The sequence below is a fragment of the Schistocerca gregaria genome, chromosome 1 (assembly GCF_023897955.1).
Source record: "Schistocerca gregaria isolate iqSchGreg1 chromosome 1, iqSchGreg1.2, whole genome shotgun sequence".
Lineage (NCBI taxonomy): Eukaryota > Metazoa > Arthropoda > Insecta > Orthoptera > Acrididae > Schistocerca > Schistocerca gregaria.
The window spans coordinates 565,022,281-565,094,369 of record NC_064920.1 but is presented as its reverse complement, the minus strand read 5'-3'; positions in this window follow the sequence as shown (position 1 = coordinate 565,094,369).

The following is a 72,089-nucleotide window of genomic DNA, read 5'->3' as shown; positions in this document are numbered from 1 at the left end:
AGTCTACAAATACTAGAAACGTAGGTTTGCCTTTTCTTAATCTAGCTTCTAAGATAAATCGTACGGTCAGTATTGCCTCACGTGTTCCCATATTTCTACGGAATCCAAACTGATCTTCCCCGATGTTGGCTTCTACCAGTTTTATTATTATAACAGTGGTTATACGCTTCCGCATAAGCACTGGGTCAGAACCCATACATACATGACATCAAATATACACGGTTGCTTACTGTACAACATAGCACCCAGCATTTGTCGTGGGAAGTTAGAAGTACATCGTTCTTGATTTACGTAAATATTACATAAGAATTGAGAAGTCAAATATATACAAATAGTAATAGTGCGAAAATGCCAGTAAGTAACAATTCAAATGTCATAAAACAATATTCATTACAACAACAAAAAACCGTTTGAGGGTGTAGACTAACAGCTTTTTTATATTTAACGACGTGATAATGTACATATCATTCGTCCCATTTGGACAGGCTATATATATATATATAAAACACTGGTTGTACGCTTCCACACAAGCAGAGGGTCAGAACCCATACATGCATTCACAGGTTGATAAAACAGTAATAAAATTGCCAAGCAAACGGTTTTTAATACAAATAAAAATAATTTGATTTTACATAACTCATAGTAGCAGAGGGACCCATATGAAATACAAACAGACTTAAGAAGTGCCTGTACATCTAATGATGTTATTGAAATAAATGTAAAATACAAGGTGTGAACAAGTAGTATACATCATACATCGAGAAATCATTATTAGTGCCAATTATACCAGAAGTATACATCGTACTGTAGAGAATTTAAAAATAGGCTATGCACGATAACCAGCTCTTATTCAAACAGAAAAAGAATTGTTAACATCCATTAAAAATAATTACGAAAAAGTGAAAACAGGTTCATGTCACTTTGTGTCAACGCCTAATAGATGTCGACTGTGGTAAATTTATGTTCAATAGGGGTCTATAAGTTCTGAATATTAAGGAACAAAAGGGAGCATACTTTTTAATAACCGAAATTAGTTATGTTATTAGAACAAACCGAAACATGTGTGTCCATGTGTTGAGATAGTTGGAATAGCGGCCATTATAAGTGTTCTCGTAGCGACTATGACTGAGGCGTTGTATATAAGGGATAACAAGCAACTGAAGACGAATTGCTAATTGTGATAATTGGCAACAAGTTATTGACTTTTTTCATAGGAAACCTGAGAAGCATTCCCAAAAACATGTGCTTCTCGATATCTGGAGATTTCTGATGGTAAAAGATTTCCATCCCTTCCATAAGGTCGAGAAAGCGTCCTTTTTTACTCTTGTGTAACAAATTCAATTGAGATGTCAAGTCTGGAGTTGTATGACCGGTAGCTACCAGATGGGCTGCGAAATTCGATTTTTCTCCAATATCTTTCCCCTCAAGTGTAACGTGCTCACGGAAACTGGTTTCTAATTTTCTTCCGGTTTGCCCTACGTAACGTGCATTACACGTGGCAATCATAAGTTTGTAAACACCTGATTCATGCAATAACATTGCGTTCATAAATGTTATTCATTAAAAGCACGCCTAGTCTGTTCGTCGTTGAGAAACCTGCATTAATATTCCTCTTCTTGAATACTCTGGCAATATTATTGCTAATGGCACCATAGAAAGGCAAAGTGATAAATATTTGATTTATAGTTTCGCTTGTCTCATTCTGACTTAAATTATCGTTACCATATTTTTAGGATATTGTTAGTCCACATCCCAAACCTTTTTGGTTGTTGGAATGAATATTGTTTTACGGCATTTCAATTGTTACTTAGTGGCATTTTCGCACTATTACTATTTGTATATATTTGACTTCTCAGTTTAAAAGTAATATTTACGTAAATCAAGAACGATATACTTCTAACTTCCCACGACAAATGGTGGGTGCTACGTTGTACAGTAAGCAACCGTGTATATTTGATGTCATGTATGTACGGGTTCTGACCCAGTGCCTATGCGGAAGCGTATAACCACTGTTATAATAATGCTAGTTTGTCCAAAGGGACAAACGAGATGTACATCATCATGACGGCTAAATATGACAACAAAATTGTTTATCTACACCTACAAACATTTTTGTAATGAACACTGTGTTTCACGGCATTTTATTTTTTACGTAATGGCAGTTTCGTACTATTACTTTTTTTATATATTTGACTCCTTATTCTTAACGTAATATTTTACATAAATCACGTTGTACTTCTAACTTCTCACACCAGATGGTGGGTATTATGTTTTTTTAAAACCTGTGTTATACCTCACTTCGTGTTATTCATATATTATTCTTTTTCATTGTCTTTTTCTATTTTTCCGGTCTTGCACTCTGACAACTTACTATCGATCTGTTTTATGTTTTGTAAGTTTAGTTTTTTTGAACCAATACGCCAATGTATTTTAGATGTTTCCTTCCCCCTTCGTCTGCTATGTGTTTTACGTACATTTTAAATTTGACTTACTTCATGATTCACAAATGCAGAAGAGTTATTTTGTGTTAATATCTCGCAAAACCAGTAATATTTAGTCTTCACGTGACACATGTAACATAGAGGGCGTTCCAAGCCCTGTCACACCGAGGTCTGCTGAACAGGTGCATGTAAACAGCGGCCTCAGTTTATGTGATCGCTCTAAGCTTGTTGATACCAGTGCCTACCAATCTTAATTGTATATTACAGGTACGTTCCTACCGACTGTTATGTTAATACGCAGGTGTAGTTGCGATTTTCTGTTTTATACTCTCTGATCGTTATGTGAAATTTTTAACTTCTAGCACTGAGGATGGTCACTAAGTGACCGAGAATCGATTTTGCGGATAATAAAACAAAAAAATACCATCAATGCTGTTTCTCCTTCTAATTATATCCATTATCTGGTCGTGGTGCACAGAACACTCCATGGAGCCGCCAATCAACAAACATGTTTCTATCGGCACATAAATCACACAGATTTCCAACTGTTGATGCAACAAAGATGAAACATGAACTGTATCATCCCAACAGTAGACTGTCGCATTTTGTCACCTCCGAAACTGGTATAAAGGATTTTGCAGACGCTGTCACAGTTAGGTAGATTATTGTGGCACATCAGCAACAAATATTTGTTTAATCCTTCCTTACCACAAAATACTGGGATATCTAGGATAATGGAAAAGATACCCTTGCCACAGTAACATTTTCTTAACGAAAATCTCACTCACACAATCCTAGAGCCATCAACACTCATTCATATTTAATCCTGATGTGTATATTGAACGGCTTCATTCCTGTTTATGACAAAGTAACCAGCTTGCATATCTCATTCACTCTTTTGAAGGAACTTAACAGAATTCGTTATTTAAATTCACAACCAATCTTCAATACATTACAATCCCAAATATTTGTATTCCTCTACCATGCCAGTGGGCATTCTAGCGAGATCATCTCCAGGGAATGCAGAACCTGTAGATGAAATAAGTTGATAGAGCATCAGGTGCGTAACATCTGTGCAGTTCAACGCACAAAAGGGGAACTAGATAGGTTGAGGAGGGTGAAGGGTGGCGAGGAATGGGAACTGGCAGCTGGCAAGAAGGCAGCTAGGAGGAGGAGGTACTCAGACAGTTATACTTCGCGTATATGAAATAGATTTGACCAATTGTTAGAGTTGAGTCGAGAGGATCATCTTGTAGCTGCAGATGCAGGAAACATGCAGCAGTTCTTAGCAGTTAGGAGGCCTAGGTTAGTTGCAAAGTCTAACAGAAAGAAGAAGGTTCTGCTACTAGGTAGTTCGCACGGTAGGGGTGTGGGCCAGCACTTGCAGGAAAGTTTAGGGAGTGAGTACCAAGTCACCAGCACTGTGAAGCCTTGTGCAGGGTTGGCTAACGTGAATGACAGCATAGGGGAGTTCAATAATTTTACGAAGGAGGATAAGGTATTGATAGTGGGTGGAGCAGGGAAAAATATTGATAGGGACGGGGAATGTGATGTAAGTGGTGACCTGGTAAAGACAGCTAATCAAACTGGTTTCACTAGTGAGCATTTCGTGCAACTGTTTCAGGGTCATGATCGGCCTTATCTTAATGCGGCTAATAGACGCGTTAGCATGGGGCTGGGGAGGGCGTTGATGGCAGAGGGCATGGGACACCTCTCAGTGGTGTCAGTTGGGTCTATAAGTAGATCAGGCTTCCAAAGGCATGGCCAGCACCGCCATAGGTATGGGAAGGGGGCTGACAAAGCCTATAGGTGACAGTGTAGTGGGTGGTGCTGGTATCAGTCATGGAAAAATTCCTGTATTAGTTAGTGTTAGAGCTACACCGTTTTTAGATCGAAGTCTGCTGTAAGGTATACCTGCTTAAAGGAAATCCCTCTAACTAAGGGCTCACCTTCGGAAGACGTTATGTTTCCATGTAGAGAAGGAGTTAGCATATTTCATCCGAATATAAGAGCTATTAGAGACAAAGTTAGTGAACTGCTTATAGACGTTGACTCTGAAATTATTGGTATGTCGGAGCACCACTTAAATAATTTGACAATTCAGAGGCTTCCTCTACCAGGATACTGAACTGCTGGCTCTTTTTTAACGCGTTCCTTGCAGGGTGGAGGAGTGTCTATGTACGTAAAAAACAGTATTCCATTTGAGTCCACAGAAGTAACTCAGCAGTGCACGGAACAGATATTTGAATGTTGTGAAGGGGCAGTTGAATTTAGTGAACTAAACTTCTAAATGTTGTTGTTTATAGGTCTCCTAACTGTTACTTTAGAGCATTTCTGCTCATGCTAGAGAGGGGCCTTGATTCACTTCGTACTAAGTACCAGAAATAAGTTATACGTGGAGATTTCAATATAAATTTTCTATATGATGGTGCGAGAATTAAAACCATATGGTCAGTTGTGAAGAAAGTGTCCGGTCAGCACCACAAGGTCGACGATACAAAGTCAGTTCGTAGTAAAAATATTTCTGTTTCCGATAAATCATGTACATGTACAGTATTTAACAATCATTTTCTGATACAAGTGGTGAATTAAATAAAAATTTATTTTCTGCAGGGAATCATATAATTTTCTTGGCAAATGCTATACCGAGAGTGACGTCTGAAATTCTCCTCAGTGATACAGACAGGGGGGAGATTGAGTTAATAATTAAATCACTGATGACTAAGGGCTCTCATGATTATGATGGAGTGCCTAGTAGAATGTTAAAGTACTGTGCTCCACTTGTTAGCTCTGTATTTAGCCACATTTGCAACTTTAGGGATGGTCAGGTTCCTGAACGATTAAAGTAAAGCCCATTCATAAAACGGGAGAAAGAGGTAATGTAGATAACTTTAGACCTATTACTATGCCATCATTGTTTGCTTAAGTTATTGAAAAGGCTTTTCATGTAAGGATAATTAATCATTTTACATCACACGATTTGCTATCAAATGTACAGTTCGGATTAGGAAGTCGTTTAAAAACTTAAAACACTATATTCCCTTTTCTATGTGAGGTGCTGTATGGGTTACACAAAAGGTTTCGAACGTTAGGCAAATTCTTTTATTTACCTTAGCTGCTTGATTGTGTTGCTCATAAACTATTGCACCAGAAGTTGGACCATTGCACAATACGAGGAGTAGCTCACAATTGGTTCACCAATTACTTCAGTAACGGACACAATAAGGTGATTATTCACGATGTTGAGAATGGCTGTGATGTGGAGGGAGTCTGAGTGGGATACGGTCAAGTGGTGGGAGTCGGGGTGGGGGGTGCCAAAGGGATCAGTTTTGGGGCCACTCCTTTTCCTTAGTTATATAAATGATATGCCCTCTAGTATTACGAGTAACTCTAAAATATTTCTGTCGCTGATGACACTAGATTGGTAGTAAAGAATGTTGTATACAACATTGGTTCTTCAAGTAGTGCAGTTCATGACCTAAGTTCATGGCTTGTAGAAAATAAAGTATTGCTAAATAATGGTAATACTCAGTTGTTACAGTTTCTAACACACAATTCATCAAAATCTGACATTTTAATTTCACAGAATTGGCATATGATTAGTGAAACCGAACAGTTAAAATTTCTAGGTTTTCAAATATGTAGTAAATTTTCGTGGAAATCTTGTTCAAAGACATAATGCTGCCATTTTTACTAGTCGTATGGTATCTGAACTGAGTGATAGTTCGACACAAAAATTAGTCTACTTCGTTTATTTCAATTAGGTTATGTCGTATGATATTTTATTGTATGGCCACTCTTCCCATTCTGAAAGTATATTTTTTGTTTCTCGGCAACGGGCAGTTTGGGGAAGAAGTAGTGTAAGTTCACGAAACTCTTGTCGACCCCTGTCCACGAAGCTGGGTATTTTGACATTAGCGTCTCAAAATATATATTCCTTATTGTCATATCCTGTTAAAACTAGTAGGTCATTTCCTAGAATAAGTAGCTCTCACACATTTAATAATCGGCAGATATCAAACCTGCATTTGGATCGGATTTCCTTAACACTTGTGCAGAAATGTCTTCATTATCCTGATGCATCAGTTTTCAATAAGATACCAATGGGGTTCAACAATCTTAGCAGTAATCCACGAGCGTTCAAATCGAAACAGAAGAGTTGCCTCATGGGTCACTCCTTCTACTATATCGGGGGTTTACTTGAAAAATTAAGCTGATTCTTGTCGTACTGTTGATTGCGGTTATTTAAATTGGTGTATTGACCTTTTCGGCTTCATAAATACTTTATTTTTATCTGTGATTACTTTTGGGTTGTAATTTCACGTACTGGCACGTTCCATGACTTTGGAGATTTGCTCCTCAATTTGATCCTACAGAACATGGCGTATACATAAAAATAAAATAAAATCACTCTCGTATACCTTCATGTTGGCTCCACTGTCCTCAGATTCATAGTCTGATGTGGTTGTTACAGGTAAGATAAGAGTACCATTCATTCTCTAATTGTAAGATTCGATTTCTTTCTGAAGAAATGAGATCGAAAATCACACTTTAGGAACCCAATTGGCTCCCTACTCTTCACAAAACGTACTATTACCAACTTGTCATGCTAACATTTAATTTCAAAAATGGAATAAGATTATGCACTAAAGGGCCAAAGAAACTGTTACAGGCATGCTTATTCAAATACGGTGATATGTAAACAGTCAGAATACCGCCTTATGGTCGACAACGCCAATATAAGACAAAAAGTGTCTGCCGTAGTTATTACATCGGTTACTGCTACTACCATGGCAGGTTATCAACATTTCAGTGAGTCTGAACGTGGTGTTACAGTGGGCGCTCGAGCGATTGGACAAAGTATCTCCCAGGTAGCGATGATGTGGAAGTTTCCCCGTACGACCATGTAGCGAGTGTACTGTGAAATCAGTAATAAGGTTAAATATCACATGGTTCAAATGGCTCTGAGCCTATGGGACTTAACATTTGAGGTCATCACTCCCCTTGAACTTAGAACTACTTAAAACTAACAAACCTAAGGACGTCACACACATCCATGCCCCAGGCAGGATTCGATCCTGCGACCGTAACGGGCACGTGGTTCCAGGCTGAAGCGCCTAGAACCGCACGGCCACACCGGCCGGCGGTTAAATATCAAATCACAGACATCGCTGGGACTGGAAGAAGATCCTGCAAGATAGGGACCAACGACGACTGTAGAGAATCGTTCAGCGTGAGAGTAGTGCAAATCTTCCGCAAATTGCTGCAGATTCCCGTGCTGAGCCGTTAACAAGTGTCAGTGTGCGAACCATTCACCGAACCATCATCGATATTAACGTCCGGAGCCGAAGACTCACTCGTGTATCCTTGATGACTGCACGACACAAAGCTTTACTGTTGATGACATGAAACATGTTGCCTGGTCGGACGAGTCTCATTTCAAATTGTATCGAATGGATTGACACGTACAGGCATCGACAGAAACTCATGATTCCATGGAACCTGCATCTCAGCAGGGGACTGTTCAAGCTGGTGGAAACTCTGTAATGTGGGGCATGTCCATTCGGAGTGATACGACTCTGACAGGTGACACAAAAGTAAGCATCATGTCTGATCACCTTCATCCGTTAATGACCATTGTTCATTCCGACTGATTTGGGCATTTCCAATTGAACAATGCCCACACGTCCAGGATTGCTACAGAGTGGCTCCAGGAAAACCCTTCTGAGTCTAAACACTTCCGATGGCCATCAGACGTCCCATACACGAACATTATTGAGTATATCTGTGACGCCTTGCAATATACTGTTCAGAAGAGATCTCCCTCCCCCCCCCCCCCTTCCACCCATCTTATTCTTACGGATTTATGGACAGCCCTGATCAATTTCCTCACATATTAGACTGCTCTTCCCTCCCTATTACCTTGCCACTATTTTTCTCGGAATTGCGAATACCCTGCACAACTTTACATAGTCGAAGGCTTTCTCCAGGTGGACAATTCCTGTCAACGTGTCTTGATTTTGCTTTAGGCTTGCTTCCGTTACAAACCGCAACATCAGAATTGTCTGTCTGGTGGCTTTAGCTTTTCTAAAGACAAACTGTTCGTCATGTAGCACATCCTCAGTTTTCTTTTCCATTCTTCTGTGTATTAATCTTGTAAGCAAATTGCTTGCTCTTAACACTTCCAGTCCCCGGAATTATGTGGGCAATAATTTTACCTCAAGTCAGATATGATGTCACCAGACTCATAATTTCTGCACACAAACATGAATAGCCGTTTTGTTGCCAGTTCCGCCAATGGCTTTACAAATTCTGATCTTAAGTCCTCCAAAGCTCGCTTAAATTCTGATTCTTCTAAATCAACTTCTGTTCCTTCTTCTACACATCAGACCTATCTTTCCAACCACAGACGTTTTCATCTATTCTTCCTATCTATCTGCTCTCTCCTCTGCGTTTAACAGTGGAATTCCATTTGTCCTATTAACGTTACTATCCTTGTCTTTAATGTCGTCTGTCTATATGCTGTTTCTGTTCTTCCGACAGTCTTCTTTCTTTCGATATCTTCATATTTTTCTTGCAGCCGTTTCGTCTTAACTTCCCTGCACTTCCTATATATTTCTTGCTCAGCGAATCTTATCTCCATATTCTTGAGTTTCCTGGAACACTTTTGTACTTTCTCTTTTCATCGATCAACTGAAGTATTTTTTCTTCTTACATACATTCTTTGTACCCAACTTTTTTCTCCAAGTTCTGTGAGTGTCCCTTTTAGAGTTGCCTGTTCTTCTTCGATTGTACTGCCTACGACGCTATTCCTTATTGCTGTATCTCCAGCCTTAGAGAACTTCAAGTATATCCCTATTCTTATGATTCCGCACCCCACGTCTCTGGAAAATGACACTTCCTGACCAATATCTCAAACTTCAGCCTACTCTTCATCAGCACTACATTGTAGTGTGAGTGTATATCTGCCCCAGAGTAAGTTTACAACCCAGTATCTGATTTCGGAATCTCTGTCTGACCATGATGTAACCTAACTGAAATCTTCCTTTTCACCTGGCATTTTCCTAGATAACACCTCCTCCTCTTTTGATTTTTGAAATGAAATTCATTATAAAACTCAATTAATCTTTCTCCTCTCTCATTCCAAGTTCCAAACCTATATTCTCCTGTAAACTTTGCTTCTACTACTTTCCCTCCAACTGCATTCCAGTCACCCATTAAATAAGATTATCTTCTCCCTTAATGTACTGTAGTACCCTTTCAGTATCTTCACATACTTCCTCTATCTCTTCATCTTGAACTTGCCTTACCGGCATGTATACCTCAAATATCGTTGTTGCTGTCACTTTGCTGTCGATTCTAATAAGAACAGCTCTATCACTGAACCGTTCACAGTAACAGACTCTCTGCGCAACCTTCCTATTCATAACAGATCCTACTACAGGTACACCACTTTCTGCTGCTGTTGATATAGCCCTATCCTAATCTGCCCGGAAATCTTTGTCTTCTTTCCATTTGGCTTCACTGACCCCTACCATATCTAGATTGCGACTCTTCGTTTCTCTTTCCAGATTTTTAGCTTCCGTATGACACTGAAGCTTCTGACATTCCACTCCCCCACTTTCGTTTATTATTCAGTCCTTTTTATCATGGTCACCTCCCACTTAAGAGTCTCCTACCGGTGATGTAAATGGGGGACTATTCCGGAATCTTTTAGAAATGGAGAAGTCATCATGACACTTTTTCGATTACAGGCCAACTGTCCTGACGATGCACATTGTGTGTCTTTAATGCAGTTGTTTCCACTGCCTTCTGCATCCTCATGCCGTTGAGCATTGTTCATTCTTCCAGCTTTAGTGGCAGTTTCCCACCCCTAGAGTAAGAGAGTACCCTGAAGCTCTGTCTGCTCCTTTGCCCTCTTTGACAAGCCGTTGGCAGAATGAGAGTGACTTCTTATGCCAGAAGTCTTCGGTCGCCAATGCTGATTATTAATCAAAATTTATGCAGTGACGTGATTCGTACCCGGGACCAGGGACATTTTGATAACTAATCAAATACATTATCCGTAGACAACATTTAATCTCATTTATTCAACAAACGTTCATTGTAACACTTCGTTAGTACTTACATGGGTTATCCTACAATAGTGATCGACTTAGAGCATTAAACAACGCAGTTCCGTCAGATCCCAGCCAATGTTCATTTGATTTCTAAGTATATCATAGACAAATGTCTCATTGTGGGATTGTGTGGTTAGCTCAGAATTCTGGTGAATTCTTTTGCACAGAGTGTAACTTATTATCATATTCTCACTGGGACATAAGACAACACAAATTATCACTGTTTTAGCAAAGAAAACGATGAAGCCATAGTCATGGGCTCACATATAAGAAACAGTAGAACATTACAAGATAACCTTATTTGTAGTAACAGCACTTTATACACTGACCCGCCAGCTCGTGGGTTAATGACCGTTATGTAAACCAACTGTTCACTTGGGCGCAAATTTTGTTTGTAATTAATGGGCAATAACTGTCATGGCACTTATCACAAATTACGGGTGAGAGGGTGGCATGGTTACCAGGTGTTCAACGCTTTTAGCTTAAACTGATAACTGTAGAGAGAGGACTAGTTACACTCTCACATATTTTTCGCCTACAGATAATTATTAAATACTTTATTAGGACCTGATGCACTCTGAGCGAGACTCGAGAAAGTTAACGAGATCGGCAGGATTTGAAGGAGTCTGGTAGGGCGCTAAAAGAATGGGGTATTTTTATGATTCTTAGCTCATAGAAACGGCATGTTGGGAGTTGAGAGCAATTCACAGCGAGCCCATCCCTTAGAAAATCTTGCTGGACAGGTCCACAGCCCTATAGGGCAGATAGGGCAGCCCCTCATCAGGACAGGGCTCCAGCAGAACAATGTCGTGATACCTGCGGTTCCACTAGCAGAAGCAAGGACAGGGGCGATGGTCTAAAGGAACACATCTACACAGTGGAATCGTAAACCGGGTATTGTGTGCAAAGCCATGTGTAATAGAAATGTTTTTGCGTTCACCGATATGGCAAGAAGGCCAGTGAGCCACTTCCCTCGACCGTCCTTGTGGTATAAGAAAACCCTGGCATCTGAGAAACTTTTAGAGATGGAGCCTTTATTACACCTAATAGCTAGGACTAACAAGCTCCAAGGCCCAGGCGATTTAGATTGTATCTGTTCCCTTGTTGCTGTGGGAAGAGATACGACTTCGGAGAAAATCACCTTTCCCCACTGTGAAAACTTAATAAATGCTAGTAATTGGTGGTTTCCTTTTTTGCAGAGACAGGTTTCCTGACTCTTTGACATGAGTTTGTGCTGTCGTGTCAGAGGGGAGATTTAGCGCCTCTAGAGCCCTGTGACTGACTCAAGACGTTGTGAAAGCGATGTCGTTCGTGCACTTTGCGGGGAAAACGGCATTTTAGCGGGATAGGTGAGGAACTCTCGGGTGCGGGACTTTGGTCAGGTAAGCACTTCTAGTCGAAGCTCTGGTATGTGTGGTTGGTACTTGGGACTTATCCTGAGACTGACTTCATTTGCGAGTAGTTTACACTGGGGAGCTTGCGGTGAAGTTAATACTGTACCGACAGTGTGACTTTAAACGTTTCGGACTACTCGTTTGCCGAGGGCACACTTACTCAATTTTGGCTTACCAGTCTTGATGTTGGGCACCCTTGTGCGCTCTGAAGTGTAAGTGAACCAAATTGGTCCTTGGCAGGACCAGCGAACGGCTGTGTCACACACTGAAGTCTAGATCTGAGACCTCTGGTAGACAGTTTATTGCGATCTGTCTGCCTGATCGCTAGACCGTGAGGTTTTTACGTGGTAATTTTTGATTCAAGGTGCCACCTACACGTTTCACCTCCTCCGCCGCACACATCTGCATCTACATCTACATAAATACTTCGCAATCCACAATACTGTGCGTGGCGGCGGGTACCTCGTACCACAACTAGCATCTTTCCTACCTGTTCCATTCCCAAAGAGAACGAGGGAAAATTGACTGCCCATATGCCTCTGTACGAGCCCTAATCTCTCTCACCTTATCCCCGTGGTCCTTCCGCGAAATATAAGTTGGCGGCAGTAAAATGGTACTGCAGTCAGCCTCAAATGCTGGTTCTCTAAATTTTCTCAGTAGCGATTCACGAAAAGAACGCCTCCTTTCCTCGAGAGACTCCCACCCGACTTCCTGAAACATTTCCGTTACACTCGCGTGATGATCAAACCTACCAGTAACAAATCTAGCAGCCCGCCACTGAATTGATTCTATGTCTTCCCTCAATCCGACCTGATAGGGATCCCAAACGCTCGATCAGTGCTCAAGTACAGGTCGTGTTAATGTTTTAAAAGCGATCTCCTTTACAGATGAACCACATCTTCCCAAAATTCTACCAATGAATCGAAGACGTCTATCCGCCTTCCCCAAAACTGCCATTACATGCTTGTCCCACTACATATCGCTCTGCAATGTTACGCCCAAACATGTAATCGATGTGACTGTGTCAAGCGCTACACTACAAATGGAGTATTCAAACATTACGGGATTCTTTTTCCTATTCATCTGCATTAATTTACATTTATCTATATTTACAGTTAGCTGCCATTCTTTACACCAGTCACAAATCCTGTCCAAGTCATCTTGTATCCTCCTACAGTCACTCAACGTTGACACCTTACTGCACACCACAACATCATCAGCAAACAGCGGCACATTGCTATCGACCCTATCCATAAGATCATTTATGTAGATAGAAAACAACAGCAGATCTACCACACTTCCCTGGGGTACTCCAGATGATACCCTCACATCCGATGAACACTCACCATCGAGGACAATGTACTGGGTTCTATTACTTAAGAAGTCTTCGAGCCACTCACATATTTGGGAAACAATCCCATATGCTCGTACCTTAGGAGTCTGCAGTGGGGCACCGAGTCAAATGCTTTCCGGAAGTCAAGGAATATGGCATCCGTCTGATACCCTTCATCCACGGATCGAAAGATATCATGTAAAAAAAGGGCGAGCTGCGTTTCGCAGGAGCGATGCTTTCTAAAGCCGTGTTGATGCATGGACAGCAACTTCTCTGTCTCAAGGAAATTCATTATATTCGAACTGAGAATATGTTCGAGAATCCTGCAACAAACCGATGTTAAGGATATTGGTCTGTAATTTTGAGAATCTGTCCTTTTGCCCTTCTTATATACAGGCGTCACCTGCGCTTTTTTCCGATCGTTCGGGACTTTACGTTGGGCAAGAGATTCGCGATAAATGCAAGCTAAGTAAGGAGCCAATGCAGTAGAGTACTCTCTGTAAAATCGAATAGGAATCCCATCAGGACTCGGTGATCTATTTATTTTCAACCCATTCAGCTGCTTCACAATCCCAGGGATGTCCTCCATACGGGAATCTGTACGAGACTCAAACGGCGGTATGTTTGTACGTTTCTCCTGCGTGAAAGATTTCTCAAATGCTAAATTTAAAATTTCAGCTTTCGTTTTGCTGTCTTCCCGTTGCCAGGCCAGACTGATCAGTAAATGACTGGATGGAAGCCTTCGACCCGCTTACCGATTTTACGTAAGACCAGACTTTCCTTGGGTTTTCAGCAGGATGACGGTGGTAGTCGTTGTATGCTTCGCACATCGCTCTTTTTACAGCAGCATTTCTCCAGATGTTTCTAGTATCGCGAGTGCAGCTGTCTTTGCTTCCTGAGCATTCTCAGAATTGCGCTGTTAAACCACGGTGGGTCTTTTCCGTCCGTAACCCACTTTTTCGGTACATACTTCTCCAATGCGTGATTTACAATGTGTTTAAAATTTGTCCATAATTCTTCTACGTACATCGTACCGGAAGTAAATGAAATCGATTCATTTACTAAGTGGGACGCTAACAGCTTCTTATCTGCTCTTTCTAGTAAGAATACTCTCCCAGCCTTCTTGACCGACTTTTTAACTTTCGTAACCATAGTCGTAATGACAACATCATGATCACTAATCCTTGTATCAACAAAGACACCGTCGATGAGGTCTGGTCTGTTCGTGGCTACCAGATACAGAATATTTTCATTGCGCGTTGTCTATTGAATTAGCTGCTCAAGACAGTTTTCGGATAATGTGTTTGAAAGTAATTCACACGAAGGCTAGTCTGTACCACCTGTAATGAATCCATAGACATCCCAGTCTATAGTAGGTAGGTTGAAGTCGCCTCCGACTAATATAGCATGATCCGGGTACTCCTGAGATACAGAGTGTAGACTCCCTTTGAATGATTCTAGAACTGTCACTGTGGAACCTGGTGGCCGGTAATAACATCCAACAATTAACATTATTTCTCCTAGCCCTCGCCATCTGCAAGTCACGCCAGTGCACGTAGTAAACAGGGTAACGTACTGCCGCTCTGGGGCGTACAGATCTGAATCTCCACTTTCTCTCAGTTGGACGTATGTAGAGAATCTTCAGTAGATTTGATCAGTCAATGTCTGCTCAGCGTCAGATCAATTCAGCTTGCGTTATCCACATTTTTAGGGCTAGAGTACTTGACTCACTGATCACCTAGTTAAACTGTCCTTGTCAATCAGGCGCGACCCATTGAAGTGTTTAATCATATGATAATTGTTTATTGAATTCAATCGATAAATTGTTTAATATATGTTATGACTTGTTTGGTAAAATAAATGTTGTTACTACACTAAATCTTGCCAACATTCCCAATCAATTAAATAGTCCAAACAAGTTACCTTCAATTGTGGAGTCCCATGCCACGATTTCTGGTTGATGGCAGCTTCTGTGATCGTCAGATTTCTATGTCTAGATTATTTATTCACTTTAACGTCCCTTGCGCAGAATTTTGAATTCATGACACCTTCTGTCATCGTAAGATAGTAAATAGTGTTGCCTAGTGAAGTTTCTGTTTATCATGGTTAATGTGGTGCACTGGGAAGAGTAGATTCACGTTCCTGGCGCCTAGATATAGTACTAATATTTGATTTTTGTATGTGTGTACTTTCGTGTCGTGGTTGTGAATTTTGTGTCACTTGATTGTTTGTTTCTGACGGTGAACGGCGTTGTGCTGATTTGTTAGGAGGGATTGAAACTTTCGTTTGTTAGCGTAAACAAGCGCGCTGTTATTTTAATTCGTTGTCAGAAACTGGGATTCAGTAGCTCACGGGAGAATAATTTTGAGTAGAATATGTGTGGAATAGTGATGTGCAGTGTTTAAATTCGTTTTGGTCAGAATTAGAGTGCATGCTTACAAGAAACAAGGCACGTTTGCTACAGAGTAGCGTCAGAAATTAGCGGTGACTAGGCAGATGTTACACAGGATTCTCAGGTAAATACAGTTGCAGACCGGGCAGGAAAATCGAACCTAGAACTCGCAGAGTATGACGACATGTCTCAGTCAGGTGACCAAAGTGAACGAGAGACCACAGAAGAACGAAATGTAGGCGTTGCTGATACGAGACGCACCATCATTGAGATTGGCAGTCCAGAATCACGAACGAAACGTCACAGAATGATGCAAAATCGTTCATCTGGTCCTGGAGGTGTTAGCGGTGGTTATCAGTTTGAGGCTCTCATGCAATTCGTGTAAGATGCAGAAAGGAAGAGACAAGAGGCAGAGAAAAAAAAAAAGATGGCAGGAAGAGGAGGAAAGACACAAATTAATCGTAAGAACGGTCACAGACGGTCAGATGGAATCAAGAAGTAGATCGTAGAAATTCAAGAAGAGCTAGAGAATGTGATGACAACGACAGCAGAAACGCGTTAGGTAGCGGACCAGGCGAAAAGCGATGACGAAACAGCGCGATAGGTTGTGCAAGCAACACGAAAGGTCGCATCAGTGAACAGAGAAAAAGGTAAACTGGCAAAAACTGAAATGTGTAAGATGAAAGAGGCACTTTCAGCTCTGAAAAAGCAAGGCTAAAAAATGGTTCAAGAGACACAGGAGAAAATGAGTGAGGTTGCGAAGCGAAACGAACAGGTAGAAATCAAACAGGCCGAAATCTCTGAAGTTAAAGATCAGCAGACCCGAGTCGCCGCACAGCAAACTGAGTTGGCTAAGGACGTTCGGCAGGCACATAAGCGGGTCGCGCAATTATAAACACAATCTCGTCCCGTAGAGCGCCATCGAGAGCATCAGAGAAGTGAAGGAAATATTTTGCTACTCTCCGATCCGCTATATGAGGACAAACCCCCTGGACATTGGTGAATGCAGCAAGAATTTGCTCCTGCCGATGCCAAACACGTAAGAGAACACGCTCCGTCGGTAACCCGCAGCATGCCAGAGACCGACCCGGAAAACAATTGTGCACGTCTCAGGAGGTCAGATACGTTACTACTTGAATTTGATAACACGAGTGGATACCATAACAGTGCACGAGGTTCGTTTGGGTACGGATAAATCTAATCACGTGCTGCAGACGAGAGGAAAAATTCGTAGGGCCAATACGTCGAACCTGTCAACCACAAACTTTTCTTTACCATCCAGAATTTCCCAGTCTACACGGAGGCAAACAACGCACTACATCCAAAGACCTGGATGGCCCAGTACGATCACTTGCTACCAGAATCTTAGCCACTGAAGTAGAAGCTCAAATTTGTATGTGGTTTCTTAGAAGGGTGGACTGCAGAACATATGTGTGGAGTTGCGGAGAATTTTCGCTCCTGCCAAGAATTTAAGGACGCATTCCTTAGCATTTGCCGGCCGAAGTGGCCGTGCGGTTCTAGGTACTACAGTCTGGAACCGCGTGACCGCTACGGCCGCTGCTTCGAATCCTGCCTCTGGCATGGATGTGTGTGATGTCCTCAGATTAGTTAGGTTTAAGTAGTTCTAAGTTCTATAGGACTGAAGACCACAGCAGTCAAGTTCCACAGTGCTCAGAACCATTTGAACCTTAGCATATACCGGTAGCAAGAAAGGAGGATAAAACAGGATATTATCTTAAGAAAAGAGTTAGAAGCAGCCCTGTCAAATTTTTCGAATCCCTGGTCAAAATAGACTGATACTTGGATCAACCGTACAGTCCCAAGGAAATTCTATGGCACTCCAACATTAAATTACCTTCACGTTACCAGCAACTGCTCATTCTTCAGCGATTCAATCGAAGCTTTCAAGAGTGCGCTGTGCGAACTCGATTACTGAATGAAATTCACATCTCGCGGGAAAGAAGTAGAAATAATCGTCGTAACCTGCCAGATCTGCCAGAGAGGGATGAGAAAGAAATGACGATGGGCGAAATGGAGGGAAAACATCAATTGAACTGGAACCAAAGCTCAAATTTAAATGAGAATAACCAGCCATTATGGGAAAATAGAAGACGAAATTATAATAATAATAACAACAACAACAACAAGAACCGACCAAATAGAAACTGTATAGAGCAACAGAACTCGAATTAGGGCCAACAGGATTCTAGGAAGCAAGAGCAAGGCAATAGCACGACATCATGACACAACCGGATTTGCACCCCATCATTCACATCACAGTGGCCAAGGTCAATCTAACAAGGATTGTGGACAGTGGCTGCCAAGTGACGGGTATATCGGATTCAGCATACAGAAATGCACTGCGAATCATTCTTGGCCGGCACTCACACTGAAGTAAATCAGCATCACGGGCTCTCTGAGAGGGACGCATATAGAAGTGCAGTTACAAACAAGGTTGACATTCAGCTGCGAAGGGCACCTTAGAAGCGATCTTTCTCGTCGCCCCTTTTTTGGCAACTGAGATAATATTTGGCATGAATTTCCTAAATCAACAACAGGTCGTGTTAGACGTAGAGCGAGGAGAACTGACTTTACATGAAGACGGCACCATGAAGATTTCCTTTGCCGACGACGCAATTCGTGCACAAATCACTGTAAAATGCCTGAATCTAAACTACGCTTAAAAATAGGTTAAGAAAAATATTAATCGTGGTACCATGAGTGTAGTCGCAAAACTCCAGAAGTTGAGCAAATTCGACTAGAGGTGCGCTGTGCTGTTGACTACATGCTAGGAAATTTAGTAAACAACCCGACACACCAGGAAACAGAAGTGCTAGAAGGAATATTAAAGAAAAACGCGGATGTCTTTCTATCGAAAACCGGAGAAATCCGAAATTTTATGTATGTGTTTCGGGGGCGGAAACAAACTAAACTGTTCGTCCCTTCCTACCAAATACGACATGCGTAAAGACAGAAGATATTTCTTGAAATCAAGAGGATTCTTGACGAAGACATCATTGAACCAACAAGCTCCTGTTACAGCAACCCACTTACAGTGGTAGAGAAGGCTCACGGCTCGATCTGTTTGGTGCTGTGCCAAATCAATACAATCATTAAACCAGAGACAGATCGTCTGGAAAAGCTGGAGGAACTCCTGCCAAATTTCCATTGTGTTACGGTTGTTTTATCTACTGACTAGCGGTACGGTTTCTGGCAAGTTATGCTCCACCCAGATTGCAAGAAATACATGGCATTCCTTGGATTCGAGAAACGCTGTCGATTTAAACGTGTATAATTCGGTACAAACATATCTTCACCTGCCTTCATCAAAGCACTCCATAGCATCTTAAAGGATTCTGTTAAGCAAAGGATCACCACCTACATGGGCGACCTGTTGATAGTGGAACCGACGTGAATAGGAGACAATGCAATCCTCAGAGAAATCCTGTAGCCTTCAAAGAATGCGGCTTAACCGCCAACATCACGAAGTCATGCACAGGAATCTCTCTAGTAATATTCCGCGGACGTATCATTACCGCGGAAAGAATCACACCAGACCCGGACATAACAGGGGCAGTTACGAAATTTTCCACGCTAACAACCAAGAAACGACTACGTGGCTTCCTTGGGATCGCAAATTTCTATAAACGATTCGTCCGTGTGAACAAATTAGGGACACCGCGGCTATGCAAGCTCACAGGAAAAAAACGCCGTGGGGATGGGACTACCTGGCGAATGATGAATTCCAAGGCCTCAAACCGCGTTGACTAATGCTCTACTTACTCTGGGATTGCTGTCCTCATTTTCCAATTATATCACCAAGGGAGAAACAAGATGCACAAAACCAATGCTTTTGGAAGCCGAGTACTCAGCAGGTGTGAAAGAAACTATTTTGTGATTGGGTTAGAAGCTTTGGCGGTTGTTTTCAGCTTCAACAATTTTCGTTTTTTCTTGTATGGAAGAAAAACAAGAGCATAAACCGTCCCCCACGGTTTGTACGCAGCAGTTGTGAAGACAGAGGCGCTTTTTATTTCCTGTTGAGGTATATCGCGTGCCAATGCCACCTCCAATCCACCTTGTGGACGCACTTCTGTCCAAGTCTATGAAAGCCTCCTCCACCTACGACGATTAATTTATTTCCTTTCACCCTACGAATTCGAACACATCGTACGTGCTAATTAGTGATATTCAGTCTGTATTCGACAGACTACCTGATCAAATGTACGCGGAATCTTAGTAGTGGACATCAATACAAGATTCTTTGTACTGGTAAAATAGCCCGACATATTCAAAAAGGGCGAAAAAAAATTATGACAGTCAAATCTTAGACATATTCGCGGAATTTGCGAGGTGCTGCAAGTGCTTTGTTTTGTTCAATGTATTGTAGCGTAGTACAAATTTAACATTTCGACACACTTTAACGTCTTTCGTTTCCTGAGTACACAGAAGCGGAGATAAAATAGCGTATTTACAACACATGGAAGGACAGGACGAGACTGTTTTATTCCCACAACACTTGGAACAAACAGGAAAACACCATGATAAATCACCCCTTCTCTCAACTCCTCCTACAGAATCATTACCAAATACGGTTGACGGGTGATTTCTATTAAAATGTTTCATGGAAGGGTGAGTCATTTACCTACTTTTGTAAAATGGATGAGAGAGTCCCAGGCATGGTGCTCTTTCCCGACGGAGTCCTCCACACCATGCAGCAAACGAATTGCTTCACGTCACTGATTTGTTTCTGTGAAAAAAGGATGTGATCCTAGTTGTGATTGAGTTTGCACCCGTGGTCTAGTGGCAGTTCCGCGTCAAGCGCAGAGTGGGAAGGTTGTTGTTTATTTCAATTACCGCAGAGTCGCTTGTGTGAAGTTTTACTCGTTAGTGTTGTTCTGTCTGCCGAGTGAGTCCGCCTTTACTGTCTGTGTTTGTCTACTTGCAGCGGCGTCTGTCGCACAGCTGTGGCCACCATAGTTTCCACGTGTATTCCACGAAAAGGTACTGTGAGCTTTACTTTCGATAAAACAACGCGACACGTGCAGCCCGGGTCTCTAGATATCCAGGATTGGCTTGTCGATACAGTTCATGTGAACTCTGATCAGGTCCACACCGCCTATTTTGATGAAGACGGGTAGGTGTTTTAAGTGAAATTTAAGAATCCCCTTCACGTTGAAGGATTACTGTCGCAGCACGTTTCTCAAGTCCTGTTCGAGCATCACGATAAATCCGTCAGTGTAGTGTCACTGGCAGATGCTGAAATGGAATATAGCAATGTTCGAATATTCAGCCTATCGCCATAAGTTGATGCAAACTTCCTAAAGGACATTTTGACTCCTTAAGCTAACGTGAGAAACGTCCTTCGCAAATCCTGGTCTACTCGACATAGATTACAGTGTTGCAGCGGAATTCGTTCCGTGGAAATGCAGACACAATATTTCATTACAATGAAATGAATACCCCTAGCTGCTAACAGACGTTGATGTAAGTCAACGGGGACAGTTGAAAATGTGTGCCCCGACAGAGACTCGAACCCGAAATCCCCTGTTTACATGGCAGGCGCTCTCTCCGTCTTCTTCTATTTTATGTTTTTAAAGATGTAATGATCTTCATTGTTTATTGAACAAACGAACACTATATATGGTGGTCCATTGGTAGTGACCGGGCCAAATATCTCACAAAATAAGCATCAAACTACAAAGAACGATACTCGTTAAGCTTGAAGGGGAAAAGCAAATGGTGCTATGGTTGGCCCGCTAGATGGCGCTGCCATAGATCAAACGGATATCACAGTGGTTTTTTTTTTTTAAAAAAATAGCACGTAACATTCCGCCAGTGCGGACGGTATTTGCTTCGTGATACATCACCCGTGTTAAAATGGTCCGTATACCGATTGCGGAAAAGGTCGATATCGTGTTGGTGTATAACTATGGTGATCAAAATGCCCAACAGGCCTGTGCTATGTATGCTGCACTGTATGCTAAACGACATCATCCAAGTGTCCGGACCGTTCGCCTGACAGTTACATTATTTAAGGAAACAGGAAGTGTTCAGCCGCATGTGAAACGTCAGCCACTACCTGCTACAAATGATGATATCCAAGTAGGTGTTTTAGGTGCTGCCTCGGCTAATACACATATCAGTAGCAGACAAATTGCGCGAGAATCGGGAATCTCAGAAACGTCGGTGTTGAGAATGCTACATCAACATCGATTGCACCCGTGCCATATTTCTATGCACCATGAATCTCTTGGCGACGACTTTGAACGTCGTGTACAGTTCTGCCGCAGGGCACAAAAGAAATTATGGGACGATGACAGATTTCTTGCACGCATTCTGTTTAACGACGAAGCGTCATTCACCAACAACGGTAACGTAAATCGGCATAATATGCACAATTGGGCAACGTAAAATCCACGATGGATGCGACAAGTTGAACATGAGCGACCTTAGCAGCATTATGGGAGGAAGTATAATTGGCCCAAATGTTGTCGATGGCAATCTAAATGGTGCAATGTATGCATATTTCCCGTAATGTTCTACCGATGTTACTACAAGGTGTTCCACTGCATGACAGAATGGCGATGTCGTTCCAACATGATGAATGTCCAGCACACAGCTCGGGTGCGGTTGAAGCGGTATTGAACAGCATATTTTCTGACAGGTAGCTTGGTCGTCGAAGCATGGCCCTCATGTTCACCGGATCTGACGTCCCCGGATTTCTTTCTGTGGGGAAATTTGAAGGATATTCGCTATCGTGATCCACCGACAACGCCTGACAATATACGTCAGCGCATTGTCTATGCATGTGCGAACATTACGGAAGTCGAACTACTCGCTGGCGAGAGGAATGTCGTTACACGTATTGCCAAATGCATTGAGGTTCATCGAAATAATTTTGATCATTCATTGCGTTAATGAGGTATTTACAGGTAATCACGCTGTAACAGCATGCGTTTTCAGAAATGATAAGCTCACAAAGGTACATGTATCACATTGAAACAACCGAAATAAAATGTTCAAAAGTACCTACGTTCTGCATTTTAATTTAAAAAAACCTATCTGTTACCATGCGTTCGTCTAAAATTGTAAGCCCTATGTTTGTGACTATTACAGCGCCCTCTATCACAAAGCGAAAAAAGTGGTTCAGATAAAATATTCATATTTCTTTACGTACTACACGAATACGTTATAAAAATGAGAGCTCGTATTTAAAAATAAACAGTGTTGATATCCGTTTGACCTATTGCAGCGCCATCTAGAGGGCCAACGATAGCGCCATCTGGTTTTCCCCTTCCAGCTAGACAAGTTTCGTTCTTTGTAGTTTTATTGTTTGACTCTTAATTCGTGAGATATTTGGCCCAGTTACGATCAATGGACCACAATGCAACAATTCTTCAAGGTATAATTGAGACATATACAAGTGAATGTTAGTTTACCGAAAATATTAGAAAAACATTAAGTACCACAAAATATAACACATCCTGTATTCTTGCATGAGAACGTGGATAAGGTTGTTGTATCATATGACGGGCTTGGCACACCCTAGCTTTGAGGGGGCCAAGGAAGACGCAGCGGAGATAACCGGCAAAAGTTTGTGGGTAAGATGTTTTTCGCGTGTGGGTGCTATGCGTGGTCACAACTTTGTACCAGAAGTCGAGGACTGTATGCGGAGTACTCTGAGAGAGGTATTCTAAAGCATGTCCTCGATACCATATGAGTGTATGGTGTTTCGCAACAGGGTAGTGAAATGTCTGGGTCAATAACAAGATATCTGAGGTTACCGTCGTAGGCGGGGCACGGAGATAAATGCCGACGATTCGCTGGATGAGGAGCCAAACGTTTCGTGTTGTGGGGCACGTAAGACGGTTCTCGTCGGTGACTCTGAGCTGACAGTCAGGGCAGAGTGGGGAGGTGGCCAGTCTTACGCGATAAAGTCGACTATTAGTCGGGAGTGTACCATAGACTAAAACATATCAGAATGCACAGACAGACTACGGTAAAAAGTGTGCATGCACACACTGCCAAACCATTCGCCAGTTAATGTCAGAGTGCTGTGGAACCATAGGGTCGCAAGGGTTGGACGGGGAAGGCGGGTGACTGGAAGGTTGGCCCGAGCGTAGCTGTGTTCTATGAAACAATTGGCGATATGGTGCAATAATGGAGAAATAGGTGCCACATGGATCGGTGGAACGAGAGAAGCTGGTCGGTGGATATCTAAGAGACTGCGTGTTAAGTACGGGACCGGTCCGCGCCTGTGTATTAACATAATATGGACAAAGAGAGCAGAAGATTGTGCCCGCACATTGGCTAGTCCGAGGCCACCTTTTGCAGGAGGCAGTGTTAGAGTGCTATAGGTGACTTTGAAAAGTGCCCTGCTGACACGATATATCCTAAGGCGGCGGTCAAGGAGTAACGGCATATGGCGGATTTCAGCGACGTGTACCAGTTTAGGGGCGACACACAAGTTGATATAGAATACACATTGGAATTGCTTTAAGTTACGCTGCACTTGATCGCGGATATGGTGCCGAATCGACTGATAAAGCCTCCGATAAGCGAAGCCATTGTGCGGTGTGTAACGAGAGGTGGTACAGACTGGGAGCGGGGCCAGCACCATGTAGGCCGCGCCCAGTGTGCATCTTAGTCGATTTGCGAAGAATGCTACCTAAAAGACGTCCATACTGGTGGATCTATAGGATGGCGTCACTGATTTCTGAGGAGGAGCAGGTGAGAATCAGGAGGTCGTCCGCATAAGCCCTGCAGTGAAATGTGTAAAGTGAGACCCTGCAGTCTAGAGGTAAGATGGGTGATAAGGGGCTGAAGGACAATGGAATATAGTAAAGTAAACATAGGGTATCCTTGACGCACAGAGCGGCGTATAGGAATCGGTCCTAGAAGCCTGCCATTGACTTTTATCGTCGAGACCGCGGGAAGTAGTAACTGGCGAATGGCATGGACAAAGATTAATGGGAACTCCATACGCGTCGCCACCATGAGGAGGAATGGTTGTCAAACGCGATCAATGGCACCAGTGCCGCACGAAGGCAACAAACTGCCGCAAGGGCGATGAGGTCACGGTATTCTCCTAGGGCTGTTTGTAAGGTGGCCCCACTACCACGTGTAGTCTGCTCCGGTGAAAGATAAGACGATGCGTATGCGCGCTGCTAAGAGGCGTGCATATATTTTATAATCTTCATTCATCAGTGTATGGTGGCGATATGCGATCTAGGCACAGGTAGAGGAATGCGTGGGACGAATTCAGGTGGAATTGGGAAGGACGGAGTAAAGATGGGTCAAATGGCTCTGAGCACTATGGGACTCAACTGCTGTGGTAATTAGTCCCCTAGAACTTAGAACTACTTAAACCTAACTAACCTAAGGACATCACACACATCCATGCCCGAGGCAGGATTCGAACCTGCGACCGTAGCAGTCGCACGGTTCCGGACTGCGCGCCTAGAACCGCGAGATCACCGCAGCCGGCAAGGAGTAAAGAGTTCGTGTATTATTTCTGTCCAGCGAGCAAGCATTAACGTGGTGAACGCCCGGTAAAACTCTACAGGGAGACCATTGGGTCCCGGTGATTTGTTCTTGGCCCCCTTGTTGATCGCATCTACCACCTCTTCTGCGGTGATTGCAGACATCATGGACGTTGACTCCGCTACGGTGAGGGTCCGATGAGGGGGAGGATAGAGATCGTTGGGAATTGGCGTTGCCATCGGTTCGTCGTCATAAAATTAGCAATAATTTTCAGCAAAAGGAAGTCACCACTGCCGCCTGTGCTGTGTGGTGAACACCATCGGAGGTCGTGACGTTGGGGAAGTAAAGTCGACGTCGACGACGTTGGTCGGATGCGGTATGGATTGTGGATGGTGTTTCGTTGTGGAGGAAGTGCTGTCGTCCGGAACGCACCGTGACACCAAACATTAGTGCACGCTGGAGAGAGAGGAGAAGAGCTTTAATACGCTGTCGTTTCCTATGGCTTTCAGGTGATGGAGGGAGCGCATCGAACTCACGGAGGAAGACGTAGTGAAAATATGTGGTGTCTCGATGCCATGCTGCTGCTTCCTTGACACATTGCATGAAGACTTTTCTGATCGCAGGTTTGGCACAAGTGAACCACCAGTGGAATGGATGTGTACTAGGCGAGGCGTCTTGCGCAAGTCGCCCATGTAGTGGCAATACATTGTCGACAGTGTGGATCATTAAGGAGGTAGGCATTAAGCTTCCAGGAACCTCTGCTGCGCCATACTGACTAGGGTGGCAAAGCCACGGAGCAAATGACAGCGCAGCGGTCCGAAAATGCAAGAGACCATCGTTCTGCTTGGGAGACTTCGTTGCCAACGTGGTCAGAGACATAAAACCGGTCCAGTCTGCTCGCAGAATGTACTGTATAATTGGTAAGACCGGGGGTATTTCCATGAATTTTCTCCCAAACGTTCACTAGATGAAAATCTTCGATGAAGGTGACCAGCACCGGGCATGGCGAATAACGAAGCATTTGGTCCTGAGGATGGAGGACGCAGTTGAAATCGCCCCCATGGTAAGACGATCATAGCGCCCAGAAACCGAAGGCGCTACATCATGTCCGAAGAAAGTGGACCGCTGCCGATGGTTCGTGGAGCCAGACAGAGCATAGATATAGATGATTGATTGTAGTACAACCTTTTGGATGAATGTGCGTAACCAGGTGCCTTATTGCTATGCTCAACACATGCACATCCTCTAATTTGGCTAGTCTTTGCGTTTTCACACATTTCATAAACAGGTCGCGGATCCAGCCAAAAACTTCTTCCATTTCGTATGCCATGCTCATCTCTGATTGTATTCTTTTCGTAATTCCGGTTGCCACCTTTAGGTTATCTTATGATCGGTGTATTTTCATAATCTTCCTCTATTAGTTGTTGCGTACTGTAACAGTCCGCTAAGAAAACGCGGTGCTTGCTGTCGCTACACATTCAACATTTTCTGTGTCAGAGAGTACGTTCTTCTTTAAGACTTCCTTGTCCAGATTTAGGTAAGGTTTGCGTTCGTTGTTCTTTCTTCTTCTTAGCCACTTCCAGGAACTTCATTCCTTCCCTCTCTCGTTCTTATTGTTGACCGTACGATATAATGAACTACTAAACGAAACAAGAGCAAAAAAAATGATAGGCGAACGTTAAGAACCAAATGGTAACATATCTTTGGGTTTTTGTGTACAAAATTGCAGCAAACAAGGTGCGACCACCCACTATATTGTGAACGATGAGACGATCGGATGACATGATGAAGACAAACTGGGAGACATCAGAGTAGTACCTACTAAGAACATTTTTGTCGGACGATACGATGATGGAAGACACCGAGCATCGTCAGCATCTTCATTGAAAATTATTAAAGCAGCATGCGAATATCTGTGTTTGATTCCATTTGCCCAGGAGGCAGTAAGGCTGCCAACAATAAAATTAAAGAAGAAGAAAGCACCAGAATTATAGCACCAATGTTACGTCGGTTTGTGGCCCAAAATGTACCATATGTAACAGAATTATTAAACGAATGTCTTATCCAAGGACGGGTGACCAGAATAGGAAATGTATCGAATATATTATACTAAAGAAAGGGAACGACAGAGACACAACGGAATCGGGATCTTATAGGCCGATTTGTTCCTTAAATTTTTTTAGCCAAAGTACAGAAAAACTCCTATGCCGCCACCCGAGGGATGGCAGAAAGAAATTGTGCATGAGCTCCCTGCAGTACAGTTTCAGGAAAGGGAAATCACCCTAGGATGACGTAAATCACTCAATCATTATTGCAAACACCTCATACGACAAGTATGTTACAGGAATGATGATTGATATAGCTAGGGCGTTTGATAATTTACATTGATCTGCCATGTTCGAGGGACTGAAACAGAAATAATGTCTCAGGTCTCGATAACAACCTAGGAGATTATTGCGCAAACTGGCAGCTGCAATTGGAATATTCTGGAAAGAAAATTGTGACAGATATGACCTTCCGTGTTGTTTGTGGGCATAGAGACAAAACTGCATCAGCTTCAGAGTGTATAAAACGCTAGGGCTCGCACTGCCTACGCAGATTATCTGCTAATAATAAAGTCTAGCAACACACAGGCTAAGTTACGGAAAATAGTAGAAGAGTAAGAAACTGGAGTGCATAAAACGAACTATCGATAGCGGCACACACAACAATTTTATTTTAGACAACATAATCAAGATCGACAACTCACAAAATTTGCGTAAGTGACCAACCTGTGGAAACATCAAGGAAAAGCAGCATTCTGGTGCACATATAGAAATCGTGTGCAGGCATTAAAGTCCTTAACCAAGCAAAAGGAAATCACTTTCGATTATTATTATCATGTTCTGCCAAGCACCGATAGAAAATTCAGTTAATGTCATAAACTAGCAACAAGTTACCAAAGTAGTTTACAGTTGTCACTATGTATTACAAGAAAGTACCATAATTCAAGATAATCGCTATTGTGGGCTACAGGGCGGTCTTATGGATCCATAGAGCCAGAAAGATATCGACAGCGCAGGTTCCTGCGCCTGACGGGTGAGGAGCAACACGGACTGAGGCGCTGCTGCTTATGGTAGATCGGTTGGTTGATTTGGGGGAGGGGCCAAACTGCTAATGTGATGAAATACTGACACAAAAAACCACATCGACTAAGGAAATAAAACATGCATTGATAGAGAAAGGTAAGAAATTTGTGACTGGAAAGAGGAACCACTGCCCTCCAAATATAAAAGAAAGAACCAGTATATATATAGCTATACACTACGTGTCAGGACATGGACCGAAATTCAGCTACCTAATGACAATACGACGACGCACCACACGCACTTCTCAATGTAGAGCACACGGCAAACGGACCACATCAGCTGGAGTTGTGTCATTAGACAAGGTGTTACAGACCGAAACAGTCTATAACGTAATAAGCATTGCGATTCTTTCACATTATTTGAGGTTACAGACACCTACAGTATCAGCTTGTGAACTGTAAGCCTACATCGTTGAGAGGCACCCAAGAAGAGGCGATGCAACGAGATGCACTACGGCTGAAGATACAACTTCAACCCGGAAGCGGTGGGAAGATGACCGCTGGAGAATCCCACAAACGATTTTAAAAGACTCTGACAGCCGTCTCCCAATCTCTAGGCCTTGGATGATGCAGCAGCACAGCTCATGTGAATCCTGATTTACCTCAGCATGCCGCGGCTGACTCTCCAGACAAGTGACAAGTTGGTTTGCGTGCTGCACTGTTGTGATGTGAATTGTAGTGTTGTGTATTATAGTTGACCATATTTATAATTACAAAATTTGTGTTCCAGCAATACAGCATAGTGTAATGGATTAAACAGCACGTGCCCCCTTGATTTCGGGTGAACGTTAACTGAAGTGACAAAAATCACCGGAAAGCTGCGTGCACATATACTGTTGACTGTAGTATCGTATAAGCAAGGTATACGAGGGCATTAACTGGCTGAGCTGCCATTTTTACTCAGGTAATTTATGTGGCAGCACGACTGGAAATATTATCGCGGAATGGGAAATGAAGCTAGACGCATCAGAGATTCCATTTCGGATATCGTTAGGGAGTTCAATGCTTCCAAATCCATAGTGTCATGACTGTAGCAAGAACAACAAATTTCAGGCATTACCTCTCACCACGAGCAACGCGGTGGCCGAAGGCTTTCACTCGACGATCAGGAGCTGCGACGATTGCGTAGAGTTGAAAGTGCTGATAGACAAGCAACATTATTTGAAATAACCTTAGAAATTAATGTGTGACGTTCGATGAAAGTGCTCGTTAGGAGAGTACTGTGAAATTTGAAGTTAATGGTCTGTGGCAGTAGACCACCACCGAGAGAGCGTTTGTCAATGGTACAGCATCGCCTACACCCGCCTGTTGTGGGGTCGTGATCACTTCGGACGGACCCTACAAGTCTATAAAACCATGGCCTCATCAGATGAATCCTGATTCCAGCTCGTAAGAGCTGATGGTTTTGTTCGAGTGTGGCGCAGACCACACGAGGCCAGGATCTAAGTAGTGAATAACGCACTGTACACGCTTATGGTGGCTCCAAAATGATGTGAGCTGTGTTTAATTGCAATGGACTGGGTCCACTAGTCCAAATAAACCGATCGTTGCCCAAGCCCTCTGCAGCCATTGATAGATTTCACGTTCCTGAACAAGGTTAGAATTATTATGGATTAAAAATGCGTCATGTCACCGGGCCACAGTTGTTCGCGATTGATTTAAATAACATTCTGGACAATTCGAACGAAAGATTTATCCACCGAAATCGCCTGATAAGAATGCTATCCGACGTTTTTGGGATATAACCGACAGGACAATTCGTACACAAAATCCTGCACTGGGAACACTTTCGCAATTATGCACGGCTGTAGTGGCAGCATAGTTCAATATTTCTGCAGAAGACTTTCAACGGCTAGTTGAGTCCATATCACGTGGAGTTGCTGCCCTACACCGGGGAAAAAGAAATCCCACACGATATTGGATGGTATCCCATGACTTTTATCACTTCAATGTACATCTGTGTGCTAGATGACCAAATGCAGTTTTCGTAACCTCCTGACAGGCTGAAACTGTGTGCTTTACCAACAATTTCAACTCTAATGTGCCAGGGAGTTTCATATTAGCCTACACCCCGCTGCAGAGTGAAAAATTAGTTTGGGATTCTCTTTTCTCTTTTTTTCAATTTTTTGATAAATATTTTATGTAGATTTGTATCCCTTGAACATCACGACTATTTTAAGTGCTATATTGATGCCAATTCATGTGCCACATTTAGTCTCTTCTTGTATTTAGATAACAAAGTAAAAGAAATAACAAATAAATGAGCAAACTCAGTTCATTACGCCCTTGCAGTCTACCCAAAGCCAGTAAACAATGCAGAATTTCACGGAATAACGCAACTATCTGCTGTGTGTAAAAATAGTTCATTACATAATTTAGTAAGTTGGCAGTTTGTTCAGTCCGTTGACCAGTTACAAAATATGATACATATCATCTGAACTGAAAGTGGAACCAATGTAAAAAATGTGGTAGATAGTAATCGTTTATTATTAAATATTCTTAATTTCTTGAATTCTGTACTCTTTGTTGTACAGATAATCCCTGACTTGCCCATGTAAATTATTAGTTTGATATCCTCTGACGGACAGCAAAAATTATTTACAATTATGGTGCCTCTTTAATTTCGTTGGATAAATTATTTTGCAATTTTAGTCCCTTATATAGAAGATAAAACTGTTTAATATTCATTGTTTGTTTACATTTGGTGACGCAAGTTTTATCTGGCTCTTTTTCCATAATCATGAATGCAGATTTTCTTCTTGAAGTACATAAAAGTTTCGCAGATTTACTCACATGGCCCAAATAGAATCCTTAGCTATTTAAAAGAAATCTAAGGTGAACGATGTTACTATTGTTACTTTTATTATAATGTATCTTTTTTAGAGATTGAAGACTGTGTCTAAGATTGTGTACAGGGACCCCACAAAAAAAGTTATTCCATAGGTAGAGGTGGAGTGCATTTAGGAGTAGTACATAACTTTATGCTATAGCTTGTTACATTTCTTTAACAATGCATGCTGATAGCGCTTCATTTGCTAGTGTATTTGCGTCTTTATGCCCATTCTACTCTTGACAATACTGGATGCATTCACTATTACTCAGTTGTCTCATGGTTTCGTTTCCTTTGAGTGTTGTTACATTATAATTACCTAGTGTTGTGCGTCTTGATGGTTTCATATTACACTACTGTGGAGGTATTTTCTTAGAAACAAAGGTAACTGAGATAACAAACTGATAATACAGAGTATGTTGTAGTCTGGAAGCAAAAGTCAAGGATCCGTTATATCACTCCAGTCAGGAAGTATTTATGAACAACCTCAGAAACATTAAGAGTGGGCTGCGTCACTTAGTTTTGCAGCGGCATGTAATGATAACGTGCAGCGGAGATTTCTTCTCCTTCTTTACTATTGTGCCACCTATTCCTCTTGCGTGACAAACTCAATAGCTTAGAGTAGTCCTTGTAAGAGGCTGGGAGGTACAGGAACATTTCAGTTAGATTAAATTATGGCCAGGCAGAGATTCCGAAAGCGAATACTGGATTGTAAGGAGCAGCCAGGAGCAGATATTCACTCAGACCGCAGTTTAGTGGTGGTGAAGAGCAGGCTAAAATTTAAGAGAACAGGCAGGAAGAATCGGGTAGGAAAACATTAAGGAATAAAGAGATAAGCTTCAATTTCTCTAAGGTTATATATAATGCGATAAGGCATAGCTAAGTATGCAGTTCAGATGAAGAGGAAGGGAGATGTCTGAATAAAAGCAGTCACAGAAGTTTGAAAGAACACCGCAGGTACAAAGAAGGTAACGGTAAAGGAATCATGGCTAACATAAGAAATACGACAGCTGATCGCTGAAGGAACAAACTACCAAAATGGTCCGGGAAATTCAAGAAGGCGGAAATTATGGTCACTGAGGAATGAAATAAACAGGAAGTGCAGAGAAGCGAAGATGGAATGGCTGTATGAAAAATGTGAAGAAATCGAATAAGAAAAATGTGAAGAAATCGAATAAGAAAAATGTGAAGAAATCGATTAAGAAATTATTATCGGAAAGACGGACGAAGCATATGGGAAAGTTAAAACAGTTTCGGTAAAATTAAGAGCAAGGGTCGTACCAGTAAGAATGCAATGGGATTTTCACTAATAATTGCAGAGGAGAGAGCAGGTAGCTGCAGAAGGAAAGAAATTAAGATATTCTGCTACCTAGGCTGCAAAATAATCCATGACGGACGGGGCAAGGATGGCACAACAAGCACTATCACTGGTAAGAAGGGCATTCCTGGTCAAGGGAAGTCAACTAGTATGAAATATAGGTCCTAGTGCGAGGAAGAAAATTCTGAACATGTTCGATTGGTGCACAGCATTGAGTGGTAATGGCACATTGACTGTGGGAAAACAAGTGAATCGAAGCATTGAAGAAGTGGTGCTACAGAAGAATATTGAAAATTAGGTAGTCTGTAAGGAAAGGGACGAGGACATTCTGTGCAGAATAGGCCTGGAAAGGAATATATGGAAAACACTGACATGAAGAAGGGACAAGAGGACAGGACAGGTGTTAAGACATCAGGGAATAACTTCCAGGGCACTACAGAGCTGTGGACAGTATAAAATGTAGAGGAACATAGACATTGAAATACACACAGCAAATAATTGAGGAAGTAGCTGGCATGCGCAACTTAGTTCGTTGCTCCGAAAGTCCTATATTATTTAGTGGGTATATTCATGTCTCTGCCTTCCACTAAGGTTTTTAACATTTACAGCTCCCTCAGGTACTTTGGACGTCAGTCATTGGTGTCTAAATGCATGTACCGTCAACCTGCCCCTTCATATCCATGTATTCGAATCGTTCATCACCGATTCTGCACAATACCTCCTCATTTTTATCGGTCCATCTTATTATTAAAATCCAACCTTTGCGCCACAACTCAGGTTTTCGAGTATTCATGTTTCGGATTTTCGCACCATGACACTTCCATACAGTGCCGTACTCCATACGTACATTATTATAAATTTCTTCTTCACATTAAGTCCGAAATCTTGCAGTAGTAGGTTTCCTTTGTCCAGGAAAGTCCTCTTTGTATGTAACCTTACACTTTTTTTATCGTCCTTATTTCGTCCGTTATGTGTCAATTTTGTTTCAAAAGTAGCAGAGTTCCTCCACTTTGTCTTCATAGTCGCGCTCTATTTTGATATTATGTTTATTGTTAAACTTGTTTCTGCTAGTCAACATAACTTTCGCCATTTTAGTACTCCTTACTTCAAACGGTAAAAGCGATACTTTTATAGAATCACGTTGTCCTCTGTCTGGCTTCTGTAAGACTGCTAAGATCCCTTTTTTTCGGAAACGGGTAGAGGTATCAAGGTGAAATATATGTCACATGTTGAAGTCTACGCTCGTTTATGTGTGTAAAAATGTTAAGCTTCTAAGTCAATGCAATCAAACGATGCGGCCATTTATGTTACACATTTTGATACTCACAGCCTTACTCATTAAAACCTATATTATGCATCCCGTTGGTGTAGAATCATGAGAAATTTGGCAAGAAGAAATATTTAACACTACAACTAATGGGAAAGGAGCTGAAAATTATTAATTTGTAATCATGTTAGGCGAAGAGAAGTACTGTTTCAGTCATATGTTATTCGACTTTAAATAAAGATTAAATAATTGTCAACAGTTTTGGAATGCCACTGAGCGAAATCTTGCCAGTATAAATATCGACAACAGACACAAATCGTGGAAATGGATTAGCTGCTACTTACATATTTAATTTTGTACGGAACCACCCAGTGCAAGAGCTCTACTCGGACCTGGGCCATTTGAGTGCTCTACTGTTTCAGCACGTTCAGCAGATATTCCACATTTTCACTGAGGATAATAATGTGTTTCCTGAATTTTATCATTGGTATGCTTTCACACTGAATTTTAATACCAGTCTAAAATATTTCTTTTGTGTTTTCTCTTTGCCTGTTCAGAATGTACCACGAACATAGACAAGTAACCGCAATCAAATAAAAAATGAATTACGAATGTTCAGCATTTAAGCTTTGTGCTACTGTTTGCAATTTGTGTTCGATGACGCTTCCGCTAGTGCGTGCACAGTGCCCCACTTGCACCCGACTGTCGGCCCTTGGTGCACACGGCTGGGGGCGGGAGGAGTGCGAGACGAATCGCATCAGCCCCCCGCCGACGGCAGCCTGCAGGCAGCCGGCCGCCCTTTTAATCCCTGTCTGTCTGGCCCCAGTCGTCGGCCGACCGCCGCGCCGCACCCACGCGTCCACCGCGCCTGGCTCCTTTGTTCTGCTTCCTGATGCGCACCGACGGCACAAAAGCTGCCGTCTCGCCGCAGGAGCCATTATTTCGCCGCAGTCGACCTGACGCTGTCGCCGTCGCACGTTCCTTTCGTAACCCTTTGTTACTTTGCCTCTGCTCCGGCCGAACCGCATTTAGCTCAGCAAGTTGCAAGTTCGAATTCCTCGGAATTTTTTTCCCCTCCCGTTTTCACGAACGAGTAGCTATTTTGTTACACCACATCGTGAGGTGCATTTTGAATTCACTCAGGCTCAGAAATAGAAGTATGTAGGGTTCAGTGGGCGCGACAGGAATACTTCATTATTTTACCTCGCTGACAGATAATACACGTCTTTTACTTTGATATGTGCAATAGAGCAGCAACACGAGTTCTTCATTACAAAATGCACTTATTCTTACTAAACCACATAAAAATGTATGGCAAGGGCAAGTTATGCTGTTTCCGAGTTCCATTACAGATGGAGAGTCTGGAGAAAATTCTTACGATCCTCGTGCATTGTGGACCTAGTCCTAATCCACCTTTGCTTTCTACTTCGGAGTCTACACACACTATGGCAAAATACTTGATTGAAAGATTGCATTTTTTCTTTATTTTATTTTCTAGTTGTTGTTGTACTAGTCTTCAGTCAAGTGACGTCTTTGATGCAGCTCTTCATGTTACTCTATCCTTTGCAGCCCTCTTCATCTCCGAATAACTATTGCAATCCACATCCGCCTGAATCTGCTTAATCTCTTGGTTTCAATCTACGATTTTTACTCTCAACGCTGCCCTCCAATACAATATCGGTGATTCCTTGGTGCTTCAGAACCTATCATACTAACTAATCTGTTCTTTTAGTCAAGTTGTGCCGCTAATTCTTCTTCTCCCCAAGTCTATTCAGTTTCATACACCTTTAAGTATGGTTTGTATGCTGTGCAAAGTTCATCGAACCACCTCTCTTACTTATGAAGAAAAGTGTACCTATAGCAACAAATGCTGTCATTACTAAGTGAAAAAAACGATGAAATTTTACATGTGAAAAATATACTTCGTTATGTTTTCGAACTTCCACTGCTATGAGTGTGAATTCTGAATCCTTTCTGGTCATGCTCACAAAGTTTTCTGATTTCATTGTAAAAGTATAGACAGTGGAAATTAAAATGTCCTGTGGTACCTCTCCTGCTTCAAGTCGGCGCGTTTGACGTCCTACTCCGCTTAAAACGAAAAGTTTGTGGTCCGATTGAAATTTGAAATGAATGTCCACTGAATTTGAGAGTCTCATAATATGTGACATATACGGTCGTATCCTTCGACTTAAAAGAATAAACGTTTCACACCGCCAAAGAACCGTAGATTTCAGTATGTGACATAACTTTCAACATCTTAAAATATAGAGTTGTAACTGTAGGACGGACAACAAAGTGTTCCCATAAACAGGATTCAAAAATATTAGGGAATTATGAGATTCCTTGACAAAAGGAAGATGAATAGGATTTCATGTGCATCAACACCTGGAACGTTTACGTTCATAACTCCTCAATTAACAGGCACGATCGTTATTTTCCCTAGTAGCAAACACCGTTTAACAGAACTATGGTAGGTGACTACTTTCGAGCATACTCAGCTGTGATATCTAAATAATGATAACTCGTTGGAAACCCATACTTCAGCAAATTCAAGATTCAAGACCAAAGATAATCCAGTCCAAACATTATTGTCCCGAGACAAGATGGCACAATTGCATAAGAAAGTGATAACCTCGAACAGAGAACACTTTAACGGAGATATGGAAACTTAATTGATCTCGCAACAGTGTAAAAGTACATTCCTGTTGCCACCGCACCACACAAATCTGATCTGTTACAGATTTATATCTCGTTTCCTAGTCACGTAATTAATACCTTTAATAGCTCTTCTGTATCGCTGGGAGCAATGTACTGACTATCTGATTCTTGTGTATTAAGAAGCGGAATAGCAAGAATGCCCTTTCACACTCCATTCACGACTATTGTAAGGAACTACGTAAGTAGTAGACACCATCGAATGGCTTTAACTGCGAGAACATGTGCGGTGTCTTGCCCTCGGCGGCGTCCAGCGCTCGTGCACAGTATCACATTGGTTGTGGAATGTTATAGCCTTATTATCACTGTGTAGTAGTAGACGGAATATAATCATAATAATGTCATTCCAAGGATTACGGCACCTATACCGGTCTCTATCATCCATCCATCTCTTACGAGGTCTTCCAAATTCTCTGTTTCCAGTCGGCCTGTAATTCATAATCTGTATAGGGAAACTATCTTCTACCGTTCTATCAACACGATCCTTCCATTTTCTTCTGTCCTCATGTATTCTGATCTCATTGTTTCATTCACTATTTTATCCATTCTATTACATCTCAGTTCCCATGAACTTCATCTCTGCTGCCTGTACACGTACAAGAGCAGTTACAGCCATAGCGTCACACAAATTCATTCCTTTCTTGTTTCTCTTCCCATCGTTTTTCCAATTCTTCTGCAAGTTGCTTGATATTTATTAACCTTCATCTCAGTTTCTTTGTCATAGTTAAAAACGATATCACGTACAAGGTAGCTGACGTGGGATTCTTTTTTTAAGATATACTTGTTCTTAAATTTCGTTATTTATAATAATTTGATATCTGATTGCATTCTTCTGATTGAAATCCATCACCTTGTTCTTATTTGCAGATATATTTAAGTTGTAGTATACTGCGTTTCGGCTCTGTCTACTCCTTGTACATCAGGTTTTGTTTGCTGTATAATTATCTGGGCATCATCGTATAACGGAGCATTTAATATTAAACTGGAGTTCATTTTAAATTCTAACTGTATTTCACCTTTCCAATTCATAATAAGATCGTCAATGAATAAGGTAAATAAAAGGTATGGTAGATTGCACCATTGTCCAACATCATAACTTGGTAAATTTAATCCAACAATTTGTGACCTGCGTTTACAGCTATTTGCGTATTTGCATATATATACTTATTACAATATTAATAAAGAGTTTGGCAAACTATTTAGTCCGAGTATTTTCCACAAAGAAGCAACTTCTTACGTTATCAAACGCTTTCTCTCAGTCAAGAAATTCTTAATGCGTTTCTATTCCGATTTCCAAAGTTTTTCAATAATTTGTAGTAAATATATTATAAAAAATTCAGGATGCATTAGATGACGACAGTTTGGCCTTAGGAGAGGTAAACGCAGCAGAGAAGGTTGATAGTGGAAGCAAGACTACACTTTCCGTAAATCCCACTATAGCTGTGATGAGTGACCCAAACCTACACGTTCGTTCCCTTAAATGTTAATCGTGTGGCATGAGAGATTTGTGGGAGCGTACTCTACGGTCCACTGGGAAGTACTCTTCCATCCTCGACTGGTGGGCGCAGATGCAAACCGAGGCTCGGGCAAAGCATCATAGTTTTCTCTGCTGCCAAGGCGCGAGACTTCCGGAGAACTTACGAATATTACTATTCCATCTAGCGTGAACTTTATAATGCTGCAGATCACTCCCCTCTGCGAATAGCGGATTTCAGGCGTGTAAAAGCAAAATAGTTGAACTTGAAAAGAATACAAATGGAAGGGTGGAAAATGCGATCCAAGCCACTATAATTGGTGACGGAAGAAGTGACTTGGTTATATCATTTGTTTCGGCATCAGACCCGTCATCGACGCGCTTGTATTCGTTCTTTCACGACAAGTAATGGACGTATGGTATAGGGCAAGCTGATATAGCGCGTGTCCTACACCAACACTATGTAGAGATCTACGACATCGATGAGACCAGTCCACCCCCTTACGACCTACTAGTCAGGAACTTGTGTACTACAATCACACCTGAACGTAATGACACGCTCTTAGGTGGATTACAGCCTGAGGAAGTTCACAAACTTCTAGTGGGACTGCCTTCTCAAAAGTCTCCGTCTCTGGATGGACTTCCCAAGGAATTTTACGTGCGCTTTTTGTCCCTGTTGGATGCTTCCTTTACAACTCTTTTGAATTAAGTGTACAAGGTAGAGTAATGTATCCCTCGGAAAAATTGTTTTAATCCCGAGCCGACCGCGGTGGTCTAGTGGTTCTAGGCGCTCAGTCCGGATCCGCGCGAGTGCTACGGTCGCAGGTTCGAATCCTGCCTCGGGCATTGGTGTGTGTGCTGTCCTTAGGTTACTTAGGTTTAAGTAGTTCTAAGTTCTAGGGGACTGACGACCACAGATGTTAAGTCCCATAGTGCTCAGAGCCATTTTTAATCGCGTAATGTTCTGGACCGGCTTCCCCTGGTAGCTTTCGCCCAATTACTTTGTTAAACTTACATTATAAGACATTGGCGAGGGCAGTTAGCAGTAGGATGTGATTGTTGCCAAACATCAAATCTGCGTACCTGGTCGTACGATTCTTACGTCGAGTGTCTTGACGTGGTTTCGGTTGCTACTGTAACGTCCGTCCATTGTGCCCTTGGTTTCCTAGACTTTAATAAGGCATTTGATCGTGTTAGTCAAGATTTCCAAAAGGACTATAGCAATGGGTAGTCCGCTGGTTGCAGCTGTTGCAAACCTCTTCATGGAGAATTTTGAGGATATTATCATAGATGCAGCGCCATTGAAGCCGAAGTGTTTCTTTTGATACGTTGGTGACACGTTCGTCATTTGGCCACACGGACGCGAGAAATTAGACAAGTTTTTGGAACACCTCAATGGCGTCAACAGTAATATCCAGTTCACCATGGAGGTGGAAAAAGATAATGCATTGCGCTTCCTCGACGTCCTTGTCCACCGTAAACGAAATGGGTGCCTTGGCCGCAGCGTCTATAGAAACCCCACCCACACAGACCTGTACCTGCATGCCACCAACCATCATCATCCAGCACAGAAGCGCACAGTATTACAAACATTTGGTGCATCGTGCAAGACAACCCACCAACTGAACCACGACGAAGAGCAGGAAAAGAAACTTACTTTGCTGCCATTCTGTGGCTCTGTGTCGGGCAAGACAAGCCGCCTGTTGAAAAGACACAAGATCAAATCAATCTTCAGGCCTCCAACGAAAATCAGTCAATTACTGAGACCAGTTAAAGACGCAGTAGGTCTCAGAACACCTGGAGTCTACGAAACACCTTGTGAGTGTGGCCAGAAGTACATCGGACAAACAGTGCTCACTGTGGAACAAAGCAAGAAAGAACACGAGAGGTATTGTCGCCTACGCTATCCGAGAAATCTGGGTTAGCTGAGCTTGCGTTAGAAAACGGTCACCACAGAAAATTTGACGATTCATCAGTCGCGGCTCGCACTAACGGCTTCTGGGACAGCTTAATAAAGGAAGCTATTGAAATAAAAATTACCACAAACCCCCTGAACAGAGACGGTGGCTTGCAGCTCAGCGCTGCGTGGGATCCAGTGATTGTGCTGTTGAAGAGAGCACATGGAACGCCGACCCAAAACATGCTCAAATATGACAATGTCACTGGCACCAGTGACGTCACAGCCTGCAGCTAGCGTACATAAGGGCGCACCAACAGCCCACTGGCAGTCATAACACGTTACAATGGCCAAGGAGTGCTTGCCCGAAAGCTCGTGTAGTTTTAAGCAATTGACGCGGTTGGAAACCCGAGAACATTTTATTCATGACTATAGCTATTTGTACATACGCGAATGGCGTTTGGTTCTGCTTCCAATTCTGCAGAGATAACTCGACTCAAGGCTGTAATCGATGATTATTGTCGGAGTTCAGGTGCACCACTTAATGAAGGTAAGTGTTGTTTGGGGAAGGAGACCAGACAGCGAGGTCATCGGTCTCATCGGTTTAGGTAAGGGTGGGGAAGGAAGTCGGCCGTGCGCTTTCAGAAACCATCCCGGCAATTGCTTGGAGTCATTTAGGGAAATGACGGAAAACCTAAATCAGGATGGCCGGACGCGGGATTGACCCGTCGTCCTCCCGAATGCGAGTCCAGTGCGCCACCTCGCTCGGCAATGAAGGTAAATGCAGGCTTCTTACTTTGCGAGGCTTTGATTACGCTGTTGTTCCATGGGCTTCATTGGTGGGTGGGCATGCGTCTCTCGGTATCGTCATTGATCGTTGCCCACTCAAAATGGCGGCGCTCATCTGGAAGTCTGTTGCTGAAAAATCTCAGGGAGCGATACTAGAACATGAGAGGCGTTCTCTTACTCTGCTCCAGAAAGTCCCAATACTGGATACATATGTTTTATACAAAGCTTATTACGTGGCCCATGTTTATCCGCTTCCCTCGATGATGGCGAAGAAACTGCAACAATTGACCGGTCGTTTCTTATGAGAAAGACAAATATTTCGTTTACGGTATAAATTGGTCACGAAACCTCGTTCCTTTTTGGGTTTGGGCTTGGCTGACATACGAAGGAAGACGCAGAATCTAGGAGGAAACGTACGACAGACTGAAGAAACTCACACATTCACGTCTCGTTTATTCTGTAAGTTACAATGGGTCTACTCTGTGACAACCTACCTACCAATATTCTTTAACACTTCGACTAACTCTGCTGTGGGTTTGCTCTGTTGTGGCCCATTACCTGTCTGCATGTTAAGAGTCACCACTGTCTTTCCGTTGGAAGGACAACACTACTTCTTCAAGACTGCATGGAAATCCACTACTTCCGTGTGTATTTTCTTTTACTACTCAGAATTTGAGAAAAACACTGCAATTTTACTTTGATGACTGATCAGGACTGTCTTTATGGACTGTGAGAAAATTTTAGCTTTTGACCAACATTGTATCGATAAATGTGTGCATTTAATTTCTTTGTTATTGTAATTATGAAAAAAATTTCAAATCTGTATTGGCCATAGCATGGGGGCTATGTAAGTAGGATGTTTAGGTTTTTTTATTGGTAACGCCAACGCCACGTAGCGCTCTGTAAGAAAATCACTAGCTGTGCTGTGTGCAGTCTGTGGCTGGTTTGCATTGTTGTCTGCCATTGTAGTGTTGGGCAGCGGCAGCTGGATGTTAACAGCGCGTAGCGTTGCGCAGTTGGAGGTGAGCCGCCAGCAGTGGTGGATGTGGGGAGAGAACTGGCGGAGTTTTGAAATTTGTAAGACTGAATGTCATGAACTGATATATATATATATATATATATATATATATATATATATATATATTATGACTCTTAACGTAAATACATTGTTTGTTCAGTATTAAAATCTTTCATTCGTTAACTATGCCTATCAGTAGTTAGTGCCTTCCGTAGTTTGAATCTTTTATTTAGCTGGCAGTAGTGGCGCTCGCTGTATTGCAGTAGTTTGAGTAACGAAGGTTTTTGTGCGGTAAGTGATTCGTGAAACGTATAGGTTAATGTTCGTAAGGGCCATTCTTTCGTAGGGATTTTTGGAAGTCAGATTGCTCTAAAAAATATTGTGTGTCAGCTTAAGCACAGTCGTGTATAAATTGTTCTAAGGGGACGTTTCAATTTCTCTGTGTCCGTCCTAATAGTCTTGAATCCGCTATTTATGTTGATGTTAAAAGACATTCGTGGTTTCTATCTTGCGTTGACCCGTTTAGGGGCTGACATTAAGTGGACCCGTCCGCACCACGAAATTCCTACAGACCCGTTGTAAAGCAGTCCCTTTCGCGAACCTCGTTGAAAGAGGAACGCCGCAAACAAACTGGGCGACAGTTTGGTGCAATATCAGTCCTCCGATTTTGCCGATGCGCGTAGGTCCTGTTGGTATAAGGTAGTAAATAACTTGATTCCAACGAACGAGCGACATTTCCGTATTGGGATCAGCGACACGGATTTATTTAGACGTTACGCGTTTACAGATACGATTTGGCGTCGCTCTAATTCTGGAGGTCATATGGCATATTGGTCTAGGATTAGAACGCGATTGGCCTTCCAGACTCGATCTTCTGATACTGTATACTCTACGGACACCATATTGCACCCAAATTCTTCTTTCTTTCCACAGTCGAAAACCCATAGCTTTATGTGGTTGCTGGGTCACTTAGTTCATTATGTTGTAAAAGGCGAAGGGGAAGATCACATGAACTTCATGCAGTACGTGATCACTGCCTCTTGGACACGCTTGCGAATGCCTCGATAGCGAGACCTCTTCGTCACCAAGTTGAATCTTGTTTTTCGTCGGCAACGTGTTGGTTAATTTCATTTCTCTGGTGATAGGTGTTTTACTTGTTATGTATGTTTCCCATCTGACTGGCTTCAGTTTGTTCTCTCCTCGTTTACCTGCTCGTTTTGTTTAGTGTTTTGGCTCCGTATCGCTCCAGTTCTGTTGTAAAATGTGTGTAGATGAATTATCTATACACATGAGCGCAAACAATCCTTGAAATTATATTGGAATATTTCTTAGTTTACTGTTTACAATATAATCTGATTCCTTTTCTTCCTGCTTCTGGATTCCATATAAAAACTTTCATATATGTAGATATATGTTCGTGTGTAAAATAAATCAAAATTAAAAAAATACTAAAAGAAATTGTTTACGTATCTCATGAGAGCTTCGTGGTGGTTTTCCGGCTATGGTACCTGGCTTTTCTTCTTTCTCCCTTTATTATTGTTTTGGTATCTTAATCAATTTGTCCTCTCATTTGCCGCTTATATTACATGATGATTTGACTATGGTATAATGAAGTTTCATTATAGTAGCAAGTCACACTGATATAGAGAAAGATGGTAGCGTCTTTGATGGGTAATGAAATCGTCTTCGGTCCCGGGTTCGAAACCCGCGATCACTTAAAAATTTTCATTAATAATCAGCATTGGCCGCCGAAGACATCCTGCATAAGTAGTCACCCTCATTCTGCCAACGAATTTGTCAAGGTAGGGGCAGAAGCGTACAGAGCTTCAGCAGGATACGAACAAGTGCCAGATAATCTTGAAAGGTGCAGTCACCATCCCCGACTTGTTCTTCAACAGCGGGAAACAAGAAGGTACTTAAACACCAATGTAGGTCTGTGCTATGATAGTGCCACGCAAAACAAGAAGATGTGCAAGACCCCTCCATGAAAAACGCGACCACACCATTACAACACCGTCCCCAAATTTTACTGTTGGCACTACACACCAAGGTAAATGACGTTCACAGGGCGTTCGCCGTACTCACACCCTACAATCGAATCGTCACATTGTTTACCGTGATTCGTCACTTCACACATTTTTCCAGTGTTCAATCGTCCAATATTTACGCTCCTTACACCAAGTGAGGCGTCGCTTGGCATGTACCGGCGTGATGTGTGGTTTACGAGCAGCCGCTCGACCATGGAATCAAAGTTTCCTGACCTCCCACCTATCTATCATACTACTTGCAGTGGATCCTAAAGCAGTTCCTAATTCCTGGGTGATAGTCTGGATAGATGTCTGCCTATTACACGTTACGACCCTCTTCAACAGTCGGCGGTTTCCGTCAGTCAACAGACGTTTGAGGAAAGCGACAACCAATCACCTGACGTCGTTCGAAGTCCGTGAGTTCCGCGGAGCGCCGCATTCTGCTCTCTCACGATATCTAATGATTACTGAAGTAGCTGATACGGACTACCTGGCAGTAGGTGGCAGCACACTGCACCTAATATAAAAAAAGTACGTTTTGGTGTGTACGGATACTTGTGATCACATAGTGTATTACACAGGTTGCGTCAGGAGAAAAGGTACATGCTTTGAGGGTTGATAGTATTGGTGAACAAAAAACTTCAAATGGACATATGGCATTTTTTTAACCGTATCCAAAACGTAACTGTTCGAAAATCACACGCATCAGTCGCATGTCCTTCTTCAACAGCACCCACATGCGCATACAACCAAAGCTACATTAGCTACATAGTGTTTTTTTATTATTATTTTTTACTGACCATTTATGATCGAAGTTTACAAGCGCAGAGTAGACACAAAGGAGAAACTTTTATCTCGTATTTGAAATGTTTATGGCTCATGTAAAGCACTGTATGTATGAGGTAAGATCAGCAACACAGAAATTGTCTAAAAGAGCTGCAAAATGCACTGCAGTTGAGAGTGGAATTTTTTAACACATTTTTTTAGGAAATGTACACAATTAAACAAAACGGTAGATAAGGATGTTTTTGCCTTTTCCCCAATGTCTCCAATAGTTTCTCAGGAACTGTTAAGAGCAAGATACATGATCATACATTTTTTGTTCAGATATACTAACGGAAAAAGGTCGCAACACTAAGAAGGAGCTGTGCGACATAAATGAAAGTTGGTAGCCGTTTTCCATTTCTGATAGATGCCGTCTATTCAGATTTTGTCACATAAGAATGGTGATAGAAGTGCCACCATGACGATGCGAGACATGTTTGATTTAAATAGATACTGCAACGGTTGTGAGCGTTAGTTACCTTTTGCGATTGAAAGTGGTGAGTTGGTGTTAGTCAAGAATGCCTCTAAGGCGACAAAGACGCCTTTCTCAGCAGCTCACAGAGTTTGAACGAGGTCGTGTAATAGGGCTACGAGAAGGTAGATATTCCTTCTGTGATGTTCGATAAATCATTGTTAGGAACGTAGCCACTCTAGATGATTGCTTGCTGCAGTGGTCATGGGAATATACGGTCGCAAGAAGATTCGGCTCCGGACTGCACCATGGCCATGGTGTTCGGTATATGGCTCTGGTGCATCGTACTGCATCTGCAGCAGCAATCTGCGCAGCAGTTGGTACCACAGAGACACAAAGAGTTATTACAAATCCATTACTTCAAGGAGTGCTCCGATCCACACGCAATGTAGCGTGCATTCCAGGGACACCATACTAGCCCGTTAGCGACTTCAGTGGTGTCAAGCGAGAGTTCATTGAATGCCAGGATGGAGGTCTATAGTATTTTCTGATGAAAGCTTTTCTTGCCTGGGTGCCAGTGATAGTTACGTGTAGGACAGAGGAAGGCCAGTTGAGGACTTGCAAATTACCTGCATATACACTCCTGGAAATGGAAAAAAGAACACATTGACACCGGTGTGTCAGACCCACCATACTTGCTCCAGACACTGCGAGAGGGCTGTACAAGCAATGATCACACGCACGGCACAGCGGACACACCAGGAACCGCGGTGTTGGCCGTCGAATGGCGCTAGCTGCGCATCATTTGTGCACCGCCGCCGTCAGTGTCAGCCAGTTTTCCGTGGCATACGGAGCTCCATCGCAGTCTTTAACACTGGTAGCATACCGCGACAGCGTGGACGTGAACCGTATGTGCAGTTGACGGACTTTGAGCGAGGGCGTATAGTGGGCATGCGGGAGGCCGGGTGGACGTACCGCCGAATTGCTCAACACGTGGGGCGTGAGGTTTCCACAGTACATCTATGTTGTCGCCAGTGGTCGGCGGAAGGTGCACGTGCCGGTCGACCTGGGACCGGGTATCGGGTATCGGCGAGGACCATTCGTAACCGTCTCTATGAAGCTGGGCTACGGTCCCGCACACCGTTAGGCCGTCTTCCGCTCACGTCCCAACATCGTGCAGCCAGCCTCCAGTGGTGTCACGACAGGCGTGAATTGAGGGACGAATGGAGACGTCTCATCTTCAGCGAAGAGAGTCGTTTCTGCCTTGGTGCCAATGATGGTCATATGCGTGTTTGGCGCCGTGCAGGTGAGCGCCACAATCAGGACTGCATACGACCGAGGCACACAGGGCCAACACCCGGCATCATGGTGTGGGGAGCGATCTCCTACACTGGCCGTACACCTCTGGTGATCGTCGAGGGGACACTGAATAGTGCACGGTACATCCAAACCGTCATCGAACCCATCGTTTTACCATTCCTAGACCGGCAAGGGAACTTGCTGTTCCAGCAGGATAATGCACGTCCGCATGCATCCCGTGTCACCCAACGTGCTCCAGAAGGTGTAAGTCAACTACCCTCGCCAACAAGATCTCCGGATCTGTCCCCCATTGAGCATGTTTGGGACTGGCTGAAGCGTCGTCTCACGCGGTCTGCACGTCCAGCACGAACGCTGGTCCAACTGAGGCGCCAGGTGGAAATGGCATGGCAAGCCTTTCCACAGGATTACATCCAGCATGTCTATGATCGTCTCCATGGGAGAATAGCAGCCTGCATTGCTGCGAAAGGTGGATATACACTGTACTAGTGCCGACATTGTGCATGCTCTGTTGCCTGTGTCTATGTGCCTGTGGTTCTGTCAGTGTGATCATGTGATGTATCTGACCCCAGGAATGTGTCAATGAAGTTTCCCCTTCGTGGGACAATGAATTCACGGTGTTCTTATTTCAATTTCCAGGAGTGTAGGATAAACACACTTGACCTACACCTGGAGCTATGGTCAAGGAAGCGATTTCGTTTGACAGCAGAAGCACTCTTGCAGTTATTCCTCGCAGCCTAACTGAAAATTTGAATGTCAGTCTGCTGATACGATCTGTTGTGCTGTAATTCATGAACAGCATTCCAGGGAGCGTTTTCCAACAAGATAATGCTCTCCCGCATGTAAATGTTGCATCCTAACATGCTCTACAGAGCGTCGCCATGTTGCCTTAGCCTGTTCGATCACCAGATCTACGTGAAATCGAGCATATATTGGACATATTCGGACGAAAATTCCAGCATTATCCACAAACAGCCTTAACGGTCCCTGTATTGACCCACCGTGTACAACAAGCATGGAACGCCATCCCACAAACTGACATCCAGCCCCTGTACAAAACAATGCGTGCACGTTTTCATCCTTCCATTCAACACTTTAGCGATTAATCCGGTTATTAATATACCAGCATTACACATTTTCTGTAGTTTATCTAACACTTACATAACCTGTGATTGGCAATGGCAATGAAAGCGTTTCTGAAGAAGAGAAATTTATTAACATCGGGTATAGATTTAAGTGTCAGGAAGTAGTTTCTGAAAGTATTTGCACAGAGTGTAGCCATGTATGGAAGTGGAACATGGACGATAAATAGTTTGGACAAGATGAGAATAGAAGCTTTCGAAATGTGCTGCTAAAGAAGAATGCTGAGGATTAGATGGGTAGATCACATAACTCATGAGGAGGTAGTGAATAGAATTAGGGAGGAGTTTGTGTCACAACTTGACTATAAGAAGGGATCGGTTGGTATGACATGTTTTGAGGCACCAAGGCATCACCCATTTAGTACTGGAAGGCAGCGTGGAGGGTAAAAATAGTAGAGGCAGGCCAAGAGATGAATATACTAAGCAGATTCAGAAGAATGTAGGTTGCAGTAGGTACTGGGAGATGAAGAAGCTTGCGCAGGATAGAGTAGCATGGAGAGCTGCACCAAACTAGTCTCAGCACTGAAGACAACAACAACAACAACAAGTCACTACTTGTGCAACTTTACTCCCGACATTTCATCACATTTTTTGGGTTGCGATTTATTTGTCAGTATGTTACCCCTGAATGCATGTACCTTTCCTCCTGATTCAACATGTATTAGGACATTGCATTAAAACAATAAATGTCATACAATTTTCATTCGTTAATATTATATTTTTGTTTCGATACTATTTGGCCAGTTCTCTTTGGCTTTTATTAACACTGTATAGTGATATGTTTAGCAAAATATTATTGCAACTTGTGTCTGCAGATGTTCATGCAGAACAGTACAAAAAATTATTTCGCTCTACCATGCATTTCACTGCGGTTGTCGTTCTATCGTACGTAAAATATGTCCTTTTGTCAACTTTGAAAAAAACAGCTCCGAACAGATTAAAATTCAGATATTTGTATCTTCCATTGAGAGAACGATCACTATGTCTAAAAATATGTAATAGACTTCACTATTGACGCTGAAGACAACTCCGTCTTTCAGAGGTAGACAAGTAACACCACTTTTCGATGAAGAAAGAGTCTTACTGTACGTCATACTGTTATTTTAAAGATTTTTGTTAACACAGAAGTTTGCTATGATCTGATCCTGGAGATCTAAATTAAAATGCTGTATATTTTCTCTTTTCTTTCAGCTGAGTCCGTTTCTTCATGGAATCCGTGTAGTCCAGTTAGGCCTTGGGAATTAGGTGATCTACCAGAAGGTGATATAATGTTGTTACACGAAAAGGAACTGAGACTGCTGGTTACGAATCCAGAACGCACTTGGCCAGGAGGAGTAGTTCAATATCACATTGAAACATTGGACTTCTGTAAGCCAGTTAAGTTATTACTAATCATTTAGGATTTTGAAAACAAAATAGCAGTAACTGTAGGCTACTTACTGTACGACATGTCCTTTATTTCATATGAAACCATTGCGTTGAATAGTGACTTCTAGGGTACTGATTTGGCAATTAGTAACGGTACCAAAATGTTCCAAGAAGCAGCGCAGGGGCTCACGTTTCCAGTTATATTGATCACAGAGATAAGGAGTCAAGTGTTGTGGATAGCCTTTGGCCCCTGAAATATGCATATAATATCAGGTCATTTTCATAAATATAGTTTAACTGACACATCAAACATATGGAATGTGTCTCTCAGGTCAACAATATATGCATTTCGTCAGCATTTTCCACCAATAAAACTTTACAAGACGATAAGTATTTCACACCTGTACAAACACGCCCAAAGTGGATCTGCACTGAAAAACAATGGACTAAAAGGGTCTTAACAGGCCTGAAAATAACTTAAAATTAGTACCAAAAATTGTGTAAAATTTTAAAGACTGCAAATTCAGTAACATATGTTCAATAATTTTTGTACCCTTTTAAAATATAACTCTTAAGGCAGGCATTTTGATGAGCTGAGATCTATGAGCAAAGTATCCAGAAAAACTGCATAGCAAAAGATTTAGTATTAACCTACTTGTTGTTTGTAAGTGTCAAAGTATATAAATATTTTGAGTATATAAATAAACTGTCAAAACCTTACTACTGTCAGATTCGTTTGATACGTGCAACTCACCCTGCTTTGGCAGGAAAAAGAAGGTATTAGAGGGACAATGCTTCCATCAGAGCACAAACAAGACAAATACTCCAGAATGAGATTTTCACTCTGCAGCGGAGTATGCGCTGATATGAAAGTTCCTGGCAGATTAAAGCTGTGTGCCCAACTGAGACTCTAAATCGGGACCTTGGCCTTTCGCGAGCAAGTGCTCTACCATCTGAGCTACCGAAGCACGACTCGCGCCCGCTCCTCACAGCTTTACTTCTGCCAGGTTCGCAGGAGAGCTTCTGTAAAGCTTGGAAGGTAGGAGACGAGATATTGGCAGAAGTAAAGCTGTGAGGACCGGGCGTGAGTCGTGGTTCGGTACCTCAGATGGTAGAGCACTTGCCCGCGAGGAGCAAAGGTCCGGAGTTCGAGTCTCGGTCGGGCATACAGTTTTAATCTGCCAGGAAGATTCAAGACAAATACTTTCCTCTTTCTGATTAAGTTATGCTCTTTGCTAAATTCTATCAGACGGTTTCCTCTCTTTCCCTTGGACGAGTACACGTTTCCTGCTATTTTTCCTTCTCTTTCTTTCCTTACTACTGACTTCCAGCCACGTCAGTTTTGTTTTTCTGACGATCACTTCTTCCTCAGTAATTCCCGCCACGAAATCCGAGTAGAGGACACTTCACCTCCGGAATATTTTATGTTTACCCTCACTTTCAGCTGTTTGCGGTACCAGCACAGTAAGGGCCAGATATTCCCATAATCCGGACAATTGACCCTGCAAAGAATCTGCTGCCTCTCTTCAGGAACCGTGGATTGGATGTCATTATTATCCTAAGTGAAAATGAAAGAGAATTTCAAGACCTGTTCAACGAAACGAACAGTCAGATGAGTGCGGAGTATGGAGTGAGACTAAACTGAGGAAAGGCGAAGGTAATGACCGTTAGCGTAACTAAAATTAGCGATAAACTTAACATCAGAATTTACGATAGCAAAGTAGCTGAAGTGAAGGAAAAGAAGAGAATCAAAGCGTTTTAGATGTGGTGCTATAGAAAGATATTGAAAATTAGGTGTACGGATTAGGAATGTGGAGATTCTTCTCAGCATTAGCGAAGGAAGGAACACATGGAAGACACTGACACTAGACATGTGTTAAGACATCTGGAAATAAATTTTGTGGTACTAGAGGGAGCGGTTCTGGGTAAAAACTGTTGGGCGAAGAGATAGATTGGAACCTATGCAACAAATAATGGAAGGCTTTAGAGTAAGTGCTGTCCTGAAATGATGAGTTTGTCTCAGGAGATTAATTCGTGGCGCCCTTCGTACCAGTCCCGTTTTAATAAACTCTTCGTACTGACACAATATTAGCGTCACATTGGCTGCGCCGCTAAGCGGGCAACTGGCGCGATAAAATGATGACAGAATTGAGTCCCGTGTCCCCCTGGGCAGTTAACGTCACCATCGAATCTATCAGAATGTTGCTTTATTGAAAAGCTACAAACTGTACACTGATGAGCCAAAACACCATGACCAGTGCCCACCGCGGTATTGGATGCCGTGATGGCGCTGAAGGTACGTGACGCCCTAACAAATGAAAGCGGAGCAGACAACTACGACGGCTCACCCTAACGAAGATATGGGCTGCAAATGGGGAAACCAGTGATAAGCGACTTTCACAAATGACGCACTATTATTACGTATGTTCACGTGGTACTATCGTGAGCATGTACGAAAAGAGGTAGAAGGACAGTGAAACCACCACTAGGTGATAAATAGTTAGACGACTCTTCACTGTACATTGGGTTGGGAGGGTTGTCTACTCTGTAAACTTGATGGTGATCTGTTGCACCTCTGCCGAAAGAGTGCAATGCTGGTGCACGCACAAGTGTTCGGAGCACACTGTTCATTATACGTTATTGGACATGGAGCTCCACAGCCAGACAGCCACACGTATTCACGTGCAGACCCAACGACATCGTCAGTAAAAATTGTAGTGGGTGCAGGACCTTCGGGATTCTACCGACAATCAATGGCAATGTGTGGGCTTTTCGGGAGAATCACACTTTTCCTACACTAGGTCGACAGTCCTCTTCACAAACGCCATCATCGAGAGGAATGGCGGCTCGACAAGTGTAGCGCGCCACAGATGGAGGCTGTTGGGAGCAGTATTATGCTATGAGAGACATTTTTCTGAGCTTGCATGGAACCTATGGTAGTAATCGAAGGCACGCTGACAACTGCGAAACACCCGCCTCCCTTCACGCTTGATGTCTTCTCCAAAGCAGTATAATTGTCCGTGTCTCGAAGCCAGAATAGCACTAAGTGGTTAGAGAAGCACTATAGTTTGTCCACGTTGATGTCTCGGTGACCAGATTCGTCTGCTGAAAATCCTATGGAACCCATCTGGGTCGCTATCGGGCGCCATCACCACGTACGCAATTCAGGTCCCGTTACTTACGCGAATTACATGACTTGGGCATATACTTCTAATGCCGCATACTTCCACATATCCCCTAACCCCTGCCAACGAAGTGTCGGAACCCCAACAAACAGAAAGACTGATGTCCTTCGTTCAAAACATGAACAAACAAGGTATTAAGCAGATTGTCAAAACGTTTTGGCTCATCAGTGTATTTTGATTAGGATTCCACAAGAGACTCTACATTTCTTTGCAACCGGTGCACTGAAGTGTTTAAGCATCCAGAGGAAAACATTAAACTTACAAGAAGACAGAGATTAATAGGGCGCACTTAGGGCGCACTGGAGTTCTAAGTAACCTATGGCTTCATAAAACTGTATCTCACAATCATAAAGGTATGATACTCAAATAAGGACCATTGACAAGATAAATTCCGAAGTGCTAGCGTCAGAAACGAAACGTAAATGTTTTGTGTTGTGTAATACTAAAGAAAATGTTAGAAAACATCTTGGTCTAAGAAGTTTCATTGACCTCAGCAAAAAATTCACAGCACTTCATTATGGACAAGATATGGGAAACTGCACCACTTGCAAAACTATCGGCAAACATTCACCAGACACATGAGTTGTCACTGTCTGTGTCTCGTTAGACAATACATCTTCTGTCCTTCAAGGTACGTATGTAGAGCCCGTGGTAAGTACGGCTGGTCCCGGCGGAAGTTCGAGTCCTCCCTCGGGCATGGGTGCACTGGTGGCAGATTTCGTGGCATGGTTCAAATGGCTCTGAGCACTATGGGACTTAACATCTATGGTCATCAGTCCCATAGAACTTAGAACTACTTAAACCTAACTAACCTAAGGACAACACACAACACCCAGCCATCACGAGACAGAGAAAACCCCTGACCCCGCCGGGAATCGAACCCGGGAACCCGGGCGCGGGAAGCGAGAATTTCGTGGCATAATGAGTCAACTGGCATTAGGTGGTACTTAGATAATGAGGACGACTGAGTGCGTTGGGACGATAAGCGGATTCGGTAGAGGCAGTGAGACGGTTTGCAAATGATATCATAAAATGAATGTAACGCTTTAGATATATGTTTCAGACAAGTGTGTCTATGCCAGAACTCTTTTCGGATGGGCGCTCTTCCGTCTCAGCAAAAATTCTTCTAATGTAATTAACCAGACGAAAATGAGGTGTCTTTGTTGGACCCTAGTAGAACGCCGCAGACTGCACGGCAGGTTAACATGACTAAAAGCCTGAGGACGAATACATACCATGCTTCACAGCGAATATAATCAATTTCGATGGTCAGTTGATTAGACTGTAATGGAGAGCATTTCTGTAAATCGAACGCAGTAGTAGCACCCAGAGGAGGAACTAAACGCTATTAGTTACACGGATGAGACTTTTGGACTGAACAGTAATGTATGTCCGTAGATAATTTACCACGCAGTATGTATGTTTGAAAACCTTAGAATTCAGTCTCTGTCAAGAAGATGTCTGATTTTCAGGTCACAATTACTATACTGTTACCATACATTACATGCTTCTGAAAATTTAATTTTGTCATAGTTTCATGAAATATGTACTATTTCACCCGACAAACCAGCAAAGTTTACAACTGATGGTAGTGTTCTTTCTGCGCAGCGGATGACGAACAGAGGGAAATTCATTCTGCCATCAAACAGTTAAATAAACTCTCCTGTGTGCAGATTCGGAATGCCACGGCAGGCAAAGGAGATTATATTTATATAACAGGGAAGAGGACTGGGTGCCATTCGTTCGTTGGGAGAATCGACGGCGAACAAATTCTTAATCTGCAGCCTCCACCATGTCTCCGGAGGGGGACTATATATCATGAATTCCTGCACGCTCTTGGATTCCATCATGAACACAATGCATATAATCGAGATGAATATATTCGAGTAAATTGGAAGAACATCGCACCAGGTGAGACCATTTGATGATTTATAACTTATCATTTTACTCTTGGACAAAATACTGTGTTGTAAAATAAGAAGTTATGCTAACTTCGTAATTCGAAATAACCAGCCCTTCTGGCAGTCGATGTAAGTAACTTATGAATGATTATCAATTTGAATACACAGTGATCAGCCAGAATATTATGACCACCGATCTATTATAGATATAAATCCGTCCAGGTGGTAGCAACTTCATCTGGTGGGGAAGGGCTGTAAGTCAGACACAGGAACGGTGCATATAATATCAGCGAGTGTGTTGTCCATGTGTAGAATAGGGAAGCTGCGCAATCTATCTGAGTTTGACCGAGGGCAAACTGTGATGGCCCAGACATTCGGCTTGAGCATATCGAAAACTGTTCGACGTGTCGGGCGTTCAATGTGTGATGTGGTTAGTGTCTTCAGCACATGGCGAAACCAAGGTGAAACTATGTCTACACGCATGGGTTTAGATGGCCATTACACATTTGAACGTCGTAGGCTGGGCAGACTAGTAAAACAGGACAAGAGGCGACCTGTTGTCGAACTAACATTAGACTATAGTGCTGAGCAGATTATAAGTGTGTGTGCACCGGAAACTCCTAACGATGGGTCTCTACAGCTCATGACCCATGCATGTGCCAATGATAACACCACAACATTGGCAACTATGAGTGAAACAGGCACAGGAGCATTGGGACAGGACGTTGGCGCAATGGCAGAGACTTCCAAGGACCGATGCATCCCGAAAACGTCTTCATCGTGCCTGTGGGAGGGTGCGAATCCGTTCTTATCCAGGAGAACAGCTCCTTAACACTATGAGCGACAGAGATAAGCTGTCGGTGGATCAATTACACTCTGGGAAACATTCACATGGGCACGCACTGGTCCAGTGGAGCACATGCTAGGCACAATGTCAGCCAATGACTATCTTACACTTGTTGCAGGACCACGTACACCGCTTCATGGCGATCTTGCATCACCATGTCAGTGGTATTTATTAAGATGATAAAGGCTAACGTCAGAGGTCCAGTAATGTGACGAAGAAGTTCGAGGAACACCGTGGCGTGTCCCAGTTTATGTGCTGGCCCCACACCTGGGATGCAATTGAACGTGGCCTCAGAGCTCACTACTCCCCTCCTCAGAATCTACTACAGTCAGGTGACTTTTGTGCGGAGATGTAGTTCCAGCTCGCTCCGGTGACCTACCGAGACTTCACTCATTCCATGCCATTAGGCGTCATTGCTGTTATCCGTGCCAAAGTTGGACGTACCGGCTATTAGGTAGGTCGTGGTCGTTGTAATGTTCTAGCTGATCAGTTCATCGCATACTAATAAAGGAAACGTTCTAGTTTTCAGAGAGATACTGGAGAAGAACTGCGGGTGAGTTATTTACTTTTGAAATGTGGACCAAAAGAGCTCTATAAAATGAAAATCCACGAATAACAGATGTTGCTATTCATACAAATCAAATTTTGTTACTTCATACCATGTGAATAGGAGTTTTATTACATTAGCTAACAAGCCTTCTCCATTAGAATAGTATCCGAAATTACCAGCAGGCATTAGAACCGACCACGAACTGGATCATGACTACCTAATATGTTAATTAATGAATCGCCATCATGGTCCATAAATAAAAGAAGTGATTTCACAGTTTCCTCTAGTAAGCTCTCAAAGCGAACTTACAAAACTTTCGAAAGTAGTACTACAGTAGCTCCAATGGGCATGAGAAACTGCAGTCACGGGGTTGAAGTGGGTGCAGTCAACACGGAGTCAAGGTATGCCAATAGAGAGGGTGATGCATTCTAAACTGTTAGTCAGAATACTTGGAAAAATACACATCGGATTAGAAAAAAGTAGTAATAAACGTTGTTCACCTCAAAGAGGGACATCATTTAACGTCATACTCGACCCTCCTGCACCACCCCAGGGGCGGTAGGGGTGGAGGATGACTTTGAAATATTAGATAGGAACTCCTATTTTTTATTCCAGATTTGGTCTCTCGGTGGAAAAGTATGTAACTTTTGTTTGAAACATTTCTTCAATTTCATGTTGTGTGTTGTCATCGGCATACATGAAAACAGGGTGACAATTGTTGCAAAAAGGTAATACCACACAAAATTCACATTCGATTAGGAAATTCAAAGTACATTATTTGATATTTGTGGAAACTCTGCCATGTAACATTGTCTTCTCCTCCGAAATGCATTTTAGACTGCTTTTAGCGTTGCCCAGGAACAGCGACGTGTACGTAGTAGTAATGTGTTCCCTTCAGTGTGCTGCATTTTGGTGTCTCCCCTTGTTTCTCACTATCTCGGGGTGCTTGATTACTGTGAGTCCCCTTGCCTCTCGCTATCTCGGGGTGCTTGATTACTGTGAGGCCCCTTTCCTCTCAAAGTGCTTCAATATATCAGACGTTCGAAATGTTGTCCGTTATTTCAAATACGTGTTGAAACTCCGTGTCTGAACGACAATCTCACATTTATTAGTGTTGGGATGGGGTTGGGTTGTTTTAGGGAAGGAGACCAGACAGCGAGGTCATCGGTCTCATCGGATCAGGAAAGGACGGGGAAGGAATTCGGCCGTGCCCTTTCAAAGGAACCATCGCGGCATTTGCCTGGAGCGATTTAGGGAAATCACGGAAAACCTAAATCAGGATGGCCGGACGCGGGATTGAACCTTCCTCGTCCCGAATAGGAGTCCAGTGTCTAACCACTATTTATTAGTGTCTCTGCGCTAATGTATGCACAGTCATTGCGAATTCATTATCGCATACCTTCTGGAATCGTTGGTACTCCCTGTAAACTCTCTCTTTTAGTCATGCCCAAAGGAAAAAAAATGGCAGAAGTCAAATCGGATAAAAATGCGAGCCACGTTTGAGGAACTCCTCGTCCAATCCCTCGACCCAGATAGTTCCGATTAAAAACTTCTCGAGCTAGTCGTGAATAATGCGCTCGGCATCTATCGTGTTGAAACCACGTACCCAGTCTTGATTGAAGTGGAACATCGTCCAGTAGTAAGGGTAAATCGTTATGCACAATGTCGCTGTACATTTGACCAATTAGATTACCTTCTGAAAAGTATGGGCTAATTACCTGCGTACCTAAAATTCCGCGCCAAATTTTTACATCCATCCAATGGGGATTCTCCAATGACCAATAATGCATATTATGTGGATTCACTTGACCACGATTCGTAAAATTTGATTCATCGTAGAAAAGTATCGGTGAAATGGATTCATCGCTGACTGGCAATTGTACCTGTATCCAATTGCAGAAATTCGCGCGTGTGTGAAAATCGTCAGCATGCAGTTCTTGATTCAGCGAGAAACGTAATGGACGCTTTTTCTGTGCATGCAGTATGCGTAAAACACTTCTTTGCGAAATTCATGAACCTCGCGCAATTTTCCGAGAACAAATGTGAGGATTTTCAGCAACCGCAGCTAAAAACATACACTGTTTTTTCGTTTGTCACACGCAGCGATTGGGCTCTTTCTCTAGATTTAACACTTTCCATTTCATTAAATAGCTGGAAAATACTGCGAAACGTCATCGTAAACGGAACATTCCTATCGGGGAACAGAGTACAAAACCTTTGATGAGCTTATCCACATTTCCATGAACCTCAAAGTACGCGGCAATAAAATCGACCCTCTCTGCAATCTTTAGCACCGTTGAACAATTGCGACGAGAAGTGTACACTCCTAATCACTGAAGTAACATGCACAGTCTGACCGTGGACTGAGCGCATGATTACAGTCTGTGCTTCATTCTATTGTTAGGGGTGTCACTTGATACCATTATCAAGAATATCAAAAAATACTTCGATTGTCCTAATATGATGTGTATTTGTTTCATATATTACCGTTTTACAAGAATTGTCACCTAATTTCTATGTCTGCCGTTTCCAGCACCATCTATCATAAAACAAAAGGCACATAGTCTTTCACGGAGAATCGAAATGTGCAGTAAAAAATAGGGGTTCCTATCAAAGATTTACAAATCACCCCGCCCCTTCCTTCCACAAGTGCTGGTGCAGGGGGGGGGGGGGGGGGGGGGAGGACAAGCGTAATATTAATGCATGTCGCTCTTCGAGATGAACAACGTTTATTACCATTATTTAAAATCCGACGTGTATTTCGCCAAATATTCTGACAAACAGTTTTAATTACCTCACCCTGTATATGGCCATAAACTAGGGAGTTAAGAGAATGGAAATTCAGTGGAAATCGGTGTGCCAAAATGTAGTGCACAGGGGGAAATTTGCCAAACTGGAACTAGGAAACCACTTTTGTTTGAAAACAAAGATGAACGGATACAACTTTTTATTTTATTGATTCTGCATTTTAGCTGCTGAAGTGACGACGTTTTGTAGAGGTTAGTAGTATATAATGAGCAGCAGTAAGAGAAAGGACCAAGCAGGAAATAACGAGTAGTTTCCATGAAGTGGCTCACAGATGTGCATGTGAAAAATGCGTATCATGATTCCCTTCCTGTAAATAATAAAAGCAAATCTACATCAACTCCAGGAGTTAATTTTTCGGTAAGAGTTATTCTTTCCCTTCAAAAACTTAAAAACAACTTAGGGTGTAGAATAATAACTGCTACCAGTAGTCACAATAGACGGTGATATTATTTTACACAGAGCGGTTTTGGGCTCGTACCCATCTTCAGGTGGTTTACATCCAGTTTCATGTTTTCATACCCAATATTGGAGATCACTGTTCAAACCGAAAACAAATGATATGATGATAACTAGACACAAAAATGAACATTTGGATGTAGTTATGCTACATTTGCTGCAAAATATTATAGTAATTTTATAAAGCTGGTGTGTTCATTTCGTTTTCATCATACATTTGCAACATTCTTGTACAAAAATATTTAGTTTTTTAAATTTTAACTGTATACTAGTCACCATTAAAATTGTTGGTGCCTTTTATGAAGCAGTCACCTTAGATGTTGGTAACTTCAGTCACAAGCCGGCACTGTGCCCGAGAACTTCTAGGCACTACAGTCTGGAACCGCGCGACCGCTACGGTCGCAGGTTCGAATCCTGCCTTGGGCATGGATGTTTGTGATTCCTTAGGTTACTTAAGTTTAAGTAGTTCTAAGTTCTAGGGGACTGATGACCTCAGATGTTAAGTCCCATAGTGCTCAGAGCCAATTGAGCCATTTTTCAGTCACGCTTTCCCTCACAACACCCAATGCACCAACATTTGAAAAACAGAGGTTATGGTCAAAGAGCTCAAGTCAAATAAATACAGAAATGTTGCACATACAGATACAGTAAAGGTATTACAAATTATGAAATGATATTGTTACATGATTGTGGTACCACGATGTCATATCTGGAATTGTTTCTGGTAAATTAGACATCATTAAAAAAACTTTTTTTTAACATTCCTAGTTGTGAGGGGGCCATGAGTTAAAGTTCTTGATTTTTTAATATTTCAATAAAGATACATAGAACTGACTTGCTTGTAAGGTCGCGGTGGCACATTGCACTGCTCACCTTATGGTGCATCCCTTCTCACACATACTGCTCCTACAAGTTACTGAAATACAGTTCTCAGCCGGCAAAAAACTATAGAAAAAGAAAAACAGCTGTACACCTCGAAACCACAAGTCGCACTAAAAATTATTTTGTCAGTGGAATTAATAGTTAAATGAAAGTATTTATGTTACGGTAAGCCTGAATACGCCAGTCACTACCAAGCCTTACTCTAAGCTGTGCAAAACCTGAAAAGCCCATATGCTCAGAGCATTCGTAACCGTAGTCAGTTTTGATAATTATTAATTATCCTTCGCTGAAAGTTTACAAACAATCTGTTTCTTTCACAGTAGCTCGCTCAAATGTTGCTATAATCAGACTCACGTAGCAAAAAGTTCACGCTCGCGACTAAGCAATTATACCACACGGAATTTATTGATTTAAAACGCCACCAATCGTTCGGAATTTCACACCGAGCATAAATTCGAACTATCTTCCGCACTTTACGGTACTTCTCAAACACTGTGGTACCGACCTATCGCAATGTTAATAATTTTTATCGGAGGACATATCAGTAGATCTGATCAATACGAGATCCAAGTCCCGACTCTATTCATCTCTCTCCACAAATAAGCATCAATATGGTAATTTCTGAATGGCAGAAACTCATCTAAGCCAATATGAAAGCAGCATCATACCAGCTCAAATTTGTCATTCAGTCTACAGAGTAAATCAACGCAAATAATTTTTGAGAAACAACAAATGTAAAATTAAGTCCCTCTCAATGAAACTACTTCGCCGAAATCATAATCTCATTTTTCCAGTACCGTATACTGACGAAGTAGTTTATAACAAATTCCCTGTTAAGAATGACTAAGATACATGTCATCTTCGAACATTCCTCACGAGGTATAGTATAAAAGCTTGACCTAAAACAATATTTCACATTCACAGCTTAATTCACTCTCATAACTAAGCACAATTATAGTGGTAATAATAAATAATTAAAAAATTAAACAAACAGAACTGCAAACAAAAGTGACAGCATTTCGACTGCAGCACAGTAAGCGTCCATCAGCTAGTGACCTCTACCAGATCGCATAGAAAGTATATACTTACCGGCATCTGACGCAACTTGTCCTGCGCGTTACTTGTTCCGCACGTCTGTTTACTGCTGTTGTTATCCTAATGGGCATGATGTTAGGCGCTACACCTCACACACCTTTTAGTTATAAAAACGTTAATTTTCTAAATGAAAGCTTCGAATAATTAAACTCGAACATCGGGTCAGTTCCAATACCAAAATATACTAAATTCCATTTCCCTTAATTCAGGATTGGTAGTTCTAAAACTAACACAGCCTATGATTTGACAGATTCATGTTACTTCCAAATAAATCAAAATAGATTTTCATACAAATTTAGTTTTTTTCACGCAACACTGAAAGCTCTGTCTCATGTGCATTTTATGATTTTTAAAATGTTTCCCATATTCTCTATGAATGGCGTCTCTTTATTTTACACCAATTAAGTTCTGTCCTACCTTATCCTTAGCACTTCATTAGCGTCACAAACTTTTTACACTTTCTTTGTAGAGCACCCAAGCATGTGGGGTTCACAACATTTGACCTTCAACTACAATCCAGAAATCCATAGTTCCTGATAATAGAGTTTCGTCTAAGCCTACAGATAACAACTACATCTGCCTGCAATGATTCCATTATCTTATATGTTTCTCATTCTTCATTTTCTAGTTATCTGAATTAAGACAAATGTTACTCTAACTAGTACGTTAAAGGGAACCCAAGTAAATTTACTTGAAACCATCAGTAATTTAATAGAAATAATTTTCGAGCTTTAGCAAAGTACGGTAGCTAATGTGAGCACTATGTACTTACCTAGCTGAGTGAATTACTTACATTAAATAAATTTAAGTTCTCTCAAAATTGATTGACACCTATTACAAATCATTCTTTGACCATATTTAGATAATAACAGAGTTACCACTACTTACACCAGTTCCTTCATTACAACTCATGCACAGTTACTCATCCGGTATAAATACTATAGTGAAGCCACAAGGTGTCTCACAAACTTTGTCATAATATCTTGACAGGCACAGATTATATACAATTTCAAAAAAACTTATATACAACGTTTTCGCTTCACTTTCTTCTTTCCAGCTCTCTCATCTATGAGTTTAGCTAATATCAGTGTTAGTATCCTCCTTACCAAATCTCATTAGATCTTTACATCACCATACTACACAGTTAATCTGAATAGTCACATAAGCATGCCGGAGTGGCCATGCGGTTCTAGGCGCTGCAGTCAGGAACCGAGAGACCGCTACGGTGGCAGGTTCGAATCCTGCCTCGGGCATGGATGTGTGTGATGTCCATAGGTTAGTTAGTTTTAATTAGTTAGACGTTCTAGGTAACTTATTACCTCAGAAGTTAAGTCGTATAATGCTCAGAGCCATTTGAACCATTTGAATAGTCACATTAAGTATTTATCTGTGCTATAAAAATCTGATTCCGTCAAATCTACGCACTATTTTCATGCAACAAGTCATTTTGCTCCGTCCTTATCCGTTTTTCATGTGAAAACACACCTATGGTTGCAAAAGAAAAGAAAAAAAACTCATTCTTCCGTATCAGTAGCTCGAGTACCTGGTAATCGAAAATTACCTAGCATCGAAAAGGAATGCAATGCCCTTTGAGGTATTCGCATTTACTCCAACTCCTTGTTTCTCTTCTTGTGTGCGTAACACCTTCAACATTACTAAACTCACAACTTTCAGGGATGCATTTCTATTTCGGAACCTATTTTTCGCTTGCTATCGAGTTACTAGAATCCATTTTTCTGTCTACCTTACTTCCACATGGTTTTTTTTTTTTTTAATAAAAAGTGCCTGCTCAGCTCATACAATCACCCCAAATGCAACAGAACTCACCTCATTAAGCCACATTTCATTGCTTACACATCAGCTGTCACAACATCAACACTTTCATCCTCCCCATACACCTCTCTTACTACCTCAGAGTAAGCACTCTTTCGTGGATTACCATTCCAACAACAATATATGATACAGTTCATGCTAAACTTCCACCTCTTCATCTGAGTAAGCATCCCTTTTTGTGCATTATTACCTACAGAAACACCAGCTTCAGGACCTACTGCCTGTCCTCAGTAGCCACCGACATTTAATGAAGCAGACTGCCCGTTACTTCCTTCAATACTGTTACTGTTTCCCATCGTGAATCTCCTATTACTACAGTACACATTCGTTTTACCAAGTTCCTCAGATGACACTAATTACTCATCGAGAATAGATGCCACAACCTTATTAGTTACTTATTTAACTACTGCACAGAACACTGAATCCTCAGCATGAAAAATTATATTACAACAAAAATTATTTCTTGCTCTACATTGCAAGAACTATTTACGTGCAAGGGATGGTAGGCGTTTCAACTGTACAACTGTACCCCTGATTCCTTCTCCTAATCCTCTAATTCACAGAAGTTGTGGTTACCAAACATAATAGAATCCGGACGCGAAGGAGCTAGGATAGAGCTCGCCAGAAAAAAAGAAGGAATACACACAGCTACGGAAGGCACCACTCGTTGAGTGAGTGGCGTGTGTCTACCAAAGTCAACTGATCCCCTACCTCATTTTACTCCTCCTTCTTACTTTCATTTAATTCAGGTTTTTCTTTTACTTTTCTTTCAATCTAGACCTGTTTAACCAGCAACTCTGCTGGATAAACCCCATTTCCTCACAATATTCATTATACCTTTCCATATGTTCCCTTTCTCTCAAATACCTAATACGAAAACTGTCACTCTCCTCAGCAGATTCTATTTCTAGAAAATGGTGCAATTACATTTCTTCCCTGTATGTCCAACAACATAGAATCCTCATTCAAATCTAGCTTCCCTTTGTATTTATTGAAGCAGTCCATCCCTATCACCATGTCCAAACTTAATCTTTTTAATTATCAGGAAGTCATGATACAACTATATACCATTTATTTTAGGAGGCAGCAACTCTTCGTATTTAACAGGCTTTTTAACCTTTCCTGTGGCTACAATTATTTGAATTCCTTAATAGGCATTATTACTAATTCCTCCGTGTCTGGCAAAAAATCTAACCACATTTGAATAACAGCACAAATATCACTGTGGCTGTGAGCTAAGCACTGCACTTCCTCCCCAAATGCCACTACCTTAACTAAAAGTTGTCCTTCTTCGCCCCACCATTTCTGACTTCAGATTCATCTTGCAAATTATTTAAAACCTCCCTTCTCTCAAAATCTCCCTCGTGCCCAGAGAATTCACAGATGTTTGTATGATTATTTTTACTATTCATTCTCTTATTAGCAGTCAAGTCTATGCAGTAACGGAAACTCAAACCACCTTGCCACATCACCTTCTTCTTCCTGAAACTTCTCCGATCCATTCCTTAACTGACAACCCCACCCCTTCACCCAAGGCCATCCTCAGCAAGCACCTCTGCCCTTACTACACACAAATTCTCATTAATCACCTCCATTGTATTTCTCTCGTCTAAGTCCTGCAATTTCTTACTATATCCGCTCCGCCTCTTTTTCGTGAAAATATCCCACATCTGTTACAATGCACTCGTTTCCCTGTTGATTTGAACATGTGGTATTATCTGTACACACACATATCAAATACTAATTACCCCAGTGATCTCTTCGCTTGTTTTTATTCAAAAAGTCACCTACACCATTAAATATGCACATTTTGATGTTATTTGCGTCGTTTGCCTCATTCGTACTGCCCACATCATTACTTCCTAATTATTCACTTCCTCATTGCAAATCATAAAAAAAGTTGGTAGTTGTTTCAAACTATCATTTCCCGTCCTGCAAACGCTAGCATCTTCACGGACGGGATTAGTTCCCCATACTCGGCGATTCTACGCTCTCTTCCACTCTCAATCCCCTGTGTAGTCCGTTTTGGACATCACTATCATCATCTACTGGAGATTGCGATCTATTAACATGTCCTAGGTCGGAGTTAGTTTGCCTACATGCTGTAGCATGGTGCCAGCCTCTTGAAGCTGTTCCTTTACCGTTACCTCCCTCTCAGCCACTGTTTCCTTTTACATTCTGTAGAGGTCTGCGCTATTTAGAGAGCTAAATTTTCTATCAGTCTGCTCCGCCTCCTGCATTAGTCTCTCCACTCTTTCCAGATCACAAATAAATTTATTAATATCGCTAATTAGTTATGCCACTTCATATGTAGCTTCCCATTTAAACCCATTATAATGTGCTCTAACTCTGATTTGTTAGTGAGATACGTCAATTGAGCAACGCACTTTAAAGCGAACTTATCATACTCTCCTTCCTGTGAGTAAACTTTTCCCAACCCAGGAATAGTTTTGTAGTTCCATATACTTTTTTTATCCCAATGTTACATGAAAATGCATTTTCAACTTTTGCAAAGTATCGTATTGTTCAACAGCATTCACACTCCAGGTCCTTTCTTCCCCCATAAACTTTGATGACATAAAATCACTCTTTTGCGTATAGGTCCACAGTCTTGGTAACATACCTTCAAAGTCATTCCAGAACTGTTTAGGATGCACATGTCCAGCAGGATTAACAGGTAAGAACTGTCTATAAATAATGAAAGCTACATCAGTGGACTCGATTGTCACACTACCATCACCACTGTTAGTAACATTATGTTATACTTTAGTTAGTCTGTTGTTATAATCATGCAGTTTATTCGCTAATACCCCCACATCAATGATCAAATGATCCATGTCAGTTTATACTTCTTTTAAACATTTTCAATTTCTCCAGTGATTTTGCTGTTCAAAATTGTATGATAACTTTCATATACACCTCGAACTATACGTATTTTGTGCTCTACTTCCTGAACTGACCAATTCTTTGCCTGCTTTCATAAGCTACCTTTATATAGTCTCCCTTAATTCTGCTCTTAAACTGTCTCAGGATTTCTTACAACTTTTCTCAATTTTAGAAACTTTAACTTCAACCTTTTCATCAAAAGCCTTCAATTCTTTCCGACATACTTCCTTTAGATCAGAAGCCTGGTTTTTAAACTAAATATCAATTTCAACTTTGAACTGTTTAAGCTCACCAGCTAAATTACTAACACTACCAAACTGCTATTTAAGTTCACTCTCTGAAGCATTTATTGTATTAAAATGCTGGGTAAGCTCACTAGCTAAATCATTTATTACACCCGACTGCTGATTAAGCTTACTAGCAAAACCATTAATTGTACTAGACTGATGATTAAGCACAGCAGCTGAACCATTTGTTATACTAGACTGCTGATTAAGCTCACTAGAATCCAGTTTAAGCTCACTAGCTAAACCATTTATTGTACTAGACTGCTGATTAAGCCCACTAGCTAAACAATCTATTGTACTAGACTGATGATTAAGCTCACTAGCAGAACCATTTATTGTACTAGACTGATGATTAAGCTCACTACCTGAACCATTTATTGTATTAGACTAATGATTAAGCTCACTATCTAAACCATTTATAGTGCTGTACTCTATTGTACTAGACTGATGATGAAGCTCACTACCTGAACCATTTATTGTATTAGACTGATGATTAAGCTCACTATCTAAACCATTTATAGTGCTGCAATGCTGATCGATTTTCCTATTGAAATGTTGCTTAAGATCTCCTACAAAATTTTTATGTGCACCGTTGATGCTAAACATTAAGGCTGCTAACATCTCCTTTATAATTTCCTGTTCAGTTAGCTTTACTTGCAACTCTCATGTCTGCTATTCATTTATTTCGTGTTGACTCATGTAAAATATATCAGCATCACAAAAATCACTCAATTTCTTACTAAAAGAGCTGGTACCCTCTCCCCTCTTTACACTTGTTAAAACATTTTATTCCTGTTTCTGTCTTACAATTGTAGATAAATTTTGTAAATAAGTAACTGATACATCATTAGTTTCCTCCACATTTCTTCGCTCTATAGTGTTTGTCTTTCTGCCCATTTCATCACAGTGCATTACATCCTCTTCCGTTACAACTACAAAATTATCATTCACTTCCCTTTTAAGAAGTCCTTTGAGACAAGTAAACAACGGATGAACTAAATTTATCTCCATTTGTCGATTCTAGTCTCAACGCGCTGAAACTGCAGATTCATCCTCCTCCTCCACCTGCGCCAGTTCGTGGGCTCCCATCAACTGCCAACACTGTCAGTTCAGTTGTTGAGGTAGCAGCTGCCGCTTCGTCTGTCATTCCTTCTGATAACTCCAGCGTGCTTCTCTTTTCTTATCTACAATGTATTTCTCCTTCTTTCCACTGTAGCATTACAGTTCTCGCTGCAGGGTCCTGCTTTTCCGCTTTGTCACACACTGTTCTATCCTATCTTTTGACCATTGTTCGACACGGTTTACTTTCACATTTACTCTCGACTGTGGATGTCCTCTCTACAGCTTTTTGTACTTCCCGAGCCTTGATGAACAATTTGCTGAGGCACACTGTGTTGCAAAGTTCCACTCACCTTGTGGAGAACACTTCTCTCACACACTCCTCTTTGGAGTTGCTGAAAAGCAGTTCTCGCCCAGGAAAAACTACAGAAAAAACAGCTGTACGTCTTGTAACCACAAGTCGCACTAAAAACTGTTTTGCCAGTGGAAGAAATAGTTAAATGGAGGTATTTATCTGCGCAAAATTTCATTCTGCCACGGTAAGCTTGCATACATCAGTCACTACAAAACCTTACTCTATGCTGTAAAAATTCTGAAAAATCCATAGGCACACATCATTCATAACAGTAGTTAGTTTATGGTTACTATTAATTATTTTTTACAGAAAGTTTACTAACAAATTCTTTCTTCTAGAATATCTCGCTCAAATGTTGCAATAGTGAGTTTCACGTAACAAGACGTTCACGCTCGCGAATAAGTAACATGGTACACGGTATTTATTGATTTAAAACATCACCCAAAGATATAAATTCACCCCATGCATTAAAACGAACTCTCTTCCACACTTTACGATACTTCTGAAACATTTTGGTACACAACTATCGCAAAATTAATCATTTTCATCAGAACACAAATCAATAGGTTTGACCACTATGACATCCAAGCTCCTAGTCTACTCACACCTTTCCAGGAACAAAGTTTCTAGTCCCCAAAATGTGCGCGAAATTACTAATTTCTGAATGGCTGAGAAGCCTCAAAGCCAGTCGGAAAACAGCACCGACCCGCTCAGTCCTGCGCAAACATACAGAACCAATGAAAACTTGCCACTGAATGAGAACAGTAAATTAATTTAAATAAGTTTTCTAATCCCACAAACATAAAATTAATTTCCTCTCAACAAAACTTCTTTACAGAAATCTAATCTCATTTTTCCAGTACCATAAATTGACGACATAGTTTATCTCAAATTCCCTGGTACGAACGACTAACACACACATCATTCTCGAACAGTACTCGCAGGACCACTTGGCTTAATTTGTAATATAAAAGCTCTAGATAAAACATTGTTTCGCATATACACCTTCATTCACTGTAATAAATAAGGAATATTATAGTGGTAAGTAATAAACAATTAGAAAATTAAACAAACGGATTGCAGATAAAAATCACAGTATTTCGATTGCTGCTCAAACAGTGTCTGTCAGCTAATGACCTACACCATATCGCATAGAAACTACGAACACGCCAGTATCTGACGCCACCTGTCCTGCACGTTCCTCGTGCTGCACTCCTGTTTACTGCTGTTGCTGTCTCAGTAGGCAAGAACTAAGAGGCTGCGCCTCAAGGTCTACATGTGCGACAGTACAGTAATGAGACTGACTTTCTTTGCAAGTCGTGGCAACCCTACAGCCTTCCGTAAGCACAATATCTTTGACCTTGGTCTATAAGCTGCTTCTAGTCCAAGTGGCACAACCTGCACTCTCCTCTGCCATTAACAGTGGAATTCCTATTACACTCTTAATACGGACGCCCTTGATTTATTTCATAGCAGGTTAATTTGATTTTTCTGTGTGCCTAATCAGTCTTCAGATGATCGTTTATCTTCTAAACTGCTTAGTAGTGAGTTGTAGTGTAATAAGTTAACATGTGTTTGTATCTCTGGTCACGGAAATGGAACCGCATACTATTGCGCAACGGTATGCTATTTCTTTTGGCCTTAATTGGGTGAAAACGCGGCGACAACTTACGGTAAGATTCAGAAGGCTTTTGGAGAGGGGGTTATGTCTAGAACTCAAGTTTTTCGTTGACATAAAAGTCTTCAATTGATCGATGAAAGAAGGTACTACAAAAATGCTTATGGAAATTAAACAGTACAGAAACATAAGTCGCTTAGGAATGAAATAAACAGAATGCTCAGGGAAGCAAACACGAAATGACTGCAGAAAAAAAATTGAAGGTTTCGAAAATAAACGATCATCTGAAGACTGATTAGGCAAATAGAAGAAACTAATTAACATGTTACGAAATAAAGCAAAGGCTCCCGTATTAAGAGTGTAGTAGGAATTCCACAGTTAATAGCAGAGGAGAGAGCAGATTGTAGAGAGAGCACATTGAAGGTATTTATGATGGGGACGTCATGACTGCCGATGTAATTGAAGAAGAAATGGAAGTCGAAATGGAAAACAACTGGGATCCATAATAGTCATCGTTAGGCAGAGATTAGGAAGAATTGCCATAAATTTCAAAATTTGTGAAAATTTTGGGGGAAGTAGCAACCAAGAGACTATAGATATGATTGGCAGAAGCTATGAGTCTAGAGACATGCCATCAGACTTTAGGAAAAGTATCATCCACGCACTAAAGAGAGCAAAGAAGACAGGCAATGACTGTAGCACAATCAGCTTAACTATTCATGGATCCAAGTTGCTGACAAGAACACAATAATGGAGCAGATAATCTAGGATCCATTAGATGACGACCAGTTCTGATTTTGGTAAGGTCATTAGCAAGTTAATTCTGACATTGCGACTGATTATGGAATTAATACTGAAGAAGTATCAAGACACATTAGTAGGATTCGTTGACCTAGAAAAAGCGTTTGAACTTTAAAACGATGCAAGATATTCAGTTTTCTGATAAACATAGTCGAAAGCTAAAGAGAAAGACAAATGATGTACAAAACGTATAAAAATCAGGACAGAATAATAAGAACAGAAATCCGAGGACAATGCACTAGGATTCAAAAGGGTGGAAAACAGAGACGCAGTCTTTCGTACGAAGCGACGACAGAAATAAAAGTTAAGTGCAAGAATTCGACTAATATTCACAGTTAAAGGATACCAACGACAAGACTCGCTGATGACAAACGTTCAAATGGCTCTGAGCACTATGGGACGTAACTTCTGAGGTCATCAGTTCCCTAGACTTAGAACTACTTAAATCTAACTAACCTAAGGACAGCACACACATTCATGCCCGAGGGAGGATTCGAATCTGCGACCGTAGCGGTCGCCCGGTTCCTGACTGAAGCGCCTAGAACCGCTGGGCCACATCGGCCGGCTCGCTAGTGACATTGTTAACCACAATGAAAATGAAAAAGAACTGCAAAATGCGTCGCATTGAATGAGTAGTCTAAATAGCAGCAAGGAGGACGTAAAAAGCAGATTAGTTGAAGAAGAGGTTGAGAAGATTTGAAGAAAGAGGATGACAGGTTGTGTGTTAAGACATTAGGAAATAATTTCAATGCTAATACAGAGAGTGGTAGAGATTAGAAGTGTAGGGAAGACAGCAGGCCTCGGTGGTCTCGCGGTTCTAGGCGCTCAGTCCGGAACCGCGCGACTGCTACGGTCATAGGTTCGAATCCTGTCTCGGTCATGGGTGTGTGTGATGTCCATAGGTTTGTTAGGTTAAAGTAGTTCTAAGTTCTAGGGGACTGATGACCACAGATGTTAAGTCCCATTGTGATCAGAGCCATTTTGTAGGGAAGACAAAGATTGGAATAATTCCAAAATGTAATCGAGGATGTAGGGCGCAAGTGCGGCTTAGAGATAAAGAGGTTGGCACAAGAGAGGACTTCGTGGCAGAGCCCGTCGAGCCAGTCAGTAGATTAATGACTCAGAGCCTGCCCTAGGTGTCCTGTAACTGAAGTCTTCCCACGCCGTCCGAAGGCCTCTCTCAGGTAGACGTTCAGTTCATATTGATGCATCTAACAGCTACTATTAATACTAATTCACCGACCTTAGCTGTCACTGGCTTTGTATAGCCCATACCTAAGGACCATGGGACACAACGGTGTTCCCTGTTTCCGATAACTAAGCACATTGATTGTGGTTCTTTGTTCAGAAAGGCCGGCCGCGGTGGTCTAGCGGTTCTACGCGCGCAGTCAGGAACCGCGCGAACTGCTGCGGTCGCAGGTTCGAATCCTGCCTCGGGCATGGATGTGTGTGATGTCCTTAGGTTAGTTAGGTTTAAGTAGTTCTCAAGTTCTAGGGGACTTATGACCACAGATGTTGAGTCCCATAGTGCTCAGAGCCATTTGAACCATTTTTGTTTTTTCCAGGAACTGAAGGTGAAAATTCAAGATGCCGACATGTTGCAGAGCACATACCATATGTATCACTGTTCCACTACACATACACTTGAAAAGCTAATATTACTTTTCTAAATCCATTCAGGCTAGGGCATTCATTTTTTATTTTGAATTATTCTTAAAGTATTTTAAGTTCGTATTCATATACTGCTGGTGTCTATGAAACAGTCAGCATACAAGTAAATTGTTGATAGTTATACCAATGCCTTCTTCCTTTGAAGAACTCAGCTCACTGCATTGTATGGAATATTATAAATAACTTAGCTGTGTTCTGTAGCCTAATTAGTTGTGCGACCTTTCTAAACATTGCCGGTAGTATATAGTGGCTTCTCGAGCTGTCCCCTTATGTGCGGCAATCTCTAATTCTAATTTCTTCTTATCATAGATGGGGGTTTGTGTTGTGTGCAGTGCAGTCACGTTGGTGACTGGTCTCTTACCAGTAGGGTACTTAACGAAATGATCATCTTATGCCAGTATGCAGAACGTTATGTCACGAGTAATAGACAGCTCCACCAACTGCCCTAAACGTGCCATTCGGTACTGAATAGCCCTTGTTATTCTCTCCCAGTGGTATTATACGCTTAAGGTACAGAGAAGCCTGGAATCTGCCCACCTCTCTACACACCGTCACCAGCCCTTGGAGCCGCTACAACCCACTTGAAGAATTCCTCGTTTGGTGTCGCCGGGCACAGTGTTCCCTAATCCAACCCTTCCACAGGAAATACCACACGTCATTCAACAATCGCAACATCTAAGACCTAATCACACGTCAGTGGAAATCTACAAGTAGGTACCGTACTTCCCACTCATGTACGCACGACCGTTTCGTTTCTGTGACTTTTCTGTTGACTATTGCACAGCCAGAAGCCTGCACGAGGTCTTCCAGTTCTTGAAGTTTCCATTTTCTCTCCAATGACACAGACAATAGGCGCGACTCTTCCTTCTCCTCCGAATGGTTTATACTCTTAGTGTTAGGTCTGCAATGATTTAGACTCCACTGTTTCATACATGTTCGACTGAATTCATTCAGCGGTTATCCTCAGAAAGCAGTTACTCATCCACACTGTGTGGTCGAGCATGGTTGCCCTCTTGATAGCAAGCTGGCTCATATGCAGGACGAGGAATGTTGAAGAACGTCTTCTATACGTATTGCACGCGACTAAGAACCCTTGGAACCACATCAGTGACGTATGTGCTCTCAATACTTCGCCATCCAAGTTGAGAACATTGCAGCCACGATAT